The 70,238-nt window shown below is 46.6% G+C and overlaps 3 protein-coding genes across 6 annotated transcripts in view; 1 reads left to right on the top strand and 2 right to left on the bottom strand.

Moving 5' to 3' along the window:
* The window catches only part of RHBG (Rh family B glycoprotein), a 16,815-nt gene extending 11,098 nt beyond the window's left edge, over positions 1-5,717 (bottom strand). The window contains exon 1 of the mRNA XM_003892825.4: positions 5,442-5,717. Within this exon, the coding sequence (XP_003892874.1) occupies positions 5,442-5,628 (187 nt within the window). The 5' untranslated portion in view covers positions 5,629-5,717. The remainder of the gene's footprint in view (positions 1-5,441) is intronic.
* Positions 5,718-22,727: 17,010 nt separating this feature from the next.
* Positions 22,728-31,928, bottom strand: TSACC (TSSK6 activating cochaperone). 4 transcript variants are annotated; one of them, XM_017947913.2, is made up of 4 exons: positions 31,768-31,928; positions 30,284-30,441; positions 25,026-25,154; positions 22,728-22,955 (listed from the first exon to the last, which is right to left on the bottom strand). In XM_017947913.2, the coding sequence occupies exons 2-4, from the start codon at positions 30,315-30,317 to the stop codon at positions 22,741-22,743; spliced, it is 378 nt and encodes a 125-aa protein (XP_017803402.1). In that variant the 5' UTR covers positions 30,318-30,441; positions 31,768-31,928; the 3' UTR covers positions 22,728-22,740. The 4 variants fall into 4 exon arrangements, with proteins under 4 accessions (XP_017803402.1, XP_017803408.1, XP_017803403.1 ...); XM_017947919.2 differs by having other exon boundaries at positions 22,728-22,944; XM_017947914.2 differs by having other exon boundaries at positions 22,728-22,944; positions 30,284-30,340; positions 31,768-31,902.
* A 29-nt stretch (positions 31,929-31,957) lies between these two features.
* On the top strand, positions 31,958-58,296 carry CCT3 (chaperonin containing TCP1 subunit 3). Its single transcript, XM_009183521.4, has 14 exons — positions 31,958-32,219; positions 34,779-34,840; positions 36,068-36,118; positions 36,211-36,273; positions 37,355-37,451; positions 42,392-42,509; positions 46,363-46,549; positions 48,348-48,497; positions 49,495-49,627; positions 49,793-49,874; positions 54,722-54,902; positions 55,755-56,000; positions 56,263-56,394; positions 57,958-58,296. The coding sequence occupies exons 1-14, from the start codon at positions 32,189-32,191 to the stop codon at positions 58,060-58,062; spliced, it is 1,638 nt and encodes a 545-aa protein (XP_009181785.1). The 5' UTR covers positions 31,958-32,188; the 3' UTR covers positions 58,063-58,296.
* The last annotated feature ends 11,942 nt before the right edge of the window (positions 58,297-70,238 follow it).

Below are 70,238 nucleotides of genomic sequence, written 5' to 3'. Positions count from 1 at the left end.
AACAGTAACAGATGAATGGATAAAGAAAATGTGGTATATATACACCGTGGGATACTATTCAGCCACAAAAAAGAATGGAATTCTGGCTAGGCGAGGTGGCTAATGCCTGTAATTCCAGCACTTTGGGAGGCCGAGGCAGGCAGACCTGAGTTCGGGAGTTCGAGACCAGCCTGACCAACATGGAGAAACCCCATTTCTACTAAAAATACAAAATTAGCCAGGTGTAGTGGCGGGCACCTGTAATCCCAGTTACTCAGGAGGCTGAGGCAGAAGAATCACTTGAACCTGGGAGGCAGAGATTGCAGTGAGCGGAGATCGTGCCATTGCACTCCAGCCTGGGCAACAAGAGCGCACTCCATCTCAAAAAAAAAAAAAAAAAATGGAATCCTGTCATTCCTGGCAACACGGATGGAACTGGAGGACTTTATAAGTGAAATAAGCCAGGAATGGAAAGCTAAACACTGCATGTTCTCACTCATATGTGGAAGTTAAAAAAAAGTTGCTCTCTTAGAAGTAAAAAGTAGAACAAAGGATAATAAAGACAGAAGAGTAGGGGAAGTGGGAATAGGGAGAGATTGTTAAAGGATACAAAATTACAGCCAATTATATCTAAGATAGAAGGAATAAGGTATAGATCTAGTGATCTATACCCAGTGATCCCCAACCTTTTTGGAATCCGGGACCAGTTTCCTGGAAGGTAATTTTTCCACAAATGGTTGGGGGGTGGGAGATGGTTTCGGATTGATACTGTTCCATCTCAGATCATCAGGCATTAGATTCTCATAAGGAGTGCACAACTGAGATCCCTCACATGCACAGTTCGCAATAGGGTTCGCACTCCTATAAGAATCTAATGCCACCATGATCTAACGGGAGACAGAGCTCAGGCAGTGATATTCACTCGCCTCCTGCTGTGCAACCCCGGTCCTAACCAGCCTAGGAGTTGAGGACCTTATAGCACTGTAGAGTGACTACAGTTAACAATAATATATTCTATCATTTCAAATAGGAGGAGGGTACTGAATGTTCCCAACGCAAATAAATGATAAACATTTGAGATGATGGGGAAAAAAAGGGAGGGGAAGCATCACTTAAAACTCAGCCCGCACCCTAAGTTCTTTTAGCCTCACCGCTGGCTGCTTTTCTCCTTGTGCAAAAAGTAAAGAGAATCCATGTCTATTCTAGTGCTCAAGGACAGCAAGATAAGGAAGGGTGCTAGGTCAAAGGGCTCCTGACCATTACATGCCAAAACCAGTCCAGAACTTGTGTGGTGTAAGTGTTTACATCTCCCACCCCAGGTTTGTTGGGAATCAAAACTCAAGGCTCTGACCTTTCAACTGGAGTCTAAACATCAAGAAATCTCCTTCTCTGGGAACATTCCACAATGAGAAATTCTTTTTGGACTCTGAGAGGTGAGGGGCTGTTCCAGTTGGAGGTGGAGGAAAAAGATAAGGCAACCTCTCAACATCCCCTTTAGAGGATGCCTGTGCGGGTGGGACGGAGTCTGATGCCCACCCCGCCCCACCTCCACCAAACCCATGCACTTTTTAATTTTTTTGAGACAGAATCTTGCTCTGTTGTCCAGGCTTGAGTGCGGTGGTGCCATTACAACTCACTGCAGCCTCAACCTCCTGGGCTCAAGCAATTTTCCCTCCTCAGCCTCCAGAGTAGCTAGGACTACAGGTGCTTGTTACCACATTGGGCTAATTTTATTTTTTATAGAGAAGAGGTCTCACTTTGTTTGTTGCCCAGGCTGGTCTCAAATTCCTGGCTTCAAGCAGTCCTCTCACCTCGGCTTCCCAAAGTGCTGGGATAACAGCATGAACCACAGTGCCCAGCCCCAAGCACCTTTGACTGGAGAGAAGATAAAGCTCTCCAAAGCCACCTATTACTCTCCCTCCTTCTCTTACTGCCTCTCTGCAATCCAGGTAGATAAATCCTGGACCAGACAAGATTATGGGAGAAGAAAGCTGTTAAAGCTGGGGCTTTGGCATCTAGCAGAGCTTGATTTAAATTCTAGGTCTGGCCAGGCCTGGTGTCTCATGCCTGTAATCCAAGCACTTTAGGAGGCTGAGGCAGGAGCATTGCTTGAGCCTGGGAGGTGGAAGCTACAGTGAACCGTGATCGTGCCACTGCACTCCAGCCTGGGTGACAGAGTGAGACCCTGTTTCAATCAATCAGTTAATTCCAGGACTCCCTGCCTCCTTCTGATCCTAGGACCTTGGGCAAGCCTCTGAGCCTGTTTTCTCATCTGTAAAGTATGGATATTAAATATGATAAGCAAGAAGAAGCAGGGGGAGCTGAGGGGGCAATCTACCCCAACTTCCCCACCATTCATCCCGCCTGCCTCTAGGGGACAGTAGGGCTGTGTTCTCTCTCCTAGAAGAGATCAAAAGCCACTCTGGTCCTGGTCACATCCTTCATCCCCCATCTCTTCCAGGAAGATCCTGATTCCATCTATCCTAAATCCCTCTCTCTGCAAGTAAGGTCTGTGAGACGTATAAAAATAAGAACCTGTCCATGTTTTTTCAGAACGCTTTCTCAGGTTTGCTTCTGTGGCCCTTTAGCCCTGGCTCTTTCCCCTTCTTTGTTATTTTTCCACCACTTGCTTTCAGGAAGAAGAGGCTTGTAGTGTAGGGGGAAGGACACAGATGGGGAATCAAGAGACCTAGTTCTAGCCTGGCTCTTCTGTAACTTGCTGTGTGACTTGGCCAGGTCACATGACCTCTCTGGCTCACTCTCAACATCTGAGTGGGTGAACCAGATGGGCTCTCAGGGTCCTTCCAGCAGAGAAAACAGACGGACCCTCAGACTAGCCATGTCTTGGCATTGGCCGGTCCTGGAGCTCAGCAACAGCCGCACAACTCCCTTTCATCTCCCGAATCAAAGGGCAGTGGCTACACCTCCCTCTGGCCCTGACCCCTTCCCTTGGGCACAGGGACAGATGAGGACCCGGCTCATCAAAGCCCCAGGCTCTAGGGACCTTGCACCTCCCTCCTTTCCAACCTTCCCCCACAACAGTATCCAAGTCCACAGGAATGGAAACCTAGGGCAAAAAAAGAAGTAGGAATCCCACCTGTTATATCTCCCTTATTGCAATTCAGAGATGAAATACTGTATGTCTGAGGGACATACAGCACAGGGGCAAGAGGCTGGACTCCAGGGAAGGCTTTGTAATAAGGAGGGCTTCGAGGAGAAGCAAGTCAGGGGTTCACGGCAAGCAGCCAGGTCAGACCCTTACACAACAGCTTACTTCTGTCAGACTCTGGACTGCTCCCTCCCAACTCTTTATCCTTCTTTTCTAGCCAGGACTGTGGATGAAATATGGGGAGGGAGGAGCTGTAGCCCCTTCTGCCTAGGGTGGGTGGGGAGTCTGGTGTTTCATGCCCAAGTCCAAGTTTCCACCTCACCCTCTATATCCGCAGTGTTTCGAGCTTCATTTTGTTGGGTCTAGAACAGGGTGAGGTGGGGATAGCCTGCCATCAGCTCTGCATACAGAAAGTAGGGTAATAGGGCCAGGTGCGGTGGCTCACGCCTGTAATCCCAGCACTTGGGAGGCCAAGGCGGGTGGATCACCTGAGGTCAGGAGTTCAAGACCAGCCTGGCCAACATGGCGAAACCTTGTCTCTACTAAAAATACAAAACTTAGCTAGGCGTTTTGATGGGCGCCTGTAATCCCAGCTTCTCAGGAGGCTGAGGAGGGTGATTTGCTTGAACCTGGGAGGTGAAGGTTGCAGTGAACTGGGATCGTGCCATTGCACTCCAGCCTGGGCAACAGAGTAAGACTCTGTCTCAAAAAAAAAAAAAAAAGAGAGAAAAAGGAAGTAGGGTAATGACAGCTGGAAATTTTTAATAGGAGACTCTCACGCTCTAGGCCTTGTTTGAATGTATCTCCTTTAAACTGAGGCATCCTTTTTCCCCTTGCTCAGATGGGAAAAACTGAGGCTTGGAGATGACCCGCCCAAGCACTTGTGATAAATTCTGGGAGATCTGGTGCTCTTGGTCCCAGCTGCCTAGGGTCTAAATTGCAAGACAGGGTCCCCAACCTTTGAAGGAGAGGCTCTATTCCCATGGGGCCAAGGGTGGGGGTGGGAGGTTAACTCTCTCTCTATCGAAACTTGTCAGCAGGCAGGTGACTTGGGCAAAAAGCTTAGGATGCCTGAGTTCTAGTTCCAGCTCTGCCGCTCACCTGATGGGTGATAGTGAACAACTCACAACCCCTCTGAGACTCAGCTTCCCCCTCTGTGAAATGGGCTAATGACCCTACCATGCTTCCTGCCAAGTCTGGGGGCTGCTGCTCTGTGATTAGCAGGTAGAGGGTGCCTCATTTTCTTTCTTTTTGTCTTTCTTTTCTTTCTTTTTTTTTTTTTTTTTGAGACAGAGTTTCATTCTGTTGTCGCCCAGGCTGGAGTGCAGTGGTGCAATCTCGGTTCACTGCAACCTCGCAACCTGCACTTCCCTAGTTCAAGTGATTCTCCTGCCTCAGCCTCCCAAGTAGCCACGATTGCAGGCGCCCACCACCACGCCCGGCTAATTTTTTGTTTGTTTTGTTTTGTTTTTGAGATGGAGTCTGGCTCTGTCACCCATGCTGAAGTGCAGTGGCATGATCCTGACTCACTGCAACCTCCGTCTCCCGAATTCAAGAGATTCTCCTGCCTCAGCCTCCCAAGTAGCTGGGACTACAGGTGCCCACCACCACACCCGGTTAAATTTTTGTGTTTTTAGTAGAGATGGGGATTTCACCATGTTGACCAGACTGGCCTTAAACTCCTGACCTCAGATGATCTACCTGCCTCAGCCTCCCAAAATGCTGGGATTACAGGTGTGAGCCACCACGACTGGCCAGTTGCCTCATTTTCTCTTTGTCTCTGAAAGGACCAGCTTTGAGGGACTGGGGAAGAAATGCCTGATCCCAACTGGTCTTGGCTGCCTACATGTGTGGGTGATTCATACCTAACACCTGCCATTATGACCTCTCGCAACCCCACTCTTACCTTCCTTGCCCAGCAGGATTCTCTTTCCCATGCTCAGGGTGGAGCCCCTAGGAAAGGCAGTCTCGAACAGCCCAGCAAAGCCCAACTAGGCCAATTGAGAGTGGGACAAGGGGATGGTTAAAGCTGGGGCTCTAGATCTGGCTTCCAATCCCAACTCCCCCACTTGTGACTATGTGACCCTGAATCAGCCACTTAACCAAGCCTCAGTTTCCCCACCTTTGTCTATCTCATAGACTAAGTGAGATAATGTATATGTACCAGCACGGTACCCTGGATCATAGCAGGCACTAGCGAAAGGGTGAGATTTTAAACCCAGAGCCTCTCCACCTCAGAGCGAGATGGCTGCCCAGCTAAATGGGGGCACCCAAATGCTCCCTCCCAAAACGCCGGAGGGTCTTTGCAAAGCTTGGGTTCTTTGCTTCCCGCGCGCCCTCACCCCGCACTCACTTGGGTAGCGAAAGTAAAATTCATTGTCCGCGTTACTGTAGTTGCCCCGGTGCCAGAGGGCAGCGTCGGTTTTGTGGTTGTAGCGGACAAAGACAGCAAAGAGAACGGCAGTGGCGCCCTGGAGGAAGAGGCACAGCAGGGGAAGCTGCAGTCGCCGGCCCGCGGCGCGGCTGGGAGACCCGGCCATAGGTCTGGGCTGCGATCTAGACTGGTGCTCGCAGGCTCTGGCAGACAATCCCCGGCGGCAGGGCAGGTTTCGCGGAGCTCCGCCCACAGAGGCCCTGCCCACGGAGGCCCCGCCCTCACCTGCCGCAGGCCCAGGGCCCCGGGGACCAGGAGCAGGGCGTCGGGGGGTCCTGGACCCTCGGCCCGAGGTGCGGCCAAGACTTGGGGAAGGGAGTCGCACAGTCCTGGCGCTGACCCTAGCACCGTTACGGTGCCAGGTCCTTGGACGTGACCCTGGAAAGGCACCATGTGTTCTGCCCTGATAGGCACAGCTGTGGGACCTGGGGGTGGGAGAACCCGCACCCTCATACATGATGTTACTTTAGAGTGTCTCCCAAGGAATAAGTGGCCCTTAAAAATCCTGGTCTGGGCCGGGCGCGGTGGCTCAGGCCTGTAATCCCAGCACTTTGGGAGGCCGGGTTGGGTGGATCACTTGAGGTCAGGAATTGGAGACCAGCTAGGCCAACATAGTGAAACCCTGTCTCTACTAAAAATAAAATAAATAAATAAAATAAAATAAAATAAAATTAGTTCGGCATGGTGGCAGTGCTCCTGTAGTCCCAGCTACTCAGGAGGCTGAGGCAGGAGGATCTCTTGAACCCAGAAGGTGGAGGTTGCAGTGAGACGAGATCTTGCTACTGCACTCCAGAGTGGGCAACAGAGCAAGACTCTGTCAAAAAAAACAAACAAACAAAAAAAAAAACCTTGGTCTGGCCCCTCTAGGGTTAATACAAGAGAGAATTTAGGGGTTACTCAATCTTTTCCCTACTGAAAAAGCAGAGGTGGAGAACAGAGATAAACAATGCTCTTCAGGCACTCATGATTAATCAGGCTGGGGAGTCTGGGCCTCTGCAGTGGAGTCCCTTACACTGCTCTAAGTGGTGTAAGGTAAGGGACTGTTCCCTTTCCTACCCGCAATCTGTACCACACCACAGGGAAGCAGGCCGGGCAGGGGCCACACTGACACCCGGGTTCCCTGCGTGCCCACTGTGGATGTGAGAGAGCCTGGGCTGCCTCTGCAGCTGCAGTGGAGGGAGGCTGAATGCAACGAGGGCTTCTCAATTCCAAGTCCAGAGTTCCTCATTACCCAAGCAAGATTGGCATCCACTGGGGGCCCGGTAGACAGACATGGAGGAGACAGACATTTATTGAACACTTACTGTGAGGCAGGCTTTGGAGATGAACCAGATAGCCCCTCCCTCCAGGAGCCACTGTCTGGTGTGGAGACAGATACTTAGGAGGAAATTTGATTACCAGTGGGATAAGCAACCAACCCAGAGAAGAACAGAGATTGCAGGGGCCCAAGAGGAGAGGCTGCAGAGGCCCCAGGGATGGGGTAAAGGAGGGGACTGAGACAGAGAATAGCTTCCTGAGAAGGTAGTGAATATATGAAGGTGATCTGGAAGGACAACCTATGAATTGGACAAGTGAAGAAGGAAGAGGAGATATTACAAGAAGTGGGACCAATATAGACCGAGCCTGGCAGTGTAAGCATCCAATGTGTTCAGGAACTGAGGCTGGGAGAGGCTGGGGGCAGTGCTGGGAAGGCCCTGAAGGCCCTGCTAAGGCACAGAGCCTCTACTCAGTGGGTTCTGGGCCACTGAAGGGCTCTAAATAGGTGTGGAACCCTGGCACTATTGGTTCTGACACGTGACACCTCCACAGGGTGAAGGCAAGTGTTCCACGGGGCTGGTGGGAGGGGAGGCTCTCTCTCTATGCTGCCGCCCATCCCAGGCCAGCCTGTCTGAGGGAGCCATTGTGTGGAAGGAGCCCGTGGGTGTCTGTAATGGTGTCCCAAACCCCAGTCCCAAGGGAAAGCTGCCACTCCCATGAATATGGCCTAGGTCCCTAGGGGCCAGCCTCCCCCCAGGGTAGGGCTCCTTCTCAGGAATGGGCAGGGATGGGGTCAACAGTAGAGTCCCTAACCTCTTCCTTTTCTTTCCTGCTGTCCCGTCCCCAGCTCACTTCTCTCTACCTCCCCTTAGGGGCTCCAGCCTCTGGCACAGAGTGGACTCTGGAGGACAGTTGGATTCTAGGTATCCAGTTTCCCTAACTCAGGTGCCAGCCAGGGGTCAGACTCTGGGTGGCAGACTCTGGTAGCACTGCTTTCTGGTAGAGGGCTTTCTGGCCCTCAGTGGCCTCTGTCCCAGAGAGACTCTCTGTCCCTACTTGCTCAGCAGGAAGCTTGTTTTCTAGCCCTTCCTGGGGCAAGGGGTATATCAGGTCAGCATCCTTTGTATAATGATTCCGCATCTGGAGGCTCCACCCACGTCCAGCCTTCTGCCCCAAGACACTGCCTGAGTCCTGTCTGGGAGTGGGGGGTTGCTCAGGGCTGTCCAAGCAGGGACTGGACAGGCCCTGGGATGGGAAGAGCCTTCAAAAGCTGCAAACCAGGGAAAACAAGGAGGAGTAGGCTGGGCCTTCCCAGCATCTTCTGGGAAGTGCCTCCCTGATTCCAGCCTCTTCCATCTCTTTGTCACCTTAGTCTCTTTTCATTCCTCTAGGTCTCTGATTCTCTCTCCTCTGTTGCTCATTCATTCACTCAACAAATACTCATTTAGCACCAACCCTGGGCCAGGTCTGGGGCTACAACCTCATGTTCTAGTCAAGGTATAAAACAGGGCTCGGTCCTGGGGCCCTCTGCCTGGCAGGTGTTAACCTCTTCGTTGCTGGATTATGGGGAGATGTAAAGGAACTCCCCCCTGCTGGCCCAGGAGAGCTGGGCCAATCTCTGGAGGGTACACTTAGAGACCTTTGGGCAACAGCTACTTGCCAACTTGAATGAGATAATCTTGATATTTCAACAGCTAGTGAGCACCAGCGTAGCTGGTATCAGCCCTGGTCCAGAAGACAGCAAGACCCTGACAGCCCTCCCCTTGGGAGGGTCCCCTTCCTGGCTCCCCCACCTGTCTGAGGACTTCCCTGCCAGGCTGCCACCTTAGAGGATCTTAGAGGACCCCCTGGCCCACCACCTACCAAACACTATGGAGAGGCTTAGTTTATGGTTTCCTTTTGGATTGTGAAGTGATGTCAAGCCATTGGTCCTCCCCCTGCCTTCTCTGGCCCTGGTGGTTCTGATGGAATGGTGAGGGCTTCATCTCTCACTCCTCCTTCCACTCCAGGCCTCCTCTGAGAAGCCCCTGACTCCACCATCAGCTGTCATTTGCCTGGCCTGAAGTCTGTCCCATCTTTGACCTTCCATCTCCAGATTCCAGCTGTGACCAGCTGAGTGCCAGAAGGGTGGCCAAGGGGAACCGGTGTCTGCTGCCTGCCCTGGCCCAGATTGGCCAGTTTGTCCCTGGGGATCAAGTATTTGAGGTTACTGAGTAACTTGGGGTTGCTCAGAGCTGATTTCTACCAGGGTCAACTCCTCCCAACCTCCTGCTCTCTTGGCTCAGGAATCCCCAAAGCCACTTGGCCCCTTTAGTTCCATGGAGCCACCCCCAATGTTTATATTGGAAAGAGAGAAAAATAGCAAAGCACCAGAGTCAGTAAAGCTCTTGTTAATCCATTTAGTCATTCATTCATCCATCCATCCATCCATCCATCGCATCTTTACTGTATGACCTTGGGCAAGTAATTGAACCCTCTTTGAGTCTCATTTTTCTTATCTGTAGGAGTAATAACATAGTTCCTTTGTGGAAGTATAAGGATTCCAAATAAGTGATGTAGATCACTGGCATTTTTGTAAGCATTCAACAGATGTGCTGATTATTATTGTTCTGATTGGCTGAGCAGGAAGGGCAAATGGGTGGCTGGCTCCAATACACTACGGGGTGATAGTGTCTCTGATAGGAACAGATGGAGAGGGCAGGCAGAGTCTTGACGCATTCTCCTGTCATTGACTGGAGGGAGGTGGCAGCAGGGGCTAGGGGCCTAGGATAGGCACATTCAGGAAGGACCATCAGACCAGCAGCCCCAATGACATAATAACTTTTTTTTCTTTTTGAGACTGGGTGTCACTCTGTCACCCAGGTTGAAGGGCAGTGGTACAATCACAGCTTGGCTTACTGCAGCCTCAATATCCTGGGTTCAAGTGATCCTCTCACTTTCAGCCTCCCAAGCGAGTAGCTGGGACTACAGGTGCAAGCCACCCTGCTGGGCTAATTTTTGTATTTTTTGTAGAGATGGGGTTTTTCCATGTTGCCCAGGCTGGTCTTGAACTCATGAGCTCAAATGATCCTCCTATCTTAGCCTCCCCAAGTGCTGCAATTATGTGCCCAGTCCATAACAACTCTCGAACAGATGAGATTTGGAAGAAGACAAAGTCTTCCTTCATTTAACAAACATGTGTTGAGTTAGCACCTACTGTGTGCCAGACACTGTGCTAGGCACTGGGCATCCAGTGGAACAAGATATAACCCCTGCTATACATCATCTCTACCCAGGGCCTGGCAAGAGACCTGGCACAGCAGGGTAGGAAGAGACAGGATGGAGATGATGAGATGGGTCCTCAAGGTCTGGCAAGAGCTGTTGGCCCTGAGCAGCTTGTGGCTGGAACACGAGCAGTGCAAGGGGCATGCTCGGAGGGGGGCAGCTGGGCCAGGGCACCCAGGGTGCAGGGAGGAGCAGGGACTTCACAGTGAGGACTACGGGGAGCAACTAAGGGGTCAACAGCAGAGAAGTCATATGATCCGGCCAGGCGCGGTGGCTCAAGCCTGTAATCCCAGCACTTTGGGAGGCTGAGACGGGCGGATCACGAGGTCAGGAGATTGAGACCATCCTGGCTAACACGGTGAAACCCCGTCTCTACTAAAAAAATACAAAAAAAACTAGCTGGGAGTGAAGCTGGCCTGTAGTCCCAGCTACTCCCAGGGGCTAGAGGCAGGAGAATAAATAAACCAGGAGAAGTGGGCTTACAGTGAAGCCTGAGAGATCCAGCCACTGCACTAACCCTGGGCAACAGGTCGAGACTCCGTCTCAAAAAAAAAAAGAAGTCATATGATCCGATTTGTTATATTCAAGTCCTGGCTGCCCTGGGGACCATGGGAGGCAGGGCCAGTGGGAAACGGAGTTGCCAGTCAGAGGCCACTGCAGGCTGGTGTGATGGCTCAAGCCTGTAATCCCAGCACTTTGGGAGGCAGAGGCAGAGGCGGATCCACGAGATCAGAGATCAAAGTTCATCCCTGGCTAACATGGTGAGAGCCCCGTCTCTACTAAAAATACAAAAACTAGCGAGCTGAGGTGGGCATCTATGAGTCCCAGCTACTGCAGGAGGCGCAGAGGCAGGAGAATGGCGTAAACCGGGGCCGGAGAAGCTTGCAGTGGTGAGATCCGGCCACTGCACTCCAGCCTGGGGCGACAGGGAAGACTCCGTCTCAAAAAAAAAAAAAAAAATTTTCTACAATAACCAAAAACAAAACAGATGAGTCATGGTAACAGTGAGTGATGAAGAGAAGTAGAAGCGGAGTTCTGGATGTATTTGGAAATTAGGAGGTACATCCTGTTGGATTTACTGAAGGATTAGGTATGAGGGTGAGAGACAAAGGAGTGCTGATTGGACCAGACTGTGTCTCTCCAAAGTTCATGTTGAAGCTCTAACCCCAATGTGATGGTAATTAGAGATGGGGCCTTTGGGAGGTGATTAGGTTTAGATGAGGTCCCAAGGGTGGCTCTCGTGATGGGATTAGTGCCGTATAAGGAAGGGGGGTGCCAGGAGCTTGTGCTGGCTCCTCTCCACTTGCCCACCTCATTCTCTATCTCTGTCTCTCTCTGCCATGTGAGGACACAGCAAGAAGGTGGCTGTCTACAAGCTAGGAAGAGGGCCCTCAGCAGAACCATCCTGGCTGACCATGTGGGCACTCCAATCTTGGACTTCCAGCCTCCAGAACTGTGAGAAAATAAATTTATGTTGTTTAAGCCCCCCAGCCTATGGTACAGTCATGCACTGCATAATGATATTTTGTCCAACAAGAAACTATTATATATGACAGTGGTCCCATAAGATTGTAATGAAGCTGAAAAATTCCTACACCTGGCATTTACCCTACTATACTTCTTATCATTCTCTTAGTTTATGTTTCTTCTACTTATTAAAAAGAAGGTTAACCGTAAATAGGCTCAGGCAGGTCCTTCAGGAGGTATCCAGAAGGTGGCATTGTTATCACAGGAGATGAGCGCTCCGTGTGTGTTACTGTCCCTGAAGACCTTCCAGTGTGTCAAGATGTGGAAGTGGCAGCCTGGCCAACATGGCGAAACCTCATCTCTACTAAAAATACAAAAATTAGCCAGGCGTGGTAGCAGGTGCCTCTAATACCAGCTACTCAGGAGGCTGAGACAGGAGAATCATTTGAACCCAGGAGGCAGAGGTTGCAGTGAGCCAAGATCGTGCCGTTGCACTCCAGCCTGGGCAACAAGAGTGAAACTGCATCTCAAAAAAAAAAAAAAAAAATGTTGAGATGAAAGACAGTGATATTGACAATCCTAACTCTGTGCAGACCTAGGCTAATGTGCGTGTTTGTGTCTTTTTTAACAAAAAGTTTTTTAAATTAAAAAAAAAAAGTAGGAAAAAGCATAGAATGAGGATATAAAGAAAAAATATTTTGTGCAGCTATACAATGTGTTTGTGTTTTAAGCTAAGTGTTATTACAAAAGAGTCAAAAAAGGCCAGGCGCGGTGGCTCACGCCTGTAATCCCAGCACTTTGGGAGGCTGAGGCAGGCAGACCACGAGGTCGAGATCGAAACCATCCTGGCCAACATGGTGAAACCCCATCTCTACTAAAAATACAAAAATTAGCTGGGCGTGGTGTCGCATGTCTGTAGTCCCAGCTACTCAATAGTCTGAGTCAGGAGAATCACTTGAACCCGGGAGGTTGCAGTGAGCCGAGATCATGCCAGGCTGGCAACAGAGCCAGATTCTGCCTCAAAAAAAAAAAAAAAAAAAAGAGTAAAAATGTTTTTTAAAATTTGCCAGGTGCAGTGGCTCATGCCTGTAATCCCAGAGCTTTGGGAAGCCGAGGCAGGAGGATCTCTCAAGCCCAGGAATTCAAGATCAGCCTGGACAAAACAGGGAAACAGTTTCTACAAAAAATGTGAAATAGACAGGCATGGTGGCACACTCCAGTGGCCCCAGCTACTCAGGAGGCTGAGGTGGGAGGATCACCCAGCCTGGGAGGTCGAGGATGCAGTGAGCCATGATCGCACTACTGCACTCCAGACTGGGTGGCAGAGCAAGACCCTATGTCTCAAAAAAATGTATAAAAAGTTCTTAAAAGTTAAAAAAATTGCTGGGCACGGTGGCTCACACCTGTAATCCCAGCACTTTGGGAGGCCAAGGCAGGTGGATCACAAGGTCAGGAGATCGAGACCATTCTGTCTAACACAGTGAAACCTCGTCTCTACTAAAAATACAAAAAATTAGCTGGGCATGGTGGCAGGTGCCTATAGTCCCAGCTACTTGGGAGGCTGAGGCAGGAGAATGGCGTGAACCCAGGAGGTGGAGCTTGCAGTGAGCCGAGATTGTGCCACCGCACTCCAGCCTGGGTGACAGAGTAAGACTCCATCTCAAAAAAAAAAAAAAAAAAAAAAAAAATTAGGCCAGGCACAGTGGCTCATGCCTGTAATCCCAGTAATTTGGGAGGCTGAGACGGGAGGACTGCTTGAGTCCAGAAGTTAGAGACCAGCCTGGGCAACGGTGCAAAACCCAGTCTCTAAAAAAAATTTTTTTTTTAATTAGCCAGGCCAAAAAACAAAAAAAAAAATTAGCCGAGCATGGTGGTGCACACCTGTAGTCTCAGCTACTCAGGTGAAATGATTGCTTGAGTTCAGGAGGTCAAGGATTCAGTAAGCCATGATCATGCCAGTCTGCATTCCAGCCTGGGTGACAGAGTGAGACCCTATCTCAAAAAAAAAAAAAAGAAAAAAACAAAAGTTAAAAATATTTGAATCTATAAAGTAAAAAGTTATCATAAGCTAAGGTTAATTTATTATTAAAGAAATAAATTTAAAAAACATTTTTTTTTGTTTCCAATAGGGTTAGACCAAAAAAAAAAAATGCTTTTAAATACATTTAGTGTAGCCCAAGTGTAGTGTTTATAAAGTCTACAGTAGTGTTAACACTCTAGGCCTTCATATTCATACACCACTTACTCACTGACTCATACAAAACAACTTCCAGCACTGCAAGCTCCATTCATGGTAAGTGCCTTATACAGGTATACGTTATTTTTTTTCTTTTTCTTTTTTAGACCCTGTCTCACTCAGGCTAGAGTGTAGTGGTACCATCTCGGCTCACTGCAGTGTCGACCTCCTGGGCTCTGGTGATCCTGCCACCTCAGTCCCCCAAGTAGCTGGGACTACAGGGGTGTTCAGGAGTGCACCACCATGCCCAGTTAATTTTTCTTAAGACAGGGTTTCGCCATGTTGCCCAGGATGGTCTCAAACTCCTGGGTTCAAACAATCTGCCCACCTCAGCCTCCCAAAATGCTGAGATTACAGACGTAAGCCACAGCACCCTGCAGGTGTGCCATTTTTAATCTTTTATATTATATTGTTATTGTATCTTTTCTATGTTTAGATACACTTAGATACACAAATACCACTGTGTTACAATTGCCTACAGTATTAGGTACAGTAACATGCTGTACAGGTTTGTAGCCCAGGAGCAACAGGCTATACCATACAGCCAAGTGTGTAGTAGGCCATGCCATCTAGGTTTGTGTAAGTACACTCTATGATGTTCACACAACAACGAAATTGCCTAATGACACATTTCTCAGACTGTATCCTCGTCATTAAACAAAGCATGACTGTACTTTTTTATGGCAGCCCAAGCTGACTATCAGAGGAGTCAAAGATGGTACCCAGGTGTTTGGCCTGAGCCACTGGTAGAATGGTGGTACCGTGTGCCAAGCTGGGAGCACTGAGAGAAGAGCAGGTCTGGGAGCCATCGGGTGTTCCATCTGAGATGTCAGGAGGCATCAGATACATGAGCCCAGAGTTCAGGAAAGAGGTCCAGGGTAGGGACAGAAATGTGGGCGTCGTCAAAGCCTAGCACTGTGGCTCAAGCCTGTAATCCCAGCACTTTGGGAGGCCGAGGTGGGTGGATCACCTGAGGTCAGGAGTTCAAGACCAGCCTGGCCAACATGGTGAAACCCCGTCTCTACTAAAACTACAAAAATTAGCCGGGCATGGTGGCACGTGCCTGTAATCCCAGCTACTAGTGGGGCTGAGGCAGGAGGATCGCTCAAACTTGGGAGGCAGAGGTTGCAGTGAGCTGAGATCACGCCACTGCACTCCAGCCTGGGCAACAGAGCAAGACTGTGCCTGGAAAAAAAAAGAAAGAAAGAAAGAAAAGAAAAGAAATGTGGAAATGTGGGCATCGTCAGTGTGGAGCTGGCATTTAGTCATGTTCTGGGTGAGGGCAGCTTGAAAGCAAGTAGAGAGAGAGGGACAGGAAAAGAGGGGGATCCCAATTGAGCTGGGAAGTCTAGGCTGCAGTGAGCTGTGGTTGCACAATGATGGCACTCCAACCTGGGTGATGCATCAAGACCCTGTCTCAAAAAAAAAAAAAAAAGTGCTTTTGAACTGGTAAAAATGCTGGTAGAATTTATCAAAACTATTGTTCACAAACCTACTTACCAAACAGATGAGAGTAATAAAGATGGCTCTGCAGAAGTGCTCTAGGAAAACATTTTCTGAGCAGTTCACATATGGCAACATGAGTTATGAGCTTAAAATCTTTAAATCCTAGTGATGAATTTGGGAGTAAAGTAGCAATGGCTTAAATCTCCCACAGCTTCTCCTAATCTTAAAGGATCCTTATGACATACCATATAGGAAGATGCAGTGCAACTGAAAATACTCAGAAAATATTTCTGTTTCTTGAAGCATGCATACCAGCCGCTAAAGAGGAAAGTAACTTCCAAACAGAAAGAAATTGCAAAGATAAGTTAGCCACTTGCTGCTCTTGGGAGAAGAGACAGCCTGAGTGGAGAGTGAGCAATCTGGGAGAGGGGGAAGCCTGGGAAACAGCCAGCTCACCTTTCAGAGAAAAAGAGATGGGCCATGCCTCTGCTGTGCCAATTCCAGGAAAATGCACTTCAAAAGACTTGGGTGAGCCTGTTGTCATGGAGACCACCAGATTGAAGGGCTGAGGGTCCAGCCCAGCCCTGGACAGGTGACGTTTTCACTCTTCCTGAAACACAGGGCACTTGGCCTCTGATGTCTTTCCCTTGGCTTAGCAACCCCTTTTTCCACCTGCCTCCAACTCATTCTCTAAGTCTCCTGCCCACCTTGGGGAACCTTCCCCCAACACCAACTCCTGTGCCCCTTCTCTGGGTATAGACTCCTTAAGTAGGAGCTTATGGTACAGTGGAAAGAGCACAGTTTTAGAGTCAAAAAGACTTGAATATCAATCTTGCTTCTGCTCAAACAAACTGGATGACCTTGAACTAATTATTTAACCTTTCTGGGCCTCAATCTCTGTTTATTAAAATGAAGATGCCACTATGAGGTTGACCAGGTGGTTGTGATTCTAAGATGCTGTGTATCCAGTACCCAGGACAGAATAAATAATGAACAGAGCTATTATCACTTTATTATTACGTAGTATTGTAATGAATTGTTTATGTACCTTTTTGGGTAGACTCTGAACCCCTCAAGGGCAAGGGCCCTGTCTCATTGACCTCTATCTAGTGCCCAGCACAATGCCAGATGGAAGTAGGTGCTCAGGGAGTATCTGTAGAATGCATGCATGAATGAAGCAACTGGTGGGGGGTGCAGAACCACACCATCAGGTCCCCAGTTCTTCCATGATCATTTTACTTATTTATTTATTTAGAGACTGTGTCTTGCTCTGTCGCCCAGGCTGGAGTGCAATGGCATGAACTCGGCTCATTGCAACCTCCACCTCCCAGATTCAAGCCATTCTCCTGCCTCAGCTTCCCAAGTAGCTGGGATTACAGGTGCCCACTACCATACCCAGCCATTTTTTTTTTTCATTTTTAGTAGAGACGTCGTTTACCCATGTTGGCCAGGCTGGTCTCGAACTCCTGACCTCGAGTGATCCATCTGCCTTGGCCTCCCAAAGTGCTGTGATTACAGGCGTGAACCACCACGCCCGGCCCTCCATGATCATTTTAGAACATCCCTTCTCCCTCTGATTCCTACAGATGCTAGAGAGCCAGCCCGTGGTCAAGGTGTCGCTGGAAGCCTCCACTCGTCTTTGCAATTCACATACACCACACACAACCCCACACTCCCCAAGACCTCACCCCCTCCAGCCACCAAACCCCTTCGGACAGAAGCAGGCAGGCCCATCTCCAGCGGGGAACTGAGAAGACCCCTCCCCAACGCAGCCTGTTCCTCCCTCCAGGTTGAAAGAGTCATTTTCCAGGCTCTGCACTTGTTCAGGCTGTTACCCACATGCTGCTTCTGCTAAAACAGAACTCCGCCTGCAAGGCGCACCTCAAATGTGATTCATTTAGGAAACGACCCCTGCCTTTGGACTCCTTGCTGCATTTTCCCCCCGAATTAGAGCACAGGGCACCCCACTGGGATTTATACTTCCACCCCTTTCTCTGGACGGGGGGTGCCTTGAGGTGACACCCCCTCACCCCTGCCCCTCATACTGGGCATAGCATGGTCCCTATTCCCAATTTCTGAATGAAATATCTCCTTGAACGAAGTCGTAGCCTTGACTCCACCCAAGGGAAGCGTCCCCCAACGTTGCTGGGGGTCCTACGCAGATTCCCTCCCACCGCCAGGGTCCTCCCCTGCCGGGCTCCTGCCCTTCCCTGCTGGGCTCCTCCCTCTCCGGCTCTCACTGCCGGGCTCCCTAGTCCTGAGCCAGCCCGCCACCTAGCGGCGGAGCGAAGTCCACGCCCTACTCTCTGTCGGCCAAACACCTCACCCTAGGCTTTCAGCCAAATAGTTCATTCAGGTATAGAGAGCAGGGACCAGCGGCTGCAGCTAGCCCACAGCCTGTGAGCTGGGGGAGGGAGCAGGGCAGGGAAGGTCCTCCCTCTCCAACACCACTGGTGGCCGAGGGGAACGGGTGCCCCCCACTGCCTTGACTGGGCTGTGCTCCCTGGCTGGCTGTTTCCTCTTAGCCTCCCTTTCTTCTCAGCCGGATTAATTTGTAAACAATATTATCCTTCCCACTTATCCATTCAATAAGTATTTATCTATTTAAATATTTAATTTTGGACAAGCAAGGCGGCTCATGCCTGTAACCCCACACTGTGGGAGGCCAAGTTGGGAGGATCACTTGAGGCCAAGAGTTTAAGACCAGCCTGGGAAACATAGGGAGATCCTGTCTCTGTAAAAAAGTGAAAAAAATTAGCCGAGCATAGTGGCGCGTGCCTTTAGTCCCAGTTACTCGGGAGGCTGAGGCTGGAGGATCATATGAGCCCAGGAGACTGAGGCTGAACTGAGCTATGAACGCACCACTGCACTCCAGCCTGGGCGACAGAGTGAGACACTGTCTCAAATATGTATGTATTTAATTTTATTAGTCAAATAGGTAGCAAATACTTAGAGTGACAGTTATGTGACAGGCACTGTTCTGTGCACTGGTTATACAGCAATGAAAAAAAAAAACTGTCAAGAACGGGGGAAAAACACTGATTTTTTTTCACTAGTGTGAAACTTTTGAAAAATTGTATTGTTCAGGCGGGGCGTGGAGGCTCACGCCTGTAATCCCAGCACCTTGGGAGGCCGAGGCAGGTGGATCACGAGGTCAGGAGATCAAGACCATCCTGGCTAACATGGTGAAACCCCGGCTCTACTAAAAATACAAAAAAATTAGCCGGGTGTGGTGGCGGGCGCCTGTAGTCCCAGCTGCTCAGGAGGCTGAGGCAGGTGAATGGTGTGAATCCGGGAGGTGGAGCTTGCAGTGAGCCGAGATCGCACCACTGCACTCCAGCCTGGGCAACAGAGCAAGCCTCTGTCTCAAAAAAAAAAAAAAAAAAAATTGAATTGTTTTAAAATGTGTTACTACTTGAAACTGGTAATTTGACTTTACACTAAACTCCTACCAAGTGGTTCGCAAATGTTAGAAGATGAAAAATCTGGCAGGGTGCGGTGGCTCACGCTTGTAATCCCAGCACTTTGGGAGGCTGAGGTGGACGGATCATGAGGTCAGGAGTTCAAGACCAGCCTGGCCAACATGGTGAAACCCCATCTCTACTAAAAATGTAAAAATTCGCTGGGTGTGGTGGCCCATGCCTGTTATCTCAGCTACCCTAGAGGCTGAGGTAGGAGAATCGCTTGAAACTGGGAGGTGGAGTTTGCAGTGAGCTGAGATCGTGCCATTGCAGTTCAGCCCAGGCAACAAGAGCAAAACTCTATTTCAAAAAGAAAAAAAAAAAAAGACAAAAGAAGAAAGAAAAATCCCAGATCATGTTTCCAGGAAGGGAAGAGATGGGCTAGGTGTTGGAGCAGGACCCAACAGGATGTCTTGGGGAGGATGCTCTCTGGAGCATGCCTGGAGAACCCCTGCCAGCTTCCTGAATCTCCCCTTCCAAATTCCATTTCTCCCAGACTCTGAACACACCTGGATCTCTGGACTCAGTTAGCAGTGCTGCATCTGAGATGGGCAATAAACAGGCAGGTTTGGATGAAAACTGCAGGAGGGTGTTAAAGGAACTGGGCTGCTTGATCTGGAGAAGAGGGGCCTAGGATGGGAGGGGAAGCAAAATTGGTCCCTGTCTTTCCTACGAAATTGGCTTACTAAGGGCTTGGAGAAAGATGTGGGAGTCACACCCAGGTCTAGGTACAGGAAGAGCCTTCTCACCCAGACCTGCTGTCCTGGGAGGGGGCTGGCCCTCCTGAGGCTAGGCTGATAGCCAGGTGACTCCTGGCAGGAGAATCATGGACCCAGAGGGGTAGTAAACCTAAAGCACACTCACCAGAACCCCTGGGTAACATTTTATTCTACTTGCTTTTTTACATAACTATCCATTTTATTTTTGTATGCATTTCAGAGTGAATTGCAGATGTCAGTATACTTCACCCCTAAGACCTTCTGTATGAGTAGCATTAAGTACAGTTCAGTATTTGTTTACAGTTTTTTAAGGTAAAATTTATATCCAGTAGGCCTGGCGCAGTGGCTCACACCTGTAATTCCAACACTTTGGGAGGCTGAAGCAGGCGGATCACATGAGGCTAGGAGTTCAAGACTAGCCTGGCCAACATGGCAAAACTCCGTCTCTACTGAAAATACAAAAATTAGCCAGGCATGGTGGAGGGCACCTGTAATCCCAGCTACTCAGGTGGCTGAGGCATGAGAATTGCTTGAACCCGGGAGGCAGACGTAGAAGTGAGTGGAGATTGCACCACTGCACTCCAGCCTGGGCGACAGAGACCTTGTCTCAAAAAAAAGTGTATATCCAGTGAAACGCACAAATCTTAAGGGTACCGTTTGATGAATTTTAATAAATGCATAAACCTGTATAACCCAAGCCACTGTATCAAAATATAAAACCATCAACCTATAGTTTCCTATGCCCCTTCTGTCAATCCCTATTCCCACTCCTCCCACAATGGCCACCACTGTTTTTAGTTTTATCTACCATATATTAATATTGCCTGTACTAGAACTTCAAATAAATGGAATGGTACGATGTGTATTCTTTTTTTTTTTGAGATGAAGTCTCGCTCTTGTCCCCCAGGCTGGTGTGCGATGGCACAATCTCGGCTCACTGCAACCTCTGCCTCCCGGGTTCAAGCAATTCTCTTGCCTCAGCCTCCCACGCAGCTGGGATTACAGGTGCCTGCCACCATGCCCAGCTAATTTTTGTATTTTTAGTAGAGACAGAGTTTCACCATGTTAGCCAGGCTGGTCTTGAACTCCTGACCTCAGGTGATCCACCCGCCTCGGCCTCCCAAAGGGCTGGGATTACAGGCATGAGCCACCGTGCCTGGCCAATTTGTGCCCGGTCAATGTGTATTCTTTTGTGTAAGACTCCTTTTACTCAATGTAATGTTTTTGAGATACTTTCATACTGTTGCATTTATGAGTCCTTTGTTCTATTTTATTGCTAAGTAGTGTTCAATTGCATGAATGTAAGTTTATTCTAACCTTTTTATCATTATGAAATGTCTCTATTTGTGACAGTACAGTTTGTCTTAAAGTTTGCTCTATGTTCTCTGATATTAATATAGCCATTCCAGTCATCCTCTGATTACCCGTGGCCTACTGTATCTTTTTCCATCCATTTACTTTCACCTAAGTGTTTTTATATTTAAAGTATGTCTCTAATCAGACTGACTCCCGAGGGTTTGTTTTTTTTCCCCCCACAATTCTAGCAAGATTTGATAGCCTCTTTTTACCAAATAGGGTAAGATATTCTAGGCTTATCTTGTATTTTTTTTTTCCTGCCTGAGACCTGAAAACAGTCATTTCTTCAGGATCCTTCCTTCATTTCTTGAAAAAAGTGGTATTTAGAGACTATAATCTGTGTGCTAGGGGTATTGTTGCTACCAAGTTAATCACTGTTTGAAGGCCTTTTCAGTGAGCATGACTTTTTGGCAGGGTCTAATTTTTTTGCATGTGATGTCTAATTGTTCCAATACTATTTGTTGAAAAGACTATCCCTTCTCCTTTGGATTGTCTTTGCTCCTTTGTCAAAGATCAGTTGTCTATATTTGTGTGAATTTTTTCAAGAGCTGTGTATTCTGTTCCATTGGTATATGTCTATTCTTCCATCAGTATCACACTGTCTTGATTAGTGTAGCTTTATATAAGTCTTAAGTTGGGTAGCATCAGTCCTTTCAACTTTCATTCTCCCTCCACATCAAAATGTTTTGCCCATAGTGTTTCTACTATCTTATGTGTGTCTCATCGCAACCTGGACGCTGACAATGGCTTTCCAGACTTTCTCTTTTTTTTTTTTGACAGGGAGTCTCACTCTGTTGCCCAGGCTGGAGTGCAGTGGCACAATCTCAGTTCACTGCAGCCTCCACCTCCTGGGTTCAAGCGATTTTCCTGCCTTAGTCCTTAGCCCCCAGAGTAGCTGGGATTACAAACGCGTGCCACTACGCTTGGATAATTTTTGTATTTTTTTAGTAGAGACAGAGTTTCACCATGTTGGCCAGGCTTGTCTGTAACTCCTGACCTCAAGTGATCTGCCTGCCTCAGCCTCCCAAAGTGCTGGGAATACAAGTGTAAGCCACTGCACCCAGCCACTCTCCAGACCTTCTAAAAGCTGCCATCAGAATAATTCTGCCGGAAAAGCTGACTTGCCTCAGCTCCTTTACATTCTACTTCACACTCTATATTCTGGGGGAAAAAACTCTTCCCCTTATTTACGATGACTTATTCTCCTACTGATATGGTTTGGACATTTGTCCCCACCAAATCTCATATTGAAACGTAATCTCCAGTGTTAGAGGTGGGGCCTGGTGGGAGGTGTTTGGATCATAGGGATGGATCCCTCATGAATGTCTTAGCACCATCCCCTTGGTGATGAGTGAGTTCTTACTCTAAGTTCACATAAGATCTGCTTGGTTAAAAGTGTGTGGTACTTCTCTTTCTCACTTACTCTCTTGCTCCCTCTCTTGCTATGTGACATGCTGTTCATCTTTGCCTGATGCAAAGCTCCCTGAGGCTCTCATCAGAAGCAGATGTGGCACACACAGCCTACAGAACCAAACCATGAGCCAAAATGAACATATTTTCTCTACAAATCACCCAACTTTAGGTATTTATTTATAGCAATGCAAGAATTGACTAATACATCTACCTCTAGGTTTTTGTCCAAGCTTCCCAACTGATATGGACCTACCTGACTTCATCTGTCTATGCCACCCAACCCCTCCCTTCTTCAAGTGGCATCATAAAGCCACATTCTCCAGCAAGATTCTAAAATTGGTCCAGTTGTATCCTAGTAACCTCCAATGTTATTTCTTAACCTCCATCCCCTTTCAGAATACCACTACATTTTGCAGTGAATTGTCTGCCTCGTTAGACAGTAATTCCCCCAAACTCCTTTGTACAATGCTTTGAACTCAATGAGCACTTATTATGAACCTGTGAACAAATTAACCATATGTAGAATACATATACCCAGATTCCAACAAGGGTTTACTGGGAAGACAGAGGAAAAAAACACAATAACTTTGTTTCACAATTCATTTACTGAATTGGGGCAGGTGATTTAACAATGGATTAGGAGATAAGGCTGGGAGAGAAGAGTTATTGCTTCCCCTCCCAGGAGCCAGTTGTGTCACGGATGCCTGTAAATGTTCCAAAATAGCCATCTGTTGTTGGGCGAGCTGGGTCTGAAGCTGGAGGTTGGCATACATACATTCCAGGAGTCCTAGGCATTCCTTGGGCTTGTGATCAACTCCAGAAGGAAAAGCAATGGAGGTGCAAGGAAACAAAGGAGAGAGATTTGGTAATTGTACTGAGGTTAGAAGGACCCTAATAAAATGACCTCTCCAATCTTTCCAGGCACAACCCACCCCAGACATACCTTTGCCCAGCTGTCACCTCCCAGTGAGGCATACCTGGCTATCCTATTTTAATTTGAAATCAGTCATTGGAACTTATACCTCTCTCCCTTGTTTTACTTTTCCCATAATATTTATGGTCATATTGCATATTTTATAATTACTTAATTTTTGTCTAAGTTCCTCTTCTAGAATGTAAGCTCCAGGAAGGCAAGGATTTTTATCTGATTGATTCACTACTTTAACCCAGCACCTAGAAAAATGCCTGGCGTATAACAAATATTTGATAAGTGAATGAAATGGTCTGGGAGGGAGTCCTAACTTCCCTAGAGCTCATGGGATACCTCAGCCTCCTCTGTTACCTGACTCTGTTACCTGACATAGTGTCTCACTGACCTGAAGTTCCCTGACTTCAACCATTCTTGCTGCATCGGTCCATTCTTTTTTTTTTTTTTTTGGAGACGGAGTTTCACTTGTCACCCAGGCTGGAGTACAATGGTACGACCTCGGCTCACTGCAACCTCCACCTCCTGGGTTCAAGCAATTCTCCTGCCTCAACTTCCTGAGTAGCTGGGATTATAGGCATGTGCCACCATGTCCGGCTAATTTTTGTATCATTAGTAGAGATGAGGTTTCACCATGTTGCGCACGCTGGTCTTGAACTCCTGACCTCAGGTGATCTGCCCGCCCTGGCCTTCCAAAGTGCTGGTATTACAAGCGTGAGCCACTGCACCTGGCCAGTCCATTCTTTTTCTAATAATTTTCTTTTTCTTTTCTTTTTTTTTTTTTTTCAATGGAGCCTTGCTCCGTCTCCCAGGCTGTAGTGCAGCAGCACAATCCCAGCTCACTGCAACTTCTACCTCCCGGTTCAAGCAATTCTCCTGCCTCAGTCTCCCAAGTAGCTGGGATTACAGGCAGGTGCCACCATGCCCAGCTAATTTTTGTATTTTTAGTAGAGACGGGGTTTTGCCATGTTGGTGAGGCTGGTCTCAAACTCCTGACCTCAGGTGATCTGCCCGCCTCGGCCTCCCAAAGTGCTGGGATTACAGGCATGAGCCACCACGCCCCGCCAGTCCATTCTTTTTTTTTTTTTTTCTGAGACGGAGTTTCACTCTTGTTGCCCAGGCAGGAGTACAATGGCCCAGTCTTGCCTCACTGCAACCTCCGCCTCCCGGGTTCAAGCGATTCTCCTGCCTCAGCCTCCCGAGTAACTGAGATTTCAGGCATCTGCCACCACACCCGGCTAATTTTTGTATTTTTAGTAGAGATGAGGTTTCACCATGTCGGTCAGGCTGGTCTCGAACTCCTGACCTCAGGCAATCCACCTGCCTCGGCCTCCCAAAGTGCTGGGATTACAGGCGTGAGCCATTGTGCCCAGCTACTTTTTCTAATATTTTAAACTACACTATACACAGCCAGTTAACTTTGGTAATTATATTATCTGCTGTTTGTATTTTTATCAGTCTTGACTTCTTTGTTGGACTCTGAGGTCCTCAAAAACAGGGGTTATGACTATCTAGTTAGTGCCCTGTTTGGTTCCCCATAGCTATGCCAAATACCCACTGACCTCCCCAGGGGAAGATGAATGATGAAAATTCAAAGAACCTGAGACTGAGCTAATAGTTTCCTTCTCTGGCCACCGTTTTTTAAAATTTTACCTTACCAAGTGAACAGGGGTAAACCTGGCCATCTTTTAACTAAAATTACCAGTAAGCAATGAGGGGTTCACTTCACTCCTGCCTAGTCTAGCAAAGGTGCTAACAAGCAAGGAAACAATACAAGTTGGTAGAACTGGGATGATAATGAAATCAATGAAACTAAATAATCAACAAGCTACCATGGAAAAATCTATAGATGCCTAACATAGATTTGGCTCTTGATCAATAGGTGACAGCTCAAGCCACCTCCTCCATGCAACCCCTCCCCCTGCTGAGTCCATTAGAAAACCCTCCCTACATACTTACCTGAGGGCAGCTTTGTTGTCTGGATGTTCAGAAAAGTGGCTGGTGGGGAACTTGCTTGAAGATTAATATAGCTGGGGGAGGGTTTTGCTCTACAAAGAGGCACAGCATTAGCTTCCTCTTTGGCTGGAACTAAATCAGAGGTAACTAAATCAGAGCTCATTCCAACAAGGGACAGCCATTCTAATTAGATCCCTGCACCTGGTCCATGAAAGCAGGTGCCCAGGCCCTGCCTTGAATATGTTACATATCAGAAAGACACATACGACAAAAAGGAAATCATAATAGGATTAAGAAAAACCAAGCAGGAGTGGGATAAGCTAAAATCTAATTTGTTTACAAGTTCTTACTGATACACACTACATGTTTGTGACTATACTAAATCCTAGCGAGTACATGAGATATGTTAAGATGTGGTTTCTTAGATGCTTATTATCTAGTTAGGAAGACAAATCGCAGGTGAAACAGTGATCTAACAAGACGAGGACATAAACAATGAGTCTGATAGTCTGGGGTGAAAATAAAAGCCTTTTATCTGTTAGTTATACTATGTGATTACACATAAAGGTGAATTTTTTTTTTGTTTTTTTGGTTTTTTTTTGAGACGGAGTCTTGCTCTGTCGCCCAGGCTGGAGTTCAGTGGCGCAATCTCGGCTCACTGCAAGCTCCGCCTCGGGTTCATGCCATTCTCCTGCCTCAGCCTCCCAAGTAGCTGGGACTACAGGCGCCCGCCACCATGCCGGGCTAATTTTTTTGTATTTTTAGTAGAGACAGGGTTTCACCGTGTTAACCAGGATGGTCTCGATCTCTTGACCTCGTGATCCGCCCGTCTCGGCCTCCCAAAGTGCTGGGGGATTACAGGCGTGAGCCACTGCGCCCGGCCAAGGTGAATGTTTTTTACAAGGGAGAAGAGATCAATATGAGTAGTGAGAGAACTCTACCTGCCTTCTGGTAGAGGATATTCACTAAATCTTAAAAACTTGAAGTGGCTGGGCACGGTGGCTCATGCTTGTAATCCCAGCACTTTGGGAGGCCGAGGCGGGCAGATCAGCTGAGGTCAGGAGTTCAAAAAGTAGCCTGACCAACATGGTAAAACTCCATCTCTCCTAAAAATACAAAATTAGCCAGGCGTGGTGGTGGGTGCCTATAATCCCAGCTACTTGGGAGGCTGACGCAGGAGAATCGCTTGAACTCAGGAGGGAGAGATTGCAGCGAGCCAAGACGCCACTGCACTCCAGCCTGGGCAACAAGAGTGAAATTCCTTCTCAAAAAAAAAACAAAACAACAACAACAAAAAGCTTGAGAAGCCAGGCTATACTGGTAAGACCACAATCAAGCCCCTCTCCCTAACAAGGATTGGCCTGTGACCCAATACAGGCCAATCATGGCATTCCCATTCCCTTTGGCAACTGTGACTGAGCCAAGGGAGTAGGCACATGAGGTAAGTTGGGCCAGAGTCATTCCCTAGGATCAATATATGGATTCCGTATCTAAGAAATTTACTTTCTTCTGATCTCCTATTCTGAGAAAATGTATGGTTGGGCCCAGTGAAAGCTATATGGCTACTACACCATGAGAAGTGGATAAAAGCAAGAGATCAGAGACAAGAAAAAGCATAGGAGATAGATGGATACACAGACACCAAGAGGCACTGAATCTCCAGTTTTAGTCCCTGAGGCCCTGGTTTTTGCCACTCTTCTTCCCATTATTCTGTGAGCTACTTCAGCATCTCTCCCAACTGCACAACCCCTGAATTGCCTTTTTGACTTAAAGAAGTTTGAGTACAACTCAACTCTCATATTAACATAATCACATCTGGACATATTGAATCTGAGGTGAGAGTAGGAAATGCCAATAGAAGTGCCTAGAAAAACAGCCAGAGAGCTGGCACCGGAGCTCAAGTGAAAGGTCAAACTGCCAGGCCAGCCCCAAAAAGAGGATAAAGAAGCTGCAAAAATACATTAGCTCTCCAAGCTAAAAAACAGAGAGAGAAAAACTGAACCTTCAAAGAACTCCTCCTCAAGAGTCTAGAAGATGAAAAGGAAGTGGCAAAGTAGACAAGGGCAATGGATGGAAAGTCAGACAGCTGGAACTAGGTAAGAGTTAAAAAGGCAAGACAGTAGGGAGACAATAATTCACTGTTATAATGAAATCAAGAAAGGATGGAAAAACAATTCATTTTCATTCACACACATAAGAGACAGCTAAGTGCCTGCTATGTGTCAGTCACTGTGGATACCACAGTTTGCTAAACAGAAGTGGTCACTACTCTGCTGGAACTGACAGTCTTGCTGTGCAGACAGTCATTAGGTGATCAAGTACACACACTATTACACTTCAGTAAGTGCTATGAAAGCAACTGACCTAGTCTGTAGAGCTGGAAAACATGTCCTGAGGAAGTGATATCTCAGCTGGGATCTGAAGGATAAAGAAGGGCCTCTTCATAAAAAACAAGCCTGGTGGCAGAAGTGTGAAAAGTAGGTTGTATTAAGAAAGATGTCTTATTCTTGTTCTTTACTCAGAGGGCAACAGAAGGAATGGCCTGGTAAGAGGAAGAAGTGCTTATATGTGGGTGCCAGGGTGAGATGCTTTCTGTCTGGAAGGTCACTGAGCCTATGAAAACTGAAATCTGTTCTCTGTCAGTCACTCTTGGTGAGGAAAATATATTTTATTGGTTTTGCTATTTTTCTTTTGCACTGGGTTACTGGGTTTGTGGATTTTCCAAGCTCTACCGGTAGGTCATCCATCTTCTTTTCCCTCCTGCTCCAGAGTCATCAGCTCATTTGATGGTTTGTACAGAATGTGGTAAGGAGACAGAAGCTGGAACTCAGGTCTCAAGATTCTTCTCAATAATGTGTTAATTTCCATGCAAAATATGTTAATTCCCATGCAAATGCACTTCAAAATAATTTGAGTCCTTCCTAGACATATGAGAATGCATTTTGTTTTTTTTGGAGACGGAGTCTTGCTCTGTCGCCCAGGGTGGAGTGCAGTGGTGTGATCTTGACTCACTGCAAGCTCCGCCTCCCAGGTTCATGCCATTCTCCTGCCTCAGCCTCCTGAGTAGCTGGGACTACAGGTGCCCGCCACAACGCCCGGCTAATTTTTTGTATTTTTAGTAGAAACGGGGTTTCACCGTGTTAGCCAGGATGGTCTCGATTTCCTGACCTCGTGATCCGCCCGCCTCAGCCTTCCAAAGTGCTGGGATTACAGGCGTGAGCCACCGTGCCCGGCCGAGAATGCATTTTATACTGGGTTATAAGGTTTGAAGAATGCTTTACACATTTTTACACAAGGTGACATGAGAAATTAAAAATTGTTTTTAATTTAAAAAAAAAGAGACTGCTTTACATACACTCTATACTAAAGGAGCTGTATTTCTGACAACGTATGACAGAGGATGAGGGTGGAGAGAGGCCAAAGGAGGCAGAACAGAGGATATGATAATAAAAGGTGCTTTACGTACATTCTCTTATATGTTTCTCACAATGACCCTTAAAGTAGAGTCATTGTGGATACCACAGTCTGCTAAACAGATGTGGTCGCTACTCTCCTGGAACTGATAGTCTCGCAGCGTAGACAGTCATTAGGTGATCAAGCACACACACTATTACATTTCAGTAAGTGCTATAAGAGTCTTGTAGAACTGGGGAATGTGACCTGAGGAATGTAGATAAAGTGGGTAGCTTTACCTACATTTTACTTGAGGAAACTTAAGTCAGGAAATTTGCTCAAGATTCCACAGTTAATATGTGTGAATGAGTAATGTTTTTTAGTTAGGCCTAGCTTTATACCCTTAGCCCATCCCTTAGTAGCAGTAAATTTAAATGTTTCAATCTGTTGTGGGGTTAACAGTATTTTCTAGTAGAATTGTGAGCATTAAATAAGTGGTAAACTGGCTGGGAGCGATGGCTCACGCCTGTAATCCCAAGACTTTGGGAGGCCAAAGTGGGTCGATCACCTGAGGCCAGGAGTTCAACACCTGGCATAACCCCATCTGTACTAAAAATACAAAAATTAGCCAGGCTTGGCGGCATACACCTGTAATCCCAGCTACTTGGGTGTCTGAGGCACAAGAATCACTTGAATCTAGGAGGCAGAGGTTGCAGTGATCCTAAGTAGGTAAACTGCTTAAGAGGGTCTGGCAAGGCTGGGCGCGGTGGCTCAAGCCTGTAATCCCAGCACTTTGGGAAGCCGAGACAGGTGAATCACGAGGTCAGGAGATCGAGACCATCCTGGCTAACACGGTGAAACTCCGTCTCTACTAAAAAAAAAAAAAATACAAAAAAACTAGCCTGGCGAGGTGGCGGGCGCCTATAGTCCCAGCTACTCGGGAGGCTGAGGCAGGAGAATGGCATGAACCCGGGAGGCGGAGCTGGCAGTGAGCTGAGATCCGGCCACTGCACTCTAGCCTGGGCGACAGAGCGAGACTCCGTCTCAGAAAACAAAAACAAAAACAAAAAAAACAGGGTCTGGCAAATAGCAGCTGGAATTAAATTTGGTCCTGTAGACTCCAAAGTCATGCTCTTTACCACTGCACTACATACTCTGTGAAAAGAGCTAGTTAATTTATGTCCAAGCTGGGGCCGGGCACGGTGGCTGACGCCTGTAATCCCAGCACTTTGTGAGGCCAAAGCAGGCAGATCACCTGAGCTCGGGAGTTGGAAACCAGCCTGACCAACATGGAGAAACCCCATCTCTACTAAAAATACAAAATTAGCTGGGCGTGGGGGCACATGCCCGTAATCCCAGCTACTCGGGAGGCTGAGGCAGGAGAATTGCTTGAATCCGGGAGGTGGAGGTTGCGGTGAGCCAAGATCATGCCACTGCACTCCAGCCTGGACAACAAAAGCAAAACTCCGTATTAAAAAAAAAAAAAAAAAAAAAATTTATGTCCAAGCTATGGAATAGTAGGTCTTTCAGATAATGTATTCCACCTATAGTTAAGTGGATAGGCTCTGGAGTCAGAAGGCCTCAGGCATTTCCCTGGCCACCAATGGAACTGTCCCACTATAACTCAGTATCTGTTCACTCTAGCTAACACCATGTCTTCTAAGATCCTGTACACAATCTTGTTCTAAGTATTAAGAGGAGATACAAAGGAAGAATAATAAATTCATTTAACAAATAATTACTGAGCATCTACTATTTAACAGATCCAGTTCTAGGTTCTGGGAATACAGCAATGCTCCCAATTTAATGGGGAATGCAAAGGAGGTCTTGCTTTTTAAGGGAGGGGAAGCAGGGCCTCCAACACACACCTTTTCTGTTAGGATGACTAGTGTGCTGCTCCATCTGAACACCAACAGGTGTGGTGCCTGGGAAAGAATCATAGCATCAGATGATCAACAATCCATGCTAGTATTTTCACTATGACAATTTCCTAAATTGTCTCCAGCAGATCTCAGGCTGTTCCGGTCTGCGGAGGAAAAAGTAGGAAACTCTATTTCATGGCCAAACACGTGACTGTTCTCCACTAGTTTGGAAAAGTTATTTCTATACCAGTGCTTCCTTTTTTTTTCTGGACAAAATAGTAATTTAACCAAAGCCAAACCTTAAACCTCTCTGATGAACGGGCAATTACTTTCCGTGTTCTCACCATGTTTTAATTTCCACGGTATGATGAGTCCTTCTCCTATCCCGAATGGTAATTTTAAAACTCTGGCTCGGCCGGGCGCGGTGGCTCAAGCCTGTAATCCCAGCACTTTGGGAGGCCGAGACGGGCGGATCACAAGGTCAGGAGATCGAGACCATCCTGGCGAACCCGGTGAAACCCCGTCTCTACTAAAAAAAATACAAAAAAATAAGCCGGGCGAGGTGGCGGGCGCCTGTAGTCCCAGCTACTCGGGAGGCTGAGGCAGGAGAATGGCGTGAACCCGGGAGGCGGAGCTTGCAGTGAGCTGAGATCCGGCCACTGCACTCCAGCCGGGGTCAAAGGGAGGACCCCCCCTTCTAAAAAAAAAAAAGATAAAAAAAAAACTCTGGCTCCCCATCATCTCTAACTAAGACTGAGGACAGCGGGAGAGGGATGGATGTGGGGAAATAAAATCTCAAAGCACCACAGGGAATACTTTTTTTTTTTCTTTTTGAGATGAAGTCTCGCTCTGTCGCCAGGCTGAAGTGCAGTGGCGCGATCTAAGCTCACTGCAACCTCCGTCTCCAGGGTTCAAGCGATTCTCCTGCCTCAGCCCCCCGAGTAGCTGGGATTATAGGCGCGCGCCACCACGCCCGGCTAATTTTTGTATTTTTATTAGAGACGGGGTTTCACCATATCGGCCACGCTGGTCTCGAACTCCTGACCTCAGGTGATCCACCCGCCTCGGCCTTCCAAAGTGCTGGGATTACAGGCGTGAGCCACAGCGCCCGGCGGAAATACTTGGGAAAATATTTTAGATAGGATAACTTAAGGAAACGCAAGCCATCACCCTCCGGTACTGCTCACAGCCTCACTGAAAGCATTTCCTAAGAAGGGAAAAGTCCACACACAGCCATTAGTCCAGATGCGATAAACCACAACTCCCAGTGTGCCCGGAAAAAGGCTGCCCAGTCCGGCACTGTAAGACTACAACTCCCACTTCACCCAGGGCCAAGCCGGCCAGGTCTTCCCCCATCTGCTGGCCGGAGTCCCGCCTCTCTAGTCCACCTATTGCTAAGGCTAGAACAAAAGAGTGGAAACTGTCAAGCCTTTCTTAGCCTTCACGGTCGGATAGGAGCCGAGTCGCAATACACAGTTTAACGACCTCACCTGCGGTGTTAACCGAAAGCCGCAACCCCAGCACCCAACCCTAGAGTTGACACACATGCGTAGTGGCGTGCCGGCCAACTGCCAGAGCCTTGGCGCCTGCGCCGACGTTCGAGCTGCACGCGGCCGGGAGCGGCCACCCTATTGCGCAAGCGCCTGTGCCCTCCCAGTGCCTTCATCGTGCTCTCTCTGCCTAACTTGTCTGGTCGTTCTTGCGTAGAGGGCGGGACTCAGGATGTCAATTGGTCTGTTTTTGTGCCGATCAATGAGATGGGTGCGGTGATTGGTGACTACCTTGAGAGTAGCGAGTTGAGGTGTAAGCCCTGAGGAGGCAGCGTTTTCTGGGTTTCCGTCTGGTTCTCTCTCTCCAGAAGATTCTGCCGGTTCCCCCAGCTCTGGGTACCCGGCTCTGCATCGCGCCGCCATGATGGGCCATCGTCCCGTACTCGTGCTCAGTGAGTTCTGGGGATACCAGGAAAGGGACTCCCTTTTCACCCTTCTGTGTCCATGGTTTTCTGTGTTGCCTCAGCTCCGTCCCGCCCTGACCCGGCCCCTGAGCCTTCCAGTCATCATCTTCATTTTGGAAGCCCGGTGTCCCGCTTTCCTTTCTTCCCTTAAGCTATTCGCTTCTCTTCACAAACTCAAACTGACCTTTTTCTCGCCGAGCCTCTTTTCTTGACGTGTGCTCGTCTTGGGAAGCTCTTCCCACTCCGCGTTCTGTCCCTCAGTCCCCACGCTTCCCCCGCCGCTGCACCCTTTCTAGCCTGATTGTCGCTATATAGCTGCATGAATAATGTTTTTTGTTTTTCAGTTAGGTCTAGCTTTATATCCTTGGCCCATCCCTTAGTAGCGGTCATTTAAATGTTTCAATCTGTGTTACGGAGTTAATAGTATTTCCTAGTAGAATTGTGAGAATTAAATGAGATAAGTGGGCAGACTGCTTGAAGAGGGTCTGGTGAATAGGTAATATCCTTGGTCACTTTACGTTACATTTATTTTCAGTAACAGTCACTTGAACAGCAACCCCTGTTCCAGAAGTAACCGTACTTGCTTCACTGATCATAGATGTAATCGTTCCCTCCGTGCCCCCGGCGTTGTAATCTTTCCCACTCACCAATTGGGTTTTCCCAGATTTCTCGACTGGTCATCTTTTCCCTTTGGAAGATCCCTTATTTTTTTTCTTTCTATTTTTTGAGACAGAGTCTCGCGGTGTCACCCAGGCTGGGGTGCAGTGGCGCGATCTCTGTTCGCTGCATCCTCTGCCTCCCAGGTTCAAGCATTTCTCCTGCCTCAGCCTCCCGAGTAAGCTGCGAGTACAGGCGCGCGCCACCACGCCAGACTAATTTTTGTGTTTTTGGTAGAACTGGAGTTTCACCATGTGGGCCAGGCTGGTCTCCAACTCCTGAGCTCAGGTGATCCGCCCACCTCAGCCTCCCAAAGTGCTGGGATTACAGACGTGAGCCACCGCGCCTGATCCCTTATTTCTTCTAATGAGCACCACCTCCATTGTCTTCCTTTGATATGTTTCCATTCTGTGTGTAACTTTTGTACCTCATCTGCAGAGCCTGACTAGCCATCTCTCCTCCCTTACCGTCTTCTGTATACTGAATGCGTTTCAAAGTTTTTATTCATTATCTCTGTGCCTGGGAAATAACTTTTAAGGAAAAAAATAAAATAAAACTTAACGCTATTTTGGGGAAAAAAAAACAGGTTGGGCGCAGTGGCTCACGCCTGTAATCCCAGCACTTTGGGAGGCCGAGGCGGGCGGATCACAAGGTCAGGAGATTGAGACCATCTTGGCTAACTCAGTGAAACCCCGTCTCTACTAAAAAATACAAAAAATTAGCCGGGCGTGGTGGCGGGCGCCTGTAGTCCCAGCTACTCAGGAGGCTGAGGCAGGAGAATGGCGTGAACCCCGGAGGCGGAGCTTGCAGTGAACCGAGATCGCGCCACTGCACTCCAGCCTGGGCGACAGAGCGAGACTCCATCTCAAAAACAAACAAACAAAAAACCTTGTTTCTGATGGATTGTAGGTCCATGCGGGTTTTTGGTTACAGCTCCCTGAGATAGATGTAAATCCTAAGCATTGTGGGTGTTTTGGTTTGATGGGACTGGATTGAAAGATTAACAGACTTAAATTGTAAGGGAATGTAATTTAGAGGGAGGAAGGAAATAAACATTATGTTGGTTTGGTTGTAACCACTGGCTTGTCTCCACTGGGATGACCTGGGGGTGAGTGGTGTATTTGCAAAGCTCCTTTCAGATCTGCATTAATCTCTGGCATTAGTTGACTGTGACCAATTAGGCTCCCAGTTAAAGTATGTAGTCAGTTCTTAGTGGTGGTAAATGGGTTACTGAGGCCTTCTTATTACATCCAGTTATGAGGTGACTATATAATTTATCTTGCATACTGTTGAGTGTGTTCTAAACAGTATACTGTGGGGGCACTATCACTAATTATGTTGGACCTGTTAGAGTATGATCCCCCTATCCAAGCAGAAAATGTGAATCCCCAAACTCTTTCCCTGCTTACATAAAGCAATGAATGGTCATTTCTTAGGGTCACCAGCCCTTTGAGATAAATAGCTGTGGATCCTTTTTCTGGGGAAAAAAAAATAAATTGCAGTATCTCTCATTTTCTCACATAATCTCAGGGAGTTCACTATCCCATTAAGGCCCATTCATGGATCTCAGGTTATGAATCCTTGCTGTAAATATATGAATATTTGGTTAGAAGATAAGTATTAACCAAGATTGCAAAGTTATTTCTTAATATATCAAGGGTTGAAATACAGAAGGAAGTAAACAGCCATAGGGACATATGTTTACAGTTTTTTGAGATATGGTTGACATATAATAAACTGCACTTATTTAAAGTGTAGAGTTTGATCAGCTTTGCTCTGTGGATACACCGTGAAACCTGCATTCTTATTTTTCAAAGACTGGGAAATAAATAGCTTGGGTACGATGGGGCAGTCCTGGGCTGTTAACTGTTGTGTTTTTGTCTATTTTAGGCCAGAACACAAAGCGTGAATCTGGAAGAAAAGTTCAATCTGGAAACATCAATGCTGCCAAGGTCACAAATCTTTTAAGTGTTTATGGTAGTTTGTCTCCAGCTATCTTCCCTGGTATTTGGTCATAGCCGTGTGTCCTGTGCATCTAGACTTTATAGAGTGAGCAAATAGACAGAGGAAAAGTTGACCTCTTCTTTCAGAACATTTTCCTGATGATAGTGGGGGAAAGGAAGCCCTCCCCTTCCAAGTTAGGACTGATAATTTTCTCATATTGTGCATTATTCTGTTGCTGTATATTGTTTTATAGTATTCTATTTGTGTTTGTCTCCCATACTAAACTGAGTTACTTGAACAGAAGTACTTTATTAATTCCATTTTGTATTCCTAGTGCCCACCGTAGATCTTGAATAGATATTCGGTAAATGTCTTTTGAATGAAATAGTGAAGTAGCCTTATATCTGATTTAGGATGGTGTAGAGGCCACTGTCATGAAAAGAAATACTAAGACGTGGACTTCTAGTAATAAGGACTGCTGGGAAACAGAAGCTCTGGGAGCCATTTCCCCCTTACTCTTGTGAAAAGTCATTTCTGTATCCATCCTGAAAGCATTCCCAAGGGGAGAAAAACAACAGAGCTAGCCACATGCTATATCTTTTTTTTTTTTTTTTCTTTAGACGGAGTCTCGCTCTGTCGCCCAGGCTGGAGTGCAGTGGCTGGATCTCAGCTCACTGCAAGCTCCGCCTCCTGGGTTCACGCCATTCTCCTGCCTCAGCCTCCCGAGTAGCTGGGACTACAGGCGCCCGCCACCTCGCCCGGCTAGTTTTTTGTATTTTTTAGTAGAGACGGGGTTTCACCGGGTTAGCCAGGATGGTCTCGATCTCCTGACCTCGTGATCCGCCCGTCTCGGCCTCCCAAAGTGCTGGGATTACAGGCTTGAGCCACCGTGCCCGGCCGCCACATGCTATATCTAAAGTGGCATGCTGTGTCTAAAGTGATTGCTAACCATGCTTTAGGGGTGTCATTAAAAACACTGACTCTGGCTGGGCGCAGTGGCTCATGCCTGTAATCCTAACACTTTGGGAGGCCAAAGTGGGTGGATCACTTGGGCCCAGGAGTTTGAGACCAACTTGAACAACATAGTGAGACCCCATATCTAAAAATAAAATGAAATTAAAATAAAATAAAACACTGGCTCTGTGGGTTGTTCATACCCCTTTCCCCTATTACTCCAGCATTCTCACACTGTCCTCTGATTTGTGCTTGCATGTTTTATGTTCCCTTTCCATTAGACTATTGCAGATATCATCCGCACGTGTTTGGGACCCAAGTCCATGATGAAGGTAGGCTTATCTCTTCCTAAAACTCTTAGACTACAATTTTTTTCTTCCTGTTATCTAGGACACTTTAAATATACCTTTTGCTTTCATCTTAGATGCTTTTGGACCCAATGGGAGGCATTGTGATGACCAACGATGGCAATGCTATTCTTCGAGAGGTGTGTTTTGTTTTTGTTTTTGTTTTTTTCTTTTTTTCTTTCTGACGGTTCTATAAACATAAGGGACCTATTAAGATACAGGCTCTGATTAGTTTTTTTAGGGCTGCTATAACAGATTACCAGAAACTGGTTGGCTTCAACATTTTTATTAACAACAAATTTATTATCTTATAGAATGAAGCTAGAAGTCTGAAATAAAGGCGTCAGCAGGGCCATGCTCCTTCTGAAGTCTCGGGAAGATCCCTACTTTTCTTCTCGCTTCTGATGGTTGCTGGCTTTCCTTGGCATGAACTTGGTTTCTGCCTCAGTCTTCATGTTATTCCCCTTGTGTGTCTTTTACATAAGGACACTGGTGATTGGACTTGGAGCCTGCCCTAATTCAGAATGACCATATCTAACTTGGTTACATCTGCAAAAACCCTATTTTAAAATAAAGTAAAATTCACAACTTCTGGGAGTTATGACTTCAATATATCTTTTTTTTTTTTCTTTTTTGAGGCAGTCTCCTGCGCCAGGCTGAGGAGTGCAGTGGTGTGATCTTGGCTCCACTGCAGCCTCCGCCCTCATGGGTTCAAGCAATTCTCTGCAAGCCTCCTGGTAGCTGGAATTACAGGCACATGCCACCACCCCCGGCTAATTTTTATACTTTTAGTTGAGACAGGGTTTCGCCACGTTAGCCAGGTGGTCTCGAACTCCTGACCTCGGGTGATCCACCTGTCTCCGCCTCCCAAAGTGCTGGGATTACAGGTGTGAGCCACCGTGCCTGGCTGGCTTCAACATATCTTATTGAAGAACACAATTCAACCACAGTGGTGCCTCCAGTAGATAAGCTAAAAGATATTGGTCTGTCCTCTGGAAACTTTAATAGTTGAGTTCATGTAATACATTTTTTCACAAAAAGAATTTGGAAAGTGCTTTACTTAAGCTATTTGGGGTGCCATTTTTAATCTTTCAAGATATGGTAAAACATTAAAGGGAAAGTAAGTACGTATAGAAGCAAGAAGCCCAAGAGTTAGGGCCAAGCTTCATGAGTTAAGAAGTCTTTGAATAGTGTGAATTCATTAGTGATCTACCTTTTTAGATTCAAGTCCAGCATCCAGCAGCCAAGTCCATGATTGAAATTAGCCGGACCCAGGATGAAGAGGTTGGAGATGGGACCACATCAGTAATTATTCTTGGTAAGAGGAGAATAGGAGATTGATAAGAAAAATTAGAAATAACACCCGCGTCATATTTTAAGAAGGAAATTATGTTACCAATCCACTAATTACAAATATTTAAATAACTTATTGGTTATTTTCTATGTATTCTCTCCAATTGAGTATAAAACATTTATATGAGCCGGGCGCGGTGGCTCAAGCCTGTAATCCCAGCACTTTGGGAGGCTGAGACGGGCGGATCACTAGGTCAGGAGATCGAGACCATCCTGGCTAACACGGTGAAACCCCGTCTCTACTAAAAAATACAAAAAACTAGCCGGGTAAGGTGGCGGGCGCCTGTGGTCCCAGTTTCTCAATCTCGAGGCTGGAGGAGGCAGGAGAAAGGCGTAAACCCGGGAGGCGGAGCTCTGCAGGAGCCTGAGATCCAGCCTCAGACTCCAGCCTGGGGTGGAGCAGGAGCAGACTCAGTCTCCAAAAAAAAAAAAAAAAATTTATATGGAGTAGGTGGAGCTTTTGGGTGCAAATCTACGATAAAAGTAATAGTTAATTTTTATTCACTGTGAAACTAGCTGGGCGAGGTGGCGGGCGCCTGTAGTCCCAGCTACACGGAAGGCTGAGGCAGGAGAATGGCGTAAACCTGGGAGGCGGAGCTTGCAGTGAGCTGAGATCTGGCCACTGCACTCCAGCCCGGGCAACAGAGCAAAGACTCCATCTCAAAAAAAAAAAAAAATGTGTGTGTATATATATATATATATATAGAATTCAAATACTGGAGCACAAACTAATGAATAACATATTATGTACATTTCTAAAAGCTTATTTTACCTGCCAATAAGCAGGTAGTACAAGCAATTTGTGCAAAAGGCTTTTGACAAAAAGAATATTTACAATACTCTCTTTACACTTTTTCTAGAAACAGGCTTTTTTGTGTGTGCATTTATATCTATGTATGTGTTATTTTGTGTGTGTCTATTAGAAAGTAAAGACAAATTTATTCATTTTGAGACAGAGTCTCACTCTGTCACCCAGACTGGGGTGCCTGGGCACAGCCTCCACTCACTGCAACCTCTGCCTCCCAGATTCAAGCAATTCTTATGCCTCAACCTCCCAACTAACTGGGATTACAGACACCCGCCAACACACCTGGCTAATATTTGTATTTTTGGTAGAGACAGTTTCACCATGTTGTCCAGGCTGGTCTCAAAACTCCTGGCCTCAAGCAATATGCCTGCCTCGGCTTCCCCAAAGTCCTGGGTAAAGACAAATTTTAAAAGAAGATGTTTTACCAATAATCCCTCATCCAGCGGGTGAATTGTATACATTTTCTTTTTTTTTTTTTTTTTTTTTTTTTTTTTGAGATGGAGTCTCACTCTGTCACCTAGGCTGGAGTGCAATGTCACGATCTTGGCACTGCAGCCTCCACCTCCCTGGTTCATGCGATTCTCCTGCCTCAGCCTCCCAAGTAGCTGGGAATACAGGCACTTGCCATCATGCCCGGCTAATTTTTGTATTTTTAGTAGAGACAGGGTTTCACCATGTTGGCCAGGCTGGTCACAAACTCCTGACCTCAGGTAATCCATCTGCCTTGGCCTCCCAAAGTGCTAGGATTACAGACGTCAGCCACCACACCCAGCCTTAATTGTGCACATTTTTAAATTTTAACTTTTTCTTTTTTTGAAACAGAATCTTGCTCTATTGCCCAGGCTGGAGTGCAGTAGTGTGATCACGGCTCACTGCAGCCTTGACCTTCTAGGCTCAATGAGCTTCCCAACCCAGCTTCCCAAGTAGCTACAGGCACATGCCACCATACCTGGCTAATTGAATTTTTTTTGTAGAGACAGGGTTTTGCTATGTTGCTCAGGCTGGTCTAAAAACTTCAGGGCTCAAGTGATCCACTCACCCTAGCCTCCCAAAGTGCTGGGATTACAGGTGTGAGCCACCGCATCCAACCCTGAATATTCTTTCAAATGTAAGTTTTTGTGTGTTTTGTTTTTAGTTCCAGCAGTTTGACTAGATCCTAAGGTATTAAGGTACTAATAAACAAGTCAGTTTTTCTTTTGTGCATTTTTCTTTATTTTATTGCCTTTAGGGAAATTTTTTTTTAGAAAGATCAAGAGAAGGCCAGGTGCAGTAGCTCACGCCTGTAATCCCAGCACTTTGGGAGACTGAGGCAGACAGATCACCTGGTTCGAGACCAGCCTGGCCAACCAACATAGTAAAACCCATCTCTACTAAAAGTACAAAAGTTACCTGGGTGTGGTGGTGCATGCCTGTAATCCCAGCTACTTGGGAGGCTAAGGCGGGAAAATCGCTTGAACCTGGGAGGCAGAGGTTGCAGTGTGCAGAGACTGCGCCACCGCACTCCGGCCAGGGTGACAGAGCGAGACTCCTCAAAAAAAAACCAAAAAGATCAAGAGAGTAAGTAAGCCCTGGAATCATTCTTTCATCATTTTATTTGTTGAGACAGGGTCTCACTCTGTCACCCAGTGCAGTGGTGCAGTCAAGGCTCATTGCACTGTCAACCTCCCAAGCTCAAGTGGTTCTCTTAACTTCAGCCTCCTGAGTAGCTGGGACTGCAGACTCGTACAGCCACACTAAGCTAAATTTTAATTTTTTTTGTAAAGACAGGGTCTCACTATGTTGCCCAGGCTGATCTTGAATTTCTGGGATTATAGGTATAAGCCACCATGCCCAGCCTGGTCTTTTAAAAAATGGACAGCAAGGATGTTTTCTGTATGAATTGCCCTGTCTTACACAAAGTGTAAAATATGGAATAGTATGAATGGCCAAATGTCATATCTTTTGGGAGAGTCTGATTTACGAGAGTATTTTTTGGGCCGGGCGCGGTGGCTCAAGCCTGTAATCCCAGCACTTTGGGAGGCCGAGAGACACCATGAACACCTGGCTAATATTTGTATTTTTGGTAGAACAGTTTCACCGCCTTTGGTCCAGGCTGGTCTCTCAAACTCCTGGCTCAAACAATATGCCTGCCTACGGCTTCCCCAAGTCCTGGGTAAAGACAAATTTTAAAAGAAGATGTTTTGCCAGTAATCCCACTTATCCAGCGGGTGAATTGTATACATTTTCTTTTTTTTTTTTTTGAGATGGAGTCTCACTCTGTCACCCTAGGCTGGAGTGCAATGTCCGCGATCTTGGCACTGCAGCCTCCACCTCCCTGGTTCATGCGATTCTCCTGCCTCAGCCTCCCAAAGTAGCAGAATACAGGCACTTGCCATCATGCCCAGCTAATTTTTACTGTGCGTAGAGACAGGGTTTCACCATGTTGTAGGCTGGTCACAAACTCTGACCTCAGGTAATCCATCTGCGGCCTCCCAAAGTGCTAGGATTACAGGCGTCAGCCACCACACCAGCCTTAATTGTGCACATTTTAAATTTTTAACTTTTTCTTTTTTGAAACAGAATCTTGCTCCTATTGCCCAGGCTGGAGTGCAGTGGTGTGATCACACGGCTCACTGCAGCCTTGACCTTCCTAGGCTCAATGAGCTTCCCAACCCAGCTTCCCAAGTAGCTACAGGCACATGCCACCATACCTGGCTAGTGAATTTTTTGTAGAGGGGCAGGGTTTTGCTATGTTGCTCAGGCTGGTCCTAAAACTTCCAGGGCTCAAGTGATCCACTCACCCTAGCCTCCCCAAAGTGCTGGGATTACAGGTGTGAGCCACGCATCCAACCCTGAATATTCTTTCAAATGTAAGTTTTTGTGTGTTTGTTTTAGTTCCAGCAGTTTGACCCCTAGATCCTAAGGTATTGGTACTAATAAACAAGTCAGTTTTTTCTTTAGCATTTTCTTTATTTTGTGCCTTTAGGAAGTACTTTGAAAGATCAAAGAGGAGAAGGCCAGGTGCAGTAGCTCAAGCCTGTAATCCCAGCACTTTGGGGAGACCAAGGCAGACAGATCACCTGGTTCGGGGAGACCAGCCTGGCCAACCAACATAGTAAAAACCCATCTCTACTAAAAGTACAAAGTTACCTGGGTGTGGTGGTGCATGCCTGTAATCCCAGCTACTTCAGGAGGCTAAAGAAGCGGGAAAAATCAGCAGACCATTTCAGAGCAGAGGTTGCGTGTGCAGAGACTGCGCCACTCCGTCCAGGGTGACAGGCCGAGACTCCTCAAAACCCAAAAGATCAAGAGAGTAAGTAAGCCCTGGAATCATTCTTTTCATCATTTTTGTATTTGTTGAGACAGGGGTCTCACTCTGTCACCCAGTGCAGTGGTGCAGTCAAGGCTCATTGCACTGTCAGCCTCCCAAGCTCAAGTGGTTCTCTTAACTTCAACCTCCTGAGTAGCTGGGACCTTGAGACTTCATTACGAAGCCACACTAAGCTAGAATTTTAATTTTTTTTGTAGAACAGGTCTCGCACTGTATTTGCCCAGGCTGATCTTGAATTTCTGGGATTATAGGTATAGCCACCATGCCCAGCCTGGTCTTTTTTTAAAAATGGACAGCAAGGATGTTTTTCTGTATGAATTGCCCTGTCTTACACAAAGTGTAAAATATGGAATAGTATGAATGGCCAAATGTCATATCTTTTTAGAGTCTGATTTAGGAGGAGGTATTTTTTTGGGCAGGCCTTGGTGGCTCAAGCCTGAAATCCAGCACTTTGGGAGGCCGAGGCAGGCGGGATCACAAGGTCAGGAGGTCAGAGACCATCCTGGCTAACACGGCCGAAACCCGTCTCTACTAAAACACAAGTGGCGGCCGAGGAAATGGCGGCCTGTGGTCCCAGCTGCAGGAGGCTGAGGCAGGAGAATAAGCGGGAACCGAGGCGGGCTGCAGTGAGCTGAATCTATTGCACTCCAGCCTGGGCGACAGACCAAGACTCCGTCCCATAGGAAGAGTCTGATTTACGAGAGTATTTTTTGGAAGAATAATGAAGTTACTTGCCTTGTTATTCAGATACTTTTAAATATTACTATGGTGCTTATATCTTTTTCAGCAGGGGAAATGCTATCTGTAGCTGAGCACTTCCTGGAGCAGCAGATGCACCCAACAGTGGTGATCAGTGCTTACCGCAAGGCATTGGATGATATGATCAGCACCCTAAAGAAAATCAGGTATCTTGGGGGCAAGAAATAGGTAGTATCAAATATGAGGGGCCTGGCCAGAATTGGTGGCTCATGCCTGTCATCCCAGCACTTTGGGAGGCCTACGTGGGCGGATCATGAGGTCAGGAGATCGAAACCTTTCTGGCCAACATGGTGAAACCTTATCTGTACTAAAAATACAAAAAATTAGTTGGGCATGGTGGCACATGTCTGTAGTCCCAGCTACTCGGGAGGCTGAGGCAGGAGAATCTCCAGAACCCAGGAGTCAGAGGTTGCAGTGAGCCAAGATCTCTCCATTGCACTCCAGCCTAGGCAATAATAGTGAAACTCCGTCTCAGAAGAAAAAAAAAAGCATATATTACCTCTAGCTTCAGGGAATTTTAGTTAAGGTTTAACATCGTGTGGAGTCATGTAGAGCAGGTCTTGAATAAACATTTTTGTTTAAAAAGTAAAACTTGGCAGGGCCCGGTGGCTCGTGCCTGTCTGTAATCCCAGCACTTTGGCCAAGGTGGGCGGATCACGAGGTCAGGAGTTAGAGACCAACCTGGCCAACATGGTGAAACTTCGTCTCTACTAAAAGTGGAGAAAATTAGCTGGACATAGTGGTAGGCGCCTGTAATCCCAGCTACTCAGGAGGCTAAGGCAGGAGAATTGCTTGGACCCAGGAGGTTGTAGTGAGCTGAGATTGTGCCACTGCACTCCAGCCCAGGCGACAGAGTGAGACTGTCTCAAGAAAATAAAAAGTAAGACCTGGACTGGGCGCGGTGGCTCACGCCTGTAATCTTAGCACTTTGGGAGACCAAGGTGGGTGGATCACCTGAGGTCAGGATTTCGAGACCAGCCTGGCCAACATGGTGAAACCTCATTTCTACTAAAAATGCAAAAATTAGCCAGGCGTGGTTGCATGCGCCTGTAATCCCAGCTACTCAGGAGGCTGAAGCAGGAGAATCACTTGAACCCGGAAGGCGGAGGTTGTGGTGAGCCAAGATCACGCCATTGCACTCCAGCCTGGGCAAACAGCAAAACTCTGTCTCAAAAAAAAATAAAAATCTATAATGTATTCTTTTTTCCATGCCTGACTGGAAATAGTTTGTTTTTTTCTTTTCTTTATTTAAATGTTCTACTCATATGGTTGAGTCACTAGATGCATAAGTATTTAGTAATTTGGTGAGGTTTATATTATACTGTCTGCTCTTTTTTTTTTTTTTCCTAAGATGGAGTTTTTGCTCTTGTTACCTAGTCTGGAGTGCAATGGCGCGATCTCGGCTCACCACAACTTCCGCCTCCCGGGTTCAAGCAATTCTCCTGTCTCAGCCTCTTAAGTAGCTGGGATTACAGGCATGTGCCTCCACGTCCAGCTAATTTTGTATTTCTGGTAGAGACGGGGTTTCTCCATGCTGGTCAGGCTGGTCTCGAACTCCCGACCTCAGGTGATCCACCTGTCTTGACCTCCCAAAGTGCTGGGATTACAGGCGTGAGCCACCGCGCCCAGCCATATACTGCCTGCTCTTAAACAAGTTGTATACTAATATCTTTGTCTGGCACACTTAAGGAATGAAGTGTTTAATTATTTTTATGCAGTAAGCTCTGTGAGAATGTAGAGGTACCTAGAGATTTTATTGTGTGGAGCTGCACCCTTAGAAAGCTTTTTTTTTTTTTTGAGATGGAGTTTCACTCTTGTTGCCCAGGCCGGAATGCAGTGGCTGGATCTTGGCTCACCTCAACTTCTGCCGTCTGGCTTCAAGCAATTTTCCTGCCTCAGCCTCTTGAGTAGCTGGGATTATAGGCATGTGCCACTAGGCCTGGCTAGTGTTGCAATTTTAGTAGAGATGGGGTTTTTCTCCAAGTTGGTCAGGCTGGTCTCAAACTCCTGACCTCAGGTGATCCGCCCACTGCCTGCCTTGGCCTCCCAAAGTGCTGGGATTACAGGCATGAGCCACCGTGCCTGGCCCAAAATATATATTTTTTAATCAAGTAATAACTGCCTACCTAGAACACTTTAGTCTTATGTAAAAACATTTTTTGGGGGGGCAGTGGGGGGTCTTGCTCTGTTGCCCAGGCTGGAGTGCAGTGGCACGATGTTGGCTCACTGCAACCTCTGCCTCCTGGGTTCAAGCAGTTCTCCTGTCTCAGCCTCCCAAGTAGCTGGGACTACAGGCGCATACCACCATACGTAGCTAATTTTGGTATTTTTAGTAGAGATGGGGTTTCACCATATTTGTCAGTCTGGTCTCAAACTCCTGACCTCAGGTGATCCACCCACCTCGGCCTCCCCAAAAATTTATTTTTTAGAGATATGGTCTCACTCTGTTGCCTAAGCTGGAGTGCAGTGGTGCAATCACAGCTTACTGCAGCCTCCGGCTCCTGGCCTTAAACAGTCCTGCCCCAGCCTCCCAAGTAGCTAGGACTACAGATGTGTCCATCACGCCCTGCTAATTTTTTTAATTTTTCATAGAGATAAGGTTTACTATGTTGCCCAGGTTGATTTTGAACTCCTGGCCTCAAGCTCTCCTCAGTCTTCCAAAGTGTTGAGATTATAGGTGTGAAGCATGGCACCCAGCCCCCTTTATCTTAGATACTACTTTTGGAGTCATTGCTTCTTCCCAAAAGTCCATAATTCAACCATTTAATAATTGGTATATTATGTGCCTTTCACTGTTAAAAGAGGAATTTGGTTTATTTTGGTGTTGTTTTTTTTTTTTTGAGACGGAATCTCTGTCGCCCAGGCTGTAGTGCAGTAACACGATCTCAGGTCACTGTAACCTCTGCCTCCAGAGTAACTGGGACAACAGGCACAGGCCACCACTCCTGGCTAATTTTTGTTTTGTTTTGTTTTTTGTTTTTTTTTTTGTTTTGTTTTGTTTTGTTTTGTTTTTGAGACTGAGTCTGGCTCTGTCGCCCAGGCTGGAGTGCGGTGGCCGGATCTCAGCTCACTGCAAGCTCCGCCTCCTGGGTTCACGCCATTCTCCTGCCTCAGCCTCCCGAGTAGCTGGGACCACAGGCGCCCGCCACTTCGCCCGGCTAGTTTTTTGTATTTTTTAGTAGAGACGGGGTTTCACCTTGTTAGCCAGGATGGTCTCGATCTCCTGACCTCGTGATCCGCCCGTCTCGGCCTCCCAAAGTGCTGGGATTACAGGCTTGAGCCACCGCGCCCGGCAGTTTTTGTATTTTTAATAGAGCTGGGGTTTCACCATATTGGCCAGACTGGTCTCGAATTCCTGACCTCAAGTGATCTGCCTGCCTTGGCCTCCCAGAGTGCTGAGATTACAAGTGTGAGCCACCGTGCACGGCCAAAAAAGATACTTTAGCATTATGTGAAAGTATCTTGTGAGGAGAGACTGAAATTAATATAAAAATGGAAAATACATGAAATGTGTTTACAGTAACATAAAAACACAAAGATGACCAGTTGGTGGTCATCTTTGACCACTGTGGCACACCATGAGTTAAAAAATAAAATTTGCTGTTCAAAATGAATGATTGATGAAACTCTTAAAGTTGGCTAGTTACAGGATAGAGTTTCATAGAAAAAAAGTGTCTTGATCTGAGTTGTAAAAGTTGAAAAGTTTACTTGGTTGAAGCAGAAGATAAGGAACAAATTATTTTACTATAATCTTTGTATGTAAGTGTAAAGGGTTGCTCAGGGAATTAAGGCACCTTCTACAGATGAGTTGTAATCTTGCTGAAAGGCAGAGGAATGGACAAAGGTTACCTCCTAATGTCCTTTTTGTTTCCTCCAAAAGAACAAGTCCCCGTGTTCTGCCTCTTGGTCCATTATTATAGTCACTGCGGTATAGATGAGGCACATCTCTACATATCTAACATGCCTTCTTCACATATCGTATGGTTTTCTTTTCTCTAGTATCCCAGTCGACATCAATGACAGTGATATGATGCTGAACATCATCAACAGCTCCATTACTACCAAAGCCATCAGTCGATGGTCATCTTTGGCTTGCAACATTGCCCTGGATGCTGTCAAGACGGTACAGTTTGAGGAGAATGGTCGGAAAGAGATTGACATAAAAAAATACGCAAAAGTGGAAAAGGTAAACTTTCACAGTGTATACATTGGGTCAAATTATATCTTAGCATGAGTCATCTCACTTGTGAGGAAATAGTTTGTTTTTAGTGTTGTTTTGTTTTTGAGACAGAGTCTCACCCTGTTGCCCAGGCTGGAGTACAGTGGCACAGTCATAGCCCACTGCAGCCTCAAACTCCTGGCCTCAAGCAAATCCACTGATTTTCTAGGACTACAGGCACATGCCACTGTGCCCAGCTATTTTTTTTTTTTTTTTCTTTTTGTGGAGATGAGGGTCTCATGTTGCCCAGGCTGGTCTTGAACTCCTGGCCTCAGGTGATCCTCCCACCTCAGGCTCCCAAAGTGCTGGGATTACAGGCATAAGCCATCGCACCCTACTTGAATGAAATAGTTTTAAATCAGGGCTAGGTATGTTTGTTTGTTTGATATGGAGTCTTGCTCTGTCGCCCAGAGGCTAGAATGCAGTGGTGCAATCTCAGCTCACTGTAGCCTCCACCTCCCGGGTTCAAGTGATTCTCCTGCCTCAGCCTTTAAAATAGCTGGGATTACAGATGCCCGCCACCACACCCGGCTAATTTCTTTCTGTATTTTAAGCAGAGACGGGGTTTCACTGTGTTAGCCAAGATGGTCTTGAACTCCTGACCTGAGGTGATCCGCCCACGTTGGCCTCTCAAAGTGCTGGGATTACAGGGTGACCCACTGCACCTGGCCAGAACAGCACTTTAATTAGAACTGAAGAATTACCATGCTGTGGCTCACGCCTGTAATCCCAGCACTTTGGGAGACTGAGGTGGGTGGATCATGCGGTTGGGAGATCGAGACCATCCTGGCTAACACAGTGAAACCCCATCTCTACTAAAAAAAAAAAAAAAAAAAAAAAATGGCTGTAAAAAATCAGCCAGACGGGTAGTGGGAGCCTGTGTCCCAGCTACCTCGAGGCTGGGAGGCGGAGAATGGCTACGTGAACCTGGGAGGCTGGAGCTTGCAGTGAGCTGAGTCAAGCCCACTGCATCTCTAGCCTAGCAATGACCTGTCTCAAAAAAAAACGGGTTAACCATACTTGCTGCCTGGAAACAAAAACCTAAAGAGGCTACCATCCTGAAATAATTTTGTTGTTACCTTCACTGCTATCCCTACACAAGGTTTATAAGGACAAGGGACAGGCTTATTAGTGTCTCCATGTTTGTGTATTTGCATACATCAGTCATTTGATCAGGATATAAGCTTAACAAGGGCTCTATTATATAGTACTATTATAATGGTAAGCCCCAGAAAGCTTTCTCTCCTCTACTAAGTTTCATTAAGATCAAAAAGTTTAGTAGTATAGCTTGTAGCCAGTAGATGGAGCCCCAAGCCTAAAATTCTCTGGCAGCTTTTTTTTTTTTTTTTTTTTTTTAATTGGAGAGACCTAAGCCCTTATTTAAATAGCAGTTGGGTCTCAATGTGTTGCCCAGGCTGGTCTCGAACTCCCAGCCTCGAGGGATCCTCCTGCCTGAGCCTCTTGAGTAGCTGGGATTTTAGGTGTGAGCCATTGTGCCTGATTCATAAGCCCCTCTAAGTCTTTTGTCAAGTCATTGAATTTCTGTGGGTCTCAGCTGACCTTCAAGTTGAGTGTCATGGTCTAAAATTGGTGTATTTCCTAGTGGGGAAAAAAGGTGATTCCAACCATATTTTTGAACTTCATCAAAGAAAGGAACTTTAGAAACCTGAAACAGTGGCTATTTAGGAAAGATGAACATCTGGGAAGGAAATTAAGAAATTGTCTCTTGATTGTGGATTATAAAGTGCAGTTGTCTTTTGTTCAGATACCTGGGGGCATCATTGAAGACTCCTGTGTCTTGCGTGGAGTCATGATTAACAAGGATGTGACCCATCCACGCATGCGGCGCTATATCAAGAACCCACGCATTGTGCTTTTGGATTCTTCTCTGGAATACAAAAAAGGAGAAAGCCAGGTAAGGTTCTTGGCCTTGTTCCTTAAAGTAGATGCAAGAATCTAACTACAAATATGAACAACAGAAATAAAAGGTATGTTTACTGCATGCCTTCTGGGTGCATAGTGTACACTGACTCTTAGAACAGTCCTTTAGTTGGTATTGATTCCATTTTATAGATGAGGGATCTGAAGCTCAGACAAGTTAGGTTAATTGCTCAAGGAATACAGCTGGTATTGGCCAAAATCAAGATTTGAACCTGGTCGTGTTTGGCTTGTTTTATACTATCATGTGACCTTTCCTAATGTACCAGGGGAACATAAGGTAGGAGTTAATTCAGCTTTGAAGTACTAAAGGAGAATTTCAGCTGGATGCAGTGGCTCACACTTATGATCCTAGCACTTTGGGAGGCTAAGGTGGGTGGATGGCTTGAGCCCAAGAGTTCAAGACCAGCCTAGGCAACATGGCGAATACTGTCTTTATTTAAAAAAATTAACTGGGTGTGGTGGCACATGCCTGTAGTCCCCACCACTAAGGAGGCTGAAGCAAGAGGATTGCTTGAACCCAGAAGGTCAAGGGTGCAGGGAGCTGTTATCACACCACTGAACTCCAGCCTGAGCAACAGTAAGACCTGTCTCAAAAAAAAAAAAAAAAAATCTAGGGTGCAGGAGGCTCACAAGGCTCCATCACATTTGGAAAGAACAAGAATCAGTTAGTGGAAAGAATTAAGGCCTGGAATTTTCATGCACATTGCCAGGACAGATGTAGGATTGGACTGGGTGGTCAGAGACCTTAGAAAGGCCAGACTCAACACTAATTGCTGTGTGACTTTCAGTTCTGGTTGGTTTATAATGATATAACTAGAGTTAAATTGGCTTACAGAGGTATTGAGGTCATGGCTTTAACATAATTCTGAGTCTGAGATACGTGGGAGACGTGGGTGGAGGGAGTATAGTAGGACCCTTAGAGCTTCACCAGTCCGGGGATTTTAAAATCGTGTCTTTCCTTTACCACACAGACTGACATTGAGATTACACGAGAGGAAGACTTCACCCGAATTCTCCAAATGGAAGAAGAGTACATCCAGCAGCTCTGTGAGGACATTATCCAACTGAAACCCGATGTGGTCATCACCGAAAAGGGCATCTCAGGTGGGACTTGTTAATTTTTCCAGCCTACCTTTGAGGTAGATGAGGGTGGGTGATTTGTTTTTTCCCCTCATGTTTGGCAGAGGCGTAATAGCATGATGGTTAGAGTACTTTGATTATAAAACCAGTTCAGAACCCAGTTTGACATCTGTACTCTTGGATTTGTAGATTTAGCTCAGCACTATCTCATGCGGGCCAATATCACAGCCATCCGCAGAGTCCGGAAGACAGACAATAATCGCATCGCTAGGTGAGTAGGCCAGGTAAAAATAAGACTTTTCTTCCCGTGTGTTTCCTTTTTGTAGTTGTATAACATAGTCATCATTACCTGAAAAGGTTTAATAAAGGATACAGTAACAGGTGGAAATAACCTTGGCTTAGCTGCCTGCCCTCTTCAGAAGTCCTCTAGTCCAACGGTTATTTACTGCATGAGTCTCATCTGTGCTGCCCCTAACCATTAGTGAGCAGCTTGTGCTTAGACATCTGTAATTGCTACCTTGGTGGGTGTCCATTACATTTCTAAATAACTGCCTATCGAAGAGGTTTTTTTTTAATGTCATTATGATGATTTTTGAATGAACATTTCCAGAATAGCCTGTTTTAAGTGGCCTGGATTATAGCAGAACCATCAGTTTCCTCAACTACATCCTTAGCTGCTGTTTATGCAACTCTAGATTGCATTCACTACTTTTGCACTGATGTCTGTGCTCAGAGACCATTCTTTTTAATAGACGAGGTCTTGTTGTATTAGCTAGGCCTGTCTCAAACTCCTGGGCTCAAGCAGTCATCCTGTTATTAGCCTTCCCAGTACCTGGAACTATTGGCATGCACCACCATGCCCAGCAAAGTTCATTCGTTTTTAATACTAATTTATTGAGAAGCTGACAAGTATACCCCAACGTAATATATTACAGATCCAAATCATATTTTATACTTTTATACCCCAAAGGGTATTAACATGCATACACATAGTTGGCTTCACATGCCCATGAGTTGGAGGGAGTGACAAATAAGCAATTAGTCCTATATTCATTAAACTTGGGTCAGACGTATGCAGTCATCCCTTGATATCCACGGGGCATTGGTTCTGGGATCCCCCCTTGAATACTAAAGTTTGTGGATGCTTAATCCTTATATAAAATGGCATGGTATTTGTGTATAACCTATACGCATCCTTCTTTACACTTTAAATCACCTTTAGATTGCTTATAATGCCTAACATAATGTAAATGCTATATAAATAGTTGCTATACTGTATTGTCTTTAAAATTTATATTATTTTTGCCGTTGTATTATTGTCCGTCCCCCCACCCCACCCCCCTGCCATATTATCGATGCTTGGTTGGTGGAATCTGGATGCGGGACCTGCGGATATAGAGGGCCGACTATACTTACATGCTTATTCGCCTTCCTCCTTGCTTGACGTTTGCATCTTTGGTACAGTCCTATTATTGGCCTGGAGACTCAACTGGGCCGTACAGGATGGGTTATATCTAGAAATTACCATTATATAGTATAGACATGTTAATTTTTTCTTTTTTGCACATTCTAATTCTCTAGTTGAAATATGTACATGTTAGATATGCATGAGAACTAATTTGTCCAAATTTTAGTAACCACATAGTGTATTTTTAATTCAACCATATCTGGTTATAGTAGTGATGACTAGTTGCCTTAGGTGTACAGTTGACAACTTGGGGGTTAGGGGAATCAGCCCCTAAGGAGTTGAAAATCCATGTATAATTTTTTAACTCTCCCACTCCTAATAGCTGACTGTTGACCTGAACCGTTACCAATAACACAATTAACTCACATATTTTGTACATCATATGTGTTATATACTGTATTCGCTTCAATAAAGTAAGCTAGAGAAAATAAAATGTTATTTTTTTATTACAGGCTCATGCCTATAATCCCAGCACTTCGGGAGGCCAAGGCAGGTGGATCACCTGAGGTCAGGAGTCCGAGACCAACCTGACCAACATGGTGAAACCCCATCTCTAATAATAATACAAAAATTAGCTGAGTGTGGTGATGCATGCCTGTAATCCCAGCTACTCAGGAGGCTGAGGCAGGAGAATCGCTTGAACCAAGGAGGCGGAGGTTGCAGTGAGCCAAGATGGTACCATTGCACTCCAGCCAGGGTGACAAGAGTGAAACACCGTCTCCAAAAAAAGAAAATCATAAGGAAGAGATAACACATTTACTATGCCTTAAGTGGAAGTAGATCATCATAAAGGTCATCATCATCATCATGTTGAATAGGCTGAAAGAATAGGGGCTGGTCTTTCTGTCTTGGGTGTCAGAGGCAGAAGAGTGGTGGAAGGGGAGGCAGGATGGGCAGGAGGCACACTCGGTGTAGCTCAATGAAAATACATCGTAATTTGTCTGACTTTTGCTTTTTCATTTCTCTAAAAATATTTCTGTATAGTACCGGTTGCTCTTCCACTGTTTCAGTTTCAGTGCCTCTATCATAGAAGGGTCCATATTGTAAAAGAAGTCAAAAGCAGTCTTGAATAATCAGAAGCCTTCTGCCAGATTGTCTAATGTCAGTTTGTTTTTTGGCACTGCTTCTTCTACGTCCTCTTCCTCATCGTCTGGCACTGGTTTGGAAGCAGTCGTGTCCATCAAGTCTTCTTCTATTTGGTTGTTTTTGTTTTTGAGACGGAGTTTCGCTCTGTCGCCCACGCTGGAGTGCAATGGCACAATCTCAGCTCACCACAACCTCTTGCCTCCCAGATTCAAACGATTCTCCTGCCTCAGCCTCCCGAGTAGCTAGGATTACAGGCATGAGCCACCATGCCCAGCTAATTTTGTATTTTTAGTAGAAACGGGGTTTCTCCATGTTGGTCAGGCTGGTCTCGAACTCCCGACGTCAGGTGATCTGCCCGCCTCAGCCTCCCAAAGTGCTGGGATTACAGGTGTGAGCCACTGCACCTGGCTTGTCATCTTCTGTTAATTCCTCTGGTGTATTGTCTGTTAGCTCTTTAATTTCTCCAAGATTCATATCTTGAAACCCTTCACCACCACCACACCAATTTTTTTAGCCACATCCAGTCTCTTTCATGATTTCCTTGATTGGCTCTGTCATAAATCCTACAAAGTCATGTACAACATCTGGACACAGTTTCTTCCTGCAGAAATCTTCTGTTTTGGGCTTGATGGCTTTCATAAGGCTTTTTCTATAACAACTGGTATCTTCAGTAGTGTAATCCTTTCATATTTTCATCATATTCTCTTTGTTGGGGCTCTCTTTCATAATGTTGACTTTATTTTTTATTTTTTATTTTTTTGAGACAGAGTCTTGTTCTGTCACCAGGCCGGAGTGCAGTGGTGTGATCTTGGCTCACTGTAACCTCTGCCTCCTGGGTTCAAGCAATTCTCCTGCCTCAGCCTCTGGAGTAGCTGAGACTACAGGTGCACACCACCATGCCCAGCTAATTTTTGTATTTTTAGTAGAGATGGGTTTTCACCATGTTGGCCAGGATGGTCTCGATCTCTTGACCTCGTGATCTGCCCACCTGAGCCTCCCAAAGTGCTGGGATTACAGGCATGAGCCACCATGCCAGCCAAGAGTTCTTTACATGAAGTACCATGTGTAATAAGCCTTACAGGTCTTTCTCTGACTGTCTGGTCTAGAGTATTTGAATGTCTTCAGTGTTGAACTTATGTGGCTCTGGGTATCCATGGGCATTGCCCAATATCAGAAGCACTTTCAAAAGTAGTCCCTTTGTGGAAAAGTACTTCCTGACTTAAAGGACAAAGCATCGATGGAAGCAATCCAGAAAAAGTGTTCTTACTGTCCAGGCCTGGTTGTACAACCACAAGACATAAACTTGACCCTCCAAGGGACAGGCTAACTTCTTTGCACAAAATCCTGGTGCTCCCTTCTCTTTCTTACTAATAAATGTCATTTGTGGCATAATCTTCCTGATTAGGTCACTTTCATATACATTAAAAATGTATTTAGGCAGATACCATTTCTCCTCAATGATTTCTTTTTTTTGAGACAGAGTCTCACAGTCACCCCGGCTGGAGTTCAGTGGCGCGATCTCGCTTACCACAACTTCTGCTTCCTAGGTTCAAGCGATTCTCCTGCCACAGCCTCCCAAGTAGCTGGGAGTACAGGCGTGTGCCACAACACCTGGCTAATTTTTTCTTGTATTTTTAGTAGAAACAAGTTTCACCAGGCTGGTCTCGAACTCCTGACCTCAAGCGATCCTCCCGCCTTGCTTGACCTTCCAAAGTGTTGGAATTACAGGCATGAGCCACCAAGCCCCTGGGAACATATCTGCTGTTTCTTGGTCAGCAGAAGCTATTTCCTGTTATCTTGACATTTTAAAAACCAAACAAACCTCTTTCTAAAATTATCAAACCATCCTTTGCTGGCATTAAATCAGCTTTAGATCTTTGACCTTCCTTTTTTGATGAGGTGTCATAATGATTTCATGTTTTCTCAAATCATATTAGCATATATAGGTATGCTGTTCTTACCTACATAAAAGCTGCATTTTCAATGAGATTAATAGGTATATTTCTCAAAAAGCACAGGGTTTTCACAGCTGCTGGCATAACTGCAATGCTGCTGTAACTGCAGTGACAGCTTCAGTGGTTTTTTTTGTTTGTTTTTTGGGGGTTTTTTTTTTTTTTTTTTTTTTTTTTAAAGATAGGGTCCCACCCTGTTATCTAGGTTGGAGTGCAATGGCATGGTCACAGCTCACTGCATCCTTGGTATCATGTTTTCAAGGGATCCCCCACCTCACCCTCCTGAGTAGCTGCAGCTACAGGTATGCATCACTATGCCCAGCTAGTTTTTTATTTTTTGTAGAGACAGTCTTGTTACGTTACCCAGGCTGGTCTCAAATTTCTGGGCTCAAGCAGTCCTCCTGCCCGGCCTCCCAAAGTACTGGGATTACAAGTGTGAGCCGCTGTGCCTGTCCCTGTGGAAATCTTTTTCACCGGACAGGCAAGACCTCTTAAGTGATGTTTCCAGCAATCCACTTTTGCCCTTATCCCTAACTACAGACCTTAGAGACTAGGGAAATGGGTAAAAGTATCTGAAATCATCTGATTCTCCCCACCTTTTCCATCCAATAGAGCCTGTGGGGCCCGGATAGTCAGCCGACCAGAGGAACTGAGAGAAGATGATGTTGGAACAGGAGCAGGCCTCTTGGAAATCAAGAAAATTGGAGATGAATACTTTACATTCATCACTGAGTGCAAAGACCCCAAGGCCTGCACCATTCTCCTCCGGGGGGCTAGCAAAGAGATTCTTTCGGTGAGTCAGCCTTGGATGTATGACCAGGTGAAATAGATCACTGGACTTCTTGAGAGTTTCCCAAAGGGCCTGAAATAATTCTGTGGTCCATTTATAGCTATTTAATTTGGACTTATAGCCACAAATTCCTTTTCTGCTTCCTTTTTTAAATTAAATAATTTAAAATTTTTAAAATTGTAATAAGCATAAAATTTACCATCTTAATCATTTTAATTGTACAGTTCAGTAATGTTAAGTATATTCACGTTCTTGTGCAAGAGATCTCCAGAACTTTTTCATCTTGCAAAACTGAGACTTTGTACCCCTTGAACAAGATATCTCATTTCCTCCTCCCTGGCAACAACTGCTTTCTTATTTTTTATGTTGAAGTTATAAATATTTTTTTTTTTTTCCTCGTTGAGGCTAAGTAACTTTCCTAAAGGCACATAGCTAGTAAGTGGGAGAGTTTGTACAACACCATGCAACCTCCTAAAAGATACAGCTAGGAAGGGATGGAATAGGTTTTGGCTCTTATCTAGCAAGATACATGCTGTTTATTTCCAGATAACTAGCAGGGGATGAGATAGGTTATTGCTCTAATCTAGCATAATGGATAAAGACCTAACTTTATGGTTGGGTGATACCCCCAAACCCTTTGCAGTTACCACTCCCTGCCACCCTATATTATAGTCATGAGTTACATATTCTCAGATAAATAATCTGCCCTGCCCAGCAGGGGTTCCAAGTACCTTTCCTAGTTGCCCTTCTTGGTGGTTTACTAACTTTGGCAGTTAGGAAGTCCTTTTGGTGCCTCTGATTTTTTTTTATGAGTCATCAAGCTTTGGCTTCATACTGTCTGTTTGCTTCTCCAAGGAAGTAGAACGCAACCTCCAGGATGCCATGCAAGTGTGTCGCAATGTTCTCCTGGACCCTCAGCTGGTGCCAGGGGGTGGGGCCTCCGAGATGGCTGTGGCCCATGCCTTGACAGAAAAATCCAAGGCCATGACTGGTGTGGAACAATGGCCATACAGGGCTGTTGCCCAGGCCCTAGAGGTCATCCCTCGTACCCTGATCCAGAACTGTGGGGCCAGCACCATCCGTCTACTTACCTCTCTTCGGGTGAGTTCCTCTCCAAGCTTTTCTCTTGATGGAGCAGGGAAAGCTGTGTTTGCCCTGAGGGGAAGGTTCATATCTGGCTATCCAAATTCTCTTTATAGTTTATTCCTTGAAATCTTTCTCTCCTTTTAGTCTTTGACTTGTTTGCTGTCATTGCCATTTTTCCCTATCCCTTCCATACCAGTCCATTATTTTTTACTTCATTTTTTACCTGATGTTTCCTGTTAACGATTATTTTCCCCTTTACTTCTTGCTTCAATTGCAGGCCAAGCACACCCAGGAGAACTGTGAGACCTGGGGTGTAAATGGTGAGACAGGTACTTTGGTAGACATGAAGGAACTGGGCATATGGGAGCCATTGGCTGTGAAGCTGCAGACTTACAAGACAGCAGTGGAGGTAAGGCACCCTAAGATATGTACATGCTGTTTAAATTTTTTTTTTCTTTTTTTTTTTTTTTTTTTTTTTGAGACGCAGCCTCACTCTGTCGCCCAGGCTGGAGTGCAATGGTGTAATCTCAGCTCACTGCAATCTCTGCCTCCCGGGTTCAAGCGATTCTTGTGCCTCAGCCTCCCAAGTAGCTGGGGCTACAGGCATGCACCACCACTGCCAGCTAATTTTTATATTTTTTAGTAGAGATAGGGTTTCACTATGTTACCCAGGCTGTCTCAAACTCCTGACCTCAGGTGATCTGCCCACCTTGGCCTCCCAAAGTGCTGGGGTTACAGGCATGAGCCACCATGCCCAGCCTGGTCTAGTCTTGAAGGGAGGCGTATAGAAGGCAGAATATTCCTCTAAGGTATTATACCTAAGATAATCCCTAATTATCTTTAGCTCATACTAAAAGCAAGATAACATAGCACAAGCTGTATTACTTGCTTAGGGAGAACTGCAATTGTTTTTCCTTTTTTTTTTTTTTGAAATGGAGTCTTGCTCTGTTGCCCAGGCTGGAGTGCAGTGGCATGGTCTTGGCTCACTGCAGCCTCCACCTCCCGGGTTCAAGCGAATCTCCTGTGTCAGCCTCCCAAGTAGCTGGAATTACAGGTGCCTGCCACCACGCCCGGCTAATTTTTTCTATTTTTAGTAGAGACAGCGTTTCTTTTTTTTTTTTTTTTTTTTCGCTCTGTCGCCCAGGCTGGGGTGCAGTGGCCGGATCTCAGCTCACTGCAAGCTCCGCCTTCCGGGTTTACGCCATTCTCCTGCCTCAGCCTCCCGAGTAGCTGGGACTACAGGCGCCCGCCACCTCACCCGGCTAGTTTTTTTTTTTTGCACTTTTTAGTAGAGACGGGGTTTCACCATGTTAGCCAGGATGGTCTCGATCTCCTGACCTCGTGATCCGCCCGTCTCGGCCTCCCAAAGTGCTGGGATTACAGGCTTGAGCCACCGCGCCCGGCCAAGACAGGGTTTCACCATGTTGACCAGGCTGGTCTCGAACTCCTGACCTTGTGATCCGCCTGCCTTGGCCTCCCAAAGTGCTGGGATTACAGGTGTGTGTCACCGCGCCTGGCTGAGAACTGCATTTTACATTCAGGACTGAAAAGGTGGGACATGGTGGCTCACGCCTGTAATCACAGCACTTTGGGAGGCTGAAGTAGGTGGATCACATGAGGTCAGGAGTTCAAGACCAGCCTAACCAACATGGAGAAACCCCATCTCTACTAAAAATACAAAATTAGCTGGGCATGGTGGTGTGAGCCTGTAATCCCAAATACTTGGGAGGCTGAGGTAGTAGAATCGCTTGAACCCAGGAGGCGGAGGTTGCAGTGAGCTGAGATCATGCCACTGCACTTTAGCCTGGGTGGCAAGAGGGAAACTGCATCTCAAAAAAGAATAAAAGACTGAAAAGGTAGATGTCAGACAAAATGGCAGTTCTGTAGTAGGATCTAGGTGATAGATCTAAAGGAAAGAAAAGTGTCCTTTCCTTCTCTGCTGACCTCTTTGCATCTGTGGTTTTTCTTCTAGACGGCAGTTCTGCTACTGCGAATTGATGACATCGTCTCAGGCCACAAAAAGAAAGGCGATGACCAGAGCCGGCAAGGCGGGGCTCCTGATGCTGGCCAGGAGTGAGCACTAGGCAAGGCTACTTCAGTGCACAGAACCAGCAGAGTCTCCCCTTTTCCTGAGCCAGAGTGCCAGGAACACTGTGGACGTCTTTGTTCAGAAAGGATCAGGTTGGGGGGCAGCCCCCAGTCCCTTTCTGTCCCAGCTCAGTTTTCCAAAAGACACTGACATGTAATTCTTCTCTATTGTAAGGTTTCCATTTAGTTTGCTTCCGATGATTAAATCTAAGTCATTTGAGAAAGTTGTTATGTGTTTTTCAACCTTGGGCCATCTCTCTTATCTTCTGGCAAATAGGAGGAGGCAGAAAACCTTACTGGGGAGGGAAGGGAGACCTGGAATAAGGGCATTCAGACTCTTTTGCCTTCTTGAGGGAGTATTCTTCAGATTTCTCAGTAAATTTTGGTTGGAAAGACCCTTTTGGAGTTCAAAGGATAATACTGTAAAGCTTACGAAGCACCATTTTGCATTCACCACCCAAAGAATGAGCAACCTGTCTAAAGCATGGGTGTTCCCCATATGTGGTTGTATGTAGAGCAACACCCAGTACCTCCTAGGGCTCTGGTATATAACATATAACATATAAAGGACATATAACATCTTTTTTTTTTTTGTATAGTTTTCAGAATTCTCCCCTTACCTGGAGTTATTTTTCTCTGCCTTCTTCCAATGTTCCTTACGATTCCAGTCTTCATTTTGGCTTTCTGGCCTATTCTCATGCCAGTATCCTGTCACAGTCAGACCTCTCTGCCTTTCTGCTAGCAGAAACAAAATATTTAAATTTCATTTGTTTTTATCAAGGAGAGAAAAAAATCTTGAGTAGTGGTCCCAGGATGCTAGAGGCTAGGTGGTATTATCCTTTGATTTCTTCAGTGTTCCACTTGGGTACTGGGCTTTTCACCCTCACGTCCGTCCTTATGACGCATACATTCAGCCTTGTTTATCTCTTCCCTGACCATAGGACCTAGTCATATTAAGTTGAATACTTGGTAGAATGATGGTAAGTACTATCTAACAGATGTATTCTAGTCATTTTGAATGTTAATTAATGGATCCTCACAACAGCCCTCTAAGACAGGTAATGTTATCCCCCATTTTGTGAGGAAGAAATCTAATGCATAGATATGTAACTTGTCGAAGGGTCGCAGACCTGGAATTCATATGTAGGCACTGTGGTTCTAGAGGCCTTGCTTTAGAGATGGGGTTTCTCCGTGTTGGTTAGACTGGTCTCGAACTCCTGACCTCAGGTGATTCATCTACCTCATCCTCCCAAAGTGCTGGGATTACAGGTGTGAGCCACCATGCCCGGCCAACAAAGCCATGCTTTTACTGCTGGCTATCCTGACTGAACTGAGGTGGGATGGAAAGGGGCTTGTGAGATGCCTATGGCTTTAGCTTCCTGCTTAGGTCAGTCCAAAGCCGTCTGCCTATACTCTTTTGCAAGGGGCTCAGAAATAAGCCTACCTGCCTTTTGCTGAAATCTCTGCCTCTTTGATTGCAGTGTTTTAATTCTCTTGGAGCTTTAACTCCTCAGAGATAAGTTAATTCTTTTATTTATTTATTTATTTTTTGAGACAGAGTCTTGCTCTGTCACCTGGGCTGGAGTGCAGTGGGGTGATTGCAGCTCACTGCAGCCTCCGCCTCCCGGGTTCAAGCAATTCTCCTGCCTGAGCCTCCCGAATAGCCGGGACTACAGGCGTGTGCCACTATGCCCAGCTAATTTTGTTGTATTTTTAGTAGAGACGGGGTTTCACCATGTTGGTTGGCCAGGATGGTCTCTATCTCTTGACCTCGTGGGCCTCCTGCCTTGGCCTTCCAGAGTGCTGGGATTACAGGCGTAAGCCACAGCGCTTGGCCAATGAGTTAATTCTTAAATGAATTAGTAAAACAAGATAGTGAAATAGTGTCCATAACACCTGAGAAATGATGAAAGTCCTGGGAAAGCTAGTCATCTTGTAGATTCTTTCCTCCCCTTTGTTCCTGAGTCAGTCTAGGTTCGTTTTGTTGTCAGCTCTAATAGTTAAGCACTTGGGTAGTGTCATAGTCTTCCTTACTATTATTGGTACCTCTTTTTTTTTTTTTCCTGAGGCAGAGTCTCGCTCTGTCACCCAGGCTGGAGTGCAGTGATGCGATCTCGGCTCCCTGCAACCTCCACCTCCTGGTTTCAGGCGATTCTCCTGCCTCAGCCTCCTGAGTAGCTGTGACTACAGGCATTAGCCACCCGCGCCCAGCTAATTTTTGTAATTTTAGTATAGACAAGGTTTCACGTGATGATATTGTAGCCAGGATGGTCTCGATCTCTGACCTCATGATCCTGCCCACCTCGACCTCCCAAAGTGCTGGGATTATGGGGTAGAGCCACTGCGCCTGACCCTGTGGTGCCTCTTTTTTTTTTTTTTTTTTTTTTTTTTGTGGGGATGGAGTCTCACTCTGTCACCCAGGCTGGAGTGCAGCACAATCTCAGCTCACTGCAAGCTCCAGCCTCCCAGGTTCCACTTCATTCTCCTGCCTCCAGCCTCCCAAAGTAGCTGGGACTACAGGCACCTGCCACCACGCCGCTAATTTTTTGCTTAATTTTAGTATAGACAGGGTTTCACCGTGTTAGCCAGGATAGTCTCGATCTCCTGACCTCATGATCTACCGCCTCGGCCTCCGAGATGCTGGGATTACAGGCATGAGGCACTGTAAGCCAACCTATTGGTGCACTCTTTTTAGAAGCATCTGTAATATCTGGTTTCTTTTTCCTTTTTATTTATTTTCTAGTTGTTTTTGCCATTTCTAAACCTATGTAAATCCTTCTGGCATGTTACATCACTTTGGACTGTTTATCTTTCAAAGCCCCACTTTGCTGTCTAAAACTTAGCGATGTACAGATTTAGCATAGGCTGTACGTGGCAGCTCATGCCTGTAATCCCAGCGCTTTGGAAAGCCGAGGCAGAAGGATAATTTGATCCCAGAAGTTCAAGACCATTCTGGGCAACCTGGCAAAATCCTGTCTATAAAAAATTAATTGGCTGGGCACAGTGGTTCACACCTGTAATCCCAGCATTTTGGGAGGCCGAGGCGAGTGGATCACCTGGGGCCAGGAGTTCAAGACAAGCCTAGCCAACGTGGTGAAACCCCATCTCTACAAAAAAACACAAAAATTAGCCAAGCTTGGTGGTGGGTACCTGTAATCCCAGCTATTCAGGAGGTTGAGACAGGAGAATCACTTGAACCTGGGAGGTGGAGGTTGCACTGAGCTGAGGTCTCACCGCTGCACTCCAGCCTGGGCAACAAAGTGAGACTCCGTCCCAAAAAAAAAAAATTAGCTGGGTGTGGTGGCATGGCCTGTAGTCCCAGCTCCTCAGAAGGCTGAGGCAAGAGAATCGTTTGAACCGGGGAGGTGGAGTTTGCAGTGAGCCAAGATGGTGACACTGCATTCCATCCTGGGCAACAAAGTAAGACTGTCTCACTTTTGTTGCCTCCCAGGTTCAAGTGATTCTCCTGCCTCAGCCTCCCGAGTAGCTGGGATTATAGGCATGTGCCACCATGCCTGGCTAATTTTTAATTTTTGTATTTTTAGTAGGGAAAGGTTTTATCCATGTTGGTCAGGCTGGTCTCGAACTCCTGACCTCAGGTGATCTGCCTGCCTTGGCCTCCCAGAGTGCTGGGATTATAAGTGTGAGCCACCACACCCAGCCCAAACAAAAATTTTAACAGTGATGAAAGGCTGCCCAGGCCACTTCTGCTCCCCTGCATGAACCTATTCACTAAACATTTGATTCCATGAGTGTGATTTTCCCATGTCCTTGACTCTGCCAATGATCCTTCCTCTGTCAAATTCCTACATTTTAGTCGAGTCCTATGTCGCCTGCCATAAAGCAGTAATTTGGGGGTTGTTGTGGGAGTTTGAATTCCTGACTGCTATTTAAGCCCTCTATACTCAGCCAAGACTTGTTTTTATTCTCACTTATCAGATTCTAGAGTTGATATCTTAGAAGATAAATGTACAGTCATCTCTCAGTATCTGTGAGGGATTGGTTCCAGGACACTCCCCTATACCAAAATCTGCAGCTGTTCAAGACTCTTACATCATCATCATTTCATTATTATTAGAGACAGAATTGCTGTCACCCAGCCTGGAGCGCAGCAGCACAATCTTGGCTCACTGCAACCTCCACCTCCTGGGTTCAACCAATTTTCATGTCTCAGCCTCCTGAGTAGCTGGGATTACATGCATAGCTAATATTTGTATTTTTTATAGAGATGGGGTTTCACCTTGTTGGCCAGTCTGGTCTCAAACTCTTGACCTCAAGTGAACCACCCGCCTAGCCCCCCAAATTGCTGGGATTACAAGCATGAACCACCACACACACACAGCCGGGACACATTGAAAGTGGCACATTTGCATATAACTCTCATGGTATTTGCATATAAATCTCCCATATGATTTTTTTCTTCTTTGAGGATGGGTCACCTCTGTTACCCAGGCTGGAGTCACGGTGCAGAAGCAGTCGGCTCACTGCAGCCTCTGCTTTCCGGTTTCAAGTGATTCTCTTGCCTCAGCCTCCCCAGTGAAACAGATTTCCGAAGCGTCTGCCACCACACCCAGCTAATTTTTGTATTTTTAGCAGTAGAGACAGAGGTTTTACCATGTTATGGCCAGGCTGGTCTCGAACTCCTGGCTTCCAGGTGATCCACCCGTCTCGGCCTCACGAAGTGCTGGGATTACGGGTGAGCCACCACACCCAGCCCTCCTTTCATATATTTTAATCATCTCTAGATTACTTATGTAACTTAAAGCATTGTCAATGCTGTGTAAATAGTTATACTGTTTTATTTGTAGTAGTTTAATTTTTTCCTCAAATATTTTCTTTCTTTTTTTTTTTTGGGGAGACGAGCCTTGCTCCATTAAGCCAGGTTAGAGTGCAGTGATGGCACAATCTGTCACTACAACCTCCGCCTCTCCGGGTTCAGCGATTCTCCTGCCTCAGCCTCCAGAGTAGCTGGGATTACAGTACACCACCATGCCCAGTTGTGTATTTTTAGTAGAGTGGGGTTTCACCATGTTGTGGGATGGTCTTGATCTCTTGACCTCTGATCTGCCACCTCGGCCTCCCCAAGTGCTGAGATTACAAGTGTGAGTCACTGTGCCCTTTTCCTCAAATATTTTCTTTTTTTTTTTTTTTTTTTTTTTTTTTTGAGGCAGTCCTGGCTCTATCACCAGGGCCACCAGATGCAGTGGCCAGATCTCAGGCTCACTGCAAGCTCCACCTCCCGGGTTCCGCCATTCTCCTGCCTCCCAGCCTCCCGAGGTAGCTGGGACTACAGAGCATCCCGCCCAGCCTGCGCCCGACTGGTTTTTGTATTTTTGAAGTAGAGCGGGGGTTTCACCGTGTTAAACCAGGATAGTCTCGATCTCCTGACCTCGTGATCCACTTCCCGTCCACAGGCCCTCCCAAAGTGCTGGGATTACAGGCTTGAGCCACCCCAGCCCGGCCTCCTCAAATATTTTCAATCCACAGTTGAATCTGTGGATGACGAGCCAGCAGATACAGAGGGCCAGGCCAACTATACCTTTTATTCTCCAGAAAAATGAGTTTCTGAGAACATTTTGAGAGTTTATTTCTGGAGTAGCTATTTGTGGTTGAGGGGGGGAGGCAGGAAATTGGATCCCTACTAAATTACAACAAAGTTAATTCCCGGCAGCTGAAAGGTGTAAATATAAGAAAATACAGGCCGGGCACAGTGGCTCACGCCTGTAATCTCAGCACTTTGGGAGGCCGAGATGGGCGGATCACAAGGTCAGGAGATCGAGACCATCCTGGCTAACACGGTGAAACTCCGTCTCTACTAAAAATACAAAACATTAGCCGGGCGTTGTGGCGGGCGCCTGTAGTCCCAGCTACACGGGAGGCTGAGGCAGGAAAATGCCGTGAACCCGGGAGGCGGAGCTTGCAGTGAGTCGAGATCGCGCCACTGCACTCCAGCCTGGGCAACAGAGCAAGACTGTCTCAAAAATAAATAAATAAATAAATAACCATAAGAGCACTAGAAGAAAAGTGGGGTTTAAAATATGTGAGGGGACTTTGGGAGGCTGAGATGGGTGGATCACCTGAGGTCGGGAGTTTGAGACCAGCCTAACCAACATGGAGAAACCCTGTCTCTACTAAAAATACAAAAAATTAGCCAGGCGTGGTGGCGCATGCCTGTAATCCCAGCTACTCAGAAGGCTAAGGCAGGAGAATCACTTGAACCTGGGAGGCGGAGGTTGCAGTGATCCAAGATCATGCCATTGCACTCTATCTAGCCTGGGCAATGAGTGAAACTTCATATCAAAAAAAAAAAAGAGTTAGGGGGTAAGGAACTCCATACAAAGTTTGCACTGCAAAAACAAAAGGGGGAGAGGATTTGCAACAATGTTAATTTCCTTAAAGAACTTTTAGGGTGGACAAGATGGTGTATGCCCATAGTCCCAGCTACTAAGGAGGCTAAGTTGGGAGAAATCACTTCAGCCCAGGAGTTTGAGGCTGCAATTGAGCTATGTTTGCACAGCTGCGCTCCAGCCTGCCCGATGCAGCAAGACCCTGTCTTAACAACAACAACATAACACTTTCAGAACTTGACAATTAAGAAAAGGCCTGTAGGCCAGGCGCGGTGGCTCAAGCCTGTAATCCCAGCACTTTGGGAGGCTGAGACGGGTGGATCACGAGGTCAGGAGATGGAGACCATCCTGTTCTTTCTGGTAGAAACCCCATCTCACCTAAAAATACAAAACAGCAGGGCAGAGTGGGTGGGCACCTGTAGTCCCAGCTACTCGAGAAGGGAAGCTGAGGCAGGAGAATGAAGTGAGGTCCCAGGAGGCCGAGGAGGAGCTTGCAGTGAGCTGTCTAGCCACTGCACTCCAGCCTGAAGTGACAAATGAGAACTCAGATCTCAAAAGAAAATGAAAATGGGCAAGTTTCGGCTGGGAGGTGGCTCACATATAATCCCAACACTTTAGGGGAGGAGGCGAGAGGGGATCACAAAGGTCAGAGGTCGAGACCTGAGTGAAACCCTGTCTCTACTAAAATAAAAGAATGCTTGAGGCCTTGGTCATGGTCAGCTATGGGAGGCTAGAGGCAGAATAAAGATTAACAGGGCTGAACACGAGTAGGCTTGAGATGGCACTGCACTCCAGCCTGAGGCGACAAGCATTGAGACCTCGATCTCAAAAAAAAAAAAAAAAAAAAAAAAAAAAGAAAAGAAATAATTAAAGGATTTAAAAGCTCAGAAAGAAATAAAATAAACTAAAATGTGAAGAGATGCTGGCGGTCGCGGTGGCTCAACGCCTGTAATCCAGCACTTTGGGAGACCCGAGGTGGGAGAAGATCAGCAGGGTCAGGAGCTTCCGAGACCAGCCTGATAACATGGGTGAAACCCATCTCTACTAAATGCAAAAATTATCCGGGCGTGGTGAAGGCGCCTGCTGTAGTTCCAGCTACTCAGGAGGCTGAGGCAGGAGGAGCTCCTGGCAGGAACCAGGGAGGCAGAGGTTGCAGTGAGCCAGATCGTGCTGTATTCCAGCCTGGGCGTGACAGAGCAAGACTCCATCTCCAAAAAAAGAAAAAAAGAAAAACACCAGGCAGCACGGTGGCTCCGTATAATCCCAGCACTTTGGGAGGCTGAGGTGGGGCGCATCCACCGAGGAATCAGGAGATCGAGACCCATTCTGGCTCACATGGTAGAGAAAGCCTGTCTCTACTAAAATACAAAAAAGAAAGCCAGAGGCGTGGTGGCAGAAGCGTGTGTAGTCCCAGCTACTTGGGAGGCTGAGGCAGGAGAATGGCATGAACCCGGGAGGCTGCAGTGAGCGGGTCATGCCACTGCACTCCAGCCTGGGTGACAGAGTAAGACTCCATCTCAAACTAAATAAACAAACAAACAAACATGAAGAGATGCTTAACCTTATTCAAAGGGAAATGTAAGCATAATTTGGTAAACACTTACAATGTGCTCTCAAGCATGTGGTTTGAGTGTCAATTGGTAAACCTCATATAAAGGGCAGTTTGACCTGGCGATTCCACTCCTTGGTACTTATCTTACTGAATTTGGTTATTAATATGAAATGCTGAGAACTCAGTATTTCTCCTTGGTTGAGTCGATTTCAGACAGGGATATTCTCTCCAGCATTGTTTGCCACAGCAAAATATTACTACATCAACAAGGTTCTGATTAAAAAGATCAGGGAACATACCCCTGCAAGGAGAATGAGGTAACTCCCAAGTGCATTGATACAGAACATTCCTCAATATATGAGTTAAAAATGCAAACTGGGGCCAGGTGTTGTGGCTTACGCCTGTAATCCCAGCACTTTGGGAAGCCGAGGTGGGTGGATCATTTGAGCACAGGAATTCAAGACCAACTTAGGCAACCTGGCAAAACCCCATCTCTACTAAAAATACAAAAATTAGCCGGGCTTGGCAGTGCACACCTGTAATCCCAGCTACTTGGGTGACTGAGGCAGAACAGCTTGAACCCAGGAGGTGGAGGTTGCAGTGAGCCAAGATCTCACCACTGCACTCCAGCCTGGGTGTGACATCGTGTCAAAAAACAACAACAACAAAAAAACGAAGAACAGGCCGGGCGCGGTGGCTCAAGCCTGTAATCCCAGCACTTTGGGAGGCCGAGACGGGCGGATCACGAGGTCAGGAGATCGAGACCATCCTGGCTAACACGGTGAAACCCCGTCTCTACTAAAAAATACGAAAAAACTAGCCGGGTGAGGTGGCCGGCACCTCTAGTCCCAGCTACTCGGGAGGCTGAGGCAGGAGAATGGCGGGAACCCGGGAGGCAGAGCTTGCCGTGAGCCGAGATCGCGCCACTGCACTCCAGGCCGGGCGACAGAGCGAGACTCCGTCTCAAAAACAAACAAACAAACAACAAAAAAACGAAGAACAGTGTCTGCGTACCACTGTGTATTATTTGTATGTGATTTCAATATATTTGTATTCTTGAGTATAGGATATATTTAGAAGGATACATAAGAAACTGGTAGTGGGCTGGGGGTGGTGGCTCACACCTGTAATCCCAGCACTTTGGGAGGCCGAGGTGGGTGGATTACCTGAGGTCAGGAGTTCGAGACACCAGCCTGGCCGACATGGTGAAACCCCATCTCTACTATAAAATACAAAAATAAGCCAGACTTGGTGGCACATGCCTATAATTCCAGCTACTTGGGAGGCTGAGGCAGGAGAATTGCTTGAGCCCAGGAGGCGGAGGTTGCAGTGAGCCAAGATTGTGCCACTGCACTCCAGCCGGGCCAACACAGCGAGACTGTTTCAAACAAACAAAAAAACTGGTAATGATGGTTGTCTCGGGAGGGACCAGTTTGTTGGTGAATAGGAATGATGCCCTTTGGTACATTTTTTTTTCTTTTTTTTTAATGACAAGATCTCAATGACGCAGGATTTTTCTCAGACACTTTGCCAGCCGGGGACCTCTGCAGCCAGCGATGCCCCCTACCCAGGCCTCACGCCCCCGGCTTGCTGCTGGAGGTACCCTGCCCACTCGGCCCACCTGGCCACGCCTGGCTTGCACACTGGCTCAGGCCTTGGCTGGGCTGAGGCATGCCCCAGGCTGCCTGTGTTTCAGCTTGTACCCACGTTCAGCAGTTTCCGAGTTCTTGTCATGCATCCAAGAAGAATGAGGTTATGCTGACAGTTCAAAGGGTGAAGAGGGTCGGAGAGAATTTTATTGAGCGATGAAACAACTCTTAATGGAGAGGGGAAAGGAGAGTGGTCTCCCAAGTTAGGTGGTTTCTCTTCCATTGTGTCTGGGTCCGGGGCTTTGATGGGCTCAAAATGGGGGTGTGTGTGCTGATTGGTTTGAGTGTATGCAAAAAAAAAAAAAAAAAAAAAGGCTAAAACAGGCACGGTGGCTCACGCCTGTGTCCCAGCCGGGAGGCCAAGGCAGATCAGGAGGTCAAATCAAGACCATCCTGTGGCTAATAACGTGAGTGAAACCGGTCACTACTAAAAATACAAATAATTAGCCAGGCGTTGTGCTGGGCACCTGTAGTCCCAGCTACTCGGGAGGCTGAGGCAGAAGAATGGCTGAACCCCAGAGGCAGAGCTTGCAGTGAGCCAAGATCACGCCACTGCACTCCAGCCTGGGCAACAGAGTGAGACTCCGTCTCAAAAAAAAAAAAAAGGCACCATTCAAAGATGGGCATGACAGTGTAACAAACCAATTAGGGAAGGGTAGGTATATGTAAAATAGGTGAAGGGTAGGGATCAATCAGAAGAAAGTGCAACAAATGGGAAGGGGGTTCTCAATTCCACCCATGCATTTATCCAGGACTTGTAGCTTGGCTTTCAACTGTTTTCTGCTTGAAGGTGGAGTTTCACTGGGAACCTGCCCCCGTCTGCCTAGGATTTGTCTGCCTCCTGTTGCTATCCTCACTTTTTTGCCAGGCTAGAGTGCAGTGGTGCAGTAGGAGGATCGAGGGATCCTCTCATTTCAGCCTCCGGAGTAGCTGGGACCACAGGCATGCACCACCAGGCCCAGCTAATTTTTGTATTATTTTGTAGATATGGGGTCAGGCTATGTTGCCCAAGCTGGTCCTGAACTCCTGGACTCAAGACATCCTCCCACCTCAGCCTCCCAAAGTGCTGGGATTACAGGCATGAGATACCACACTGAGCCCTTTGGTACCTTTTGAATTTTGTACCATGTTCATTTATTAATCAAAATAAGATTAAAGTAGGCCAGGTGCAGTGGCTCGTGCCTGTAATCTCAGCACTTTGGGAGGCCAAGGCGAGCAGATCACTTGAGGTCAGGAGTTCGAGACCAGCCTGGCTAACATGGTGAAACCCCATCTCTACTTTAAAAATACAAAACTTAGCTGGGCATGGCAGTGGGCACCTGTAGTCCCAGCTACTTGGGAGGCTGAGGCAGGAGAATTGCTTGAATCTGGGAGGCAGAGGTTGTAGTGAGCTGAGATTGCACCACTGCACTCCAGCCTGAGAAAACAGTGCAAGACTCCGTCTCAATAAATAAAAAAAAAGAAAAAAAAAAGTGCATCCCACCAGATGTCACCTCCCTCTTTTGACAAATACCTGTATTGCCCCCATATCCTATTTTCTCATATCCTATCTTTTCTCCAGAATAAAATTGTGAACTCTTCCTGGACCAGAACCTGAATAATGAAGTGTTCAATAAATATTACATTTTTTTTTTTTGTATTTTGTTTATTTGTTTTTCCGAGATGGGGTGTAGATCTGTCACCCAGGCTGGAGTGCAATGGCATGGTCTCGGCTCACTGCAACCTCCACTTCCCAGGTTCAAGCGATTCCCCTGCCTCAGCTTCCCGAGTAGCTGGGACTACAGGCACACACCACCTCACCCAGCTAATTTTTGTATTTTTAGTAGAGATGGGGTTTCACCATGTTGGCCAGGATGGTCTCGATCTCCTGACCTCGTGATCTTCCTGCCTCAGCCTCCCAAAGTGCTTTTGTGAGACATGGTTTTTTTTTTGAGCTGGAGTTTCACTCTTGTTGCTTAGGCTGGAGTACAATGGCGCAATCTCAGCTCACTGCAACTTCCAACTCCCGGGTTCAAGCAATTCTCCTGCCTCAGCCTCCCTAGTAGCTAGGATTACAGGCACCTGCCACCACGCCTGGCTAATTGTTTGTTTGTTTGTTTGTTTATAAGATGGGATCTCACTCTGTCACCCAGGCTGGAGTGCAGTGGTGTGATCTTGGCTCACTGCAACCTCTGCCTCCCAGGTTCAAGCAATTCTCCTGCCTCAACCTCCCAAGTTCCTGGGATTACAGGCATACGCCACCATGCCTGGCTAATTTTTTTGTTTTTTGTTTTTTGTTTTTTGTTTTTTTGAGACAGAGTCTCGCTCTGTCGCCCGGGCTGGAGTGCAGTGGCCGGATCTCGGCTCACTGCAAGCTCCGCCTCCCGGGTTCACGCCATTCTCCTGCCTCAGCCTCCCGAGTAGCTGGGACTACAGGCGCCCGCCACCTCGCCCGGCTAGTTTTTTGTATTTTTTTTAGTAGAGACGGGGTTTCACCGTGTTAGCCAGGATGGTCTCGATCTCCTGACCTCGTGATCCGCCCGTCTCAGCCTCCCAAAGTGCTGGGATTACAGGCTTAAGCCACCGCGCCCGGCCCAATTTTTTTGTATTTTTAGTGAAGATGGGGTTTCACCATGTT

Source organism: Papio anubis, chromosome 1 (assembly GCF_008728515.1).
Source record: "Papio anubis isolate 15944 chromosome 1, Panubis1.0, whole genome shotgun sequence".
NCBI lineage: Eukaryota > Metazoa > Chordata > Mammalia > Primates > Cercopithecidae > Papio > Papio anubis.
This window is presented reverse-complemented; position numbering and strand designations above follow the sequence as displayed.

Excerpts from the sequence above, each read along its gene's own strand:
- TSACC (XM_017947913.2), bottom strand. The coding sequence starts at position 30,317 with ATGGAGCAGCACACTAGTCATCCTAACAGAAAAG. Across the intron at positions 25,155-30,283 it reads TAGTCATCCTAACAGAAAAG|TTCCAGCCAAAGAGGAAGCT; the intron begins GTGTGTGTTGGA and ends CCTCTGATTTAG. Across the intron at positions 22,956-25,025 it reads GACAACAAAGCTGCCCTCAG|TTGATCACAAGCCCAAGGAA; the intron begins GTAAGTATGTAG and ends TTCCTTCTGGAG.
- CCT3 (XM_009183521.4), top strand. The coding sequence starts at position 32,189 with ATGATGGGCCATCGTCCCGTACTCGTGCTCA. Across the intron at positions 36,119-36,210 it reads GACCCAAGTCCATGATGAAG|ATGCTTTTGGACCCAATGGG; the intron begins GTAGGCTTATCT and ends CTTTCATCTTAG. Across the intron at positions 36,274-37,354 it reads GCAATGCTATTCTTCGAGAG|ATTCAAGTCCAGCATCCAGC; the intron begins GTGTGTTTTGTT and ends CTACCTTTTTAG.